Source organism: Ambystoma mexicanum, chromosome 7q (genome assembly GCF_040938575.1).
Source record: "Ambystoma mexicanum isolate Mex_15411 chromosome 7q, UKY_AmexF1_1, whole genome shotgun sequence".
NCBI classification, from domain to species: Eukaryota; Metazoa; Chordata; class Amphibia; order Caudata; family Ambystomatidae; genus Ambystoma; species Ambystoma mexicanum.
This window is the reverse complement of record NC_090941.1, coordinates 518,550,044-518,622,132: the sequence shown is the minus strand read 5'-3', so window position 1 is coordinate 518,622,132 and position 72,089 is coordinate 518,550,044.

Below are 72,089 nucleotides of genomic sequence, written 5' to 3'. Positions count from 1 at the left end.
CTGGTTGCAATATGGGCGGCGTTGTATCTTACCTGGGGTGGTGTGGTGGGGTTCCGGATTGGCGCCATCATGTGGTTGCTCAGAGGGTAGGCACTGTCCCCTGGGGAGGTGTAAATGGTTGTGATTATTGGGGTTTGTGTATTTGTGTGTGTGTGTGTGACATGCATGCATGTGCAAGGGTATTTGTACTCACCTAGGAGCCAGGTGTCGCCATGCTGCCCAGCTTCCAGGGCCCGGCTCAGGGCGGACATTCTGTATATGAAACTGTCATGGGTGGAGCCAGGGTAGTTTGCATAGACAGAGGTGATGATTCCCTTTGCATCGCATACCACCTGTACATTGATGGAATGCAAGTGCTTGCGGTTTCGGTAGATGTGCTCAGTGGCCCTAGGTGGACGTAGGGCCACATGGGTGCAATCTATGGCACCGAGCACTTTGGGGAAGTGTGCCACCCTGAAAAAATCCAGGACCACGGCCTGCCTTTCTGCGGGTGTTCTGGGCATGTATATGTGCCTGCGGACTGAGAGGCGCGCTGTCATGATTGCCAGTACCTGGTGTAGGCAGCGTGACTGCGTGGCCTGTGAGACCCCCCCACTATGGCAGTAGTCCGCTGAAATGACCCAGTGGCCAAGAAATGCAGGACATTGAGCACCTTCTCCAAGGGGCTCAATGCTTGGGAGTAAAGGGTGGGGGATGTAAGGTCATCTTCCCACTCCCTGACCAGGTCTAGGATGATATGGGGTGGAAACCTATACCTGCCGTAGACCTGGTCATCAGGCATCCCAAAAAGGCTTGTCCGTGGTGCGAAAATGCGTGCCCTGGCTATTCTCCTCCTTCTGCGGTGTCCCACGATCAGTGCTGCGACAAATGGGGCATTCATCGTAGCTGTATATACGTGTTTGTTGTTTGCGCGCACTTTTATACTGTGCGCGGGGACGCTTCCGCCTGCCTTCGTGTGGCGGACGCGTTGACGCCTGTGTGCGTCTTTTGCCGTGCGCGGGTTCCCCGTATTAGAATCCATGAATACGGGTTGTTCCCGTGCGTGTGGGCGTTCCGTGTAGTTCCCTGCAGTACTTCCCCAGTTACGCCTTCTTTTATTCCCCATTCCGCGTGTTACGCCCACTGTTCCGCCCACTTTGGTTGTGTGCGCCGCGCTATGTGCGCTTTTGCTGTGCGCGTAGCACACGCCGTGTGTGCCCGCCTGCGCCATGGCAGTATTTGGCGCACGGACAGCGGGAAACACGCGCAGCGTCTTCCTTGAATCGCACGGTTGCGCTGGGTTTCTCACGCTTGCGCCACCTTGCGCCTGCTTGTGCTGGGATTTTCGGCGCACGTTTGCTCCATGAATCGACCCCTCCGAGTCTTGTGCTCCAGAATGTCACCCAATAGTATTTGTCCTTCAAAGGAAAACTTCAGGATCGCACCTTTCTGTTCCAGTGTTGGCACTTCCCTGATTCAGAAAGCCCCCTGATCCCCAAATCTGCGGCCCAGCGGTCCCAATAATGTCGAGGAAGCAGGACTGGATGTACCAGTGCCTATTTTCTATATGGCTGCATGTCAAGGTACAGCAGGTCATTAAACGATTAAGTGCACGCTCGGATTTCAAGACTATAAACCCAGTTGTCGGAAGAGCCAGCTGCAAACTCTAAAATGGCCAGCAGAGGGTGTAAGCGCACAGGAAACACAGACGAGTTGTTCTCTTCTGTCAAAGAACCCGTGCAGAAGATGCCAACATCTAGTACTGCAAAGAGCAGGTTTCACAGCAGTTTCCATCGAGGCAACCTTGGTGGTAACCAGAGACTATTGCTACATTACAGACCCATATTCCCTCCAATTGTAACTGGGATTCGAAAGTTGGGATGCGTTTAATACACTCATCATAACATTCCATATCTGTAGAAATTATTTTTCTCCATGTATTCTGAGTACGTTCCATCAGGGGAAATGTATGTACCAAATACGCCATAAACGGTAACTACAAAAGCCCAGTTATCATTGCAATTAGACAAATCATTTGTTGTCATTTGGTGAACCGATAATATTTGTTGGGGGTATTATTTATGGAGAAATCATGAATGTTTTCTATTTCCTATTTTTGGTTCTTTGGAATCTGCAGATGTGTATTGCTTGGTAGGAAATCATGTAAGCACACAAGCACACTTGTATCCGGTTACATGTGATTATAACGTATTAAATTACAGAGCATGCTTTAATAACGAACATGTTATAACGTAAAATATCGATTTGTTTTATTTTATTGTTATTTGTTGGGGGTTCCCCCGAAAACCCCTGTTTCCCTATGCTTTTAAACCCACTGCAACCCCCCCCAACCGTTTTAATTCCTTGCCACACCCCATATGCATTTTAAACAAACATTCAGGGGCTGATTCATGGAATTATTTGCGCCGAAAAACGGGGATTTGTGCGACATTCTGCCCGCAAATCCCTGTTTAACAAATGGGGATTTGCGGGCAGAATGGCACACAAATCCCTGTTTTTCGGCGCAATTAATTCCATGAATCAGTCTGTACATATTTTTTCGTTATTATTGTTTCATTATTAAAGCATTCTCCCTAATTTGATTCGTTAAAATCCCTGCATACCAATCTACATTGTATAAATGATGAAGTAGTGCTCAGTACAAACGGGCGTCTCCAGATGTGGTGCTGTTGCCATCAGATTCTTGTTTCTGATACAGTTTCCTGAAAGAGTGCATACTCATGTTCTGGAGGTCGCCTTCAAGGATTCAGTAACATGAGGAATTGTTGTAAACTACAGTGGGGCCTGCGCTCACTGCCATTCCAGACCCCAAAAAGTGCAGCCATTTCGTTTTCAGAGCTCCCTTTTGTCTTTTTTGGGGACCTCATACTCCATGCCCTCTAATTCTGTAGATAATAAAGTGGGAAGTGAGAGGACAAGGTGCCGACCTCCCACATGTGTAACATTGGTGGATGGGATAATCTGGCTGTTTCCACAAAGATTTTGACGGTTGCTGCTGGGGCTGCTAAGGTCGTCAGTGGCTTCGTTGACTCCCAGATCTCCTTTGGCATTCCTTCTCTGCTGTTTTGGGGAGGTTTCAGCGTTGCTGCTCAAGTGACGGTTCGGGTTCTCAGTGGAGAACATGACTGGTTTCCTGGGTTCTAGTTTGGATTCTTTGGCTTTCTTCTGCTGTTATGATATGATTTTATAGGTTATTTATAACGCGCTTAATACCCAAAGGCTTTTAAGCACAGAGCCGGGGATCGAACCTGCTTTTACAAGGCAAGCAAGTTGCCCCTGAGCTATCCTCCCGAGATGTTGATTTGAAAACCCCATAGTCGCCGAGATAGCTGTCTTTGCATGATTAGAGATGCCACAGAGATGACGATGATGACTTGCTCGCAGAATTTAATAGCTTCTCCAACATTACCATCTGCACTTTCCCCACATGGTGTAAAAGGGAAATTGGGGTTCCACATTGTTTCTGTTTTTAGGATAGGGCTGAGTATAACTAACATTGTGGAAATTAGTGGATGACTCTTAATCTGTTTCTATGGATAAAAAAATGGCTTGATAAAATCGGTGGTCAAGGTTACTAACAAACTTCCTTGTAACTGGCTGGTCATTATCGGAACCCCACCGCAGGCTGGAGGAACCTCAAGACTTCCTACCAGGTTGAAAATGGTTTGGTGGCTGTGGTTGCTCCTAATGTGACTAGGTCTGGTGTCATCGGCTGGCTACTGGCTAACCTTAACTAATCCCACTTCTGACACCATCTTTCACAAAGGTGACAGTGATCAGAAATTAGATCAAGACCCAATGTACTCTTATTTTATGGTTTGTATTAAAGTACATGTGATAGCTTTTAAAATGTATCAGAATTAAGAAAGGGAGATCGTAACATCAACCCGTGGGAATCCTCCCCTTGATTACACAAAAGAATAAGGCGGTGCAGGTGCAGCGTGTAAGATGGTCTCAGAGGAACCCTTCCCTTCAATGCAAGAATAAACACTGGTTCAAGTTCTTCTAAGCCCCTTTCTGGGAGACACTGAGCAGTTTGAACAGCTCTGTTGTTCCTAATAACTCAAATAGTGCACTCCTAACCACTAATTGCAGGCTTTCCAGGGTCCTGTACCCCATTATAAGCCAAACAGAACAATGAAGTTTCAGGTTAATCCCTGCAGTGCAATGAGTTGTCACCTTGCCTGGTCCCATGGTTTAGCATCCGGCCTCATTCAATGGATGCTTGCTGTTGGTGGCCCTTTAAGGGAGATGGAGGAGTGTGGCGCTATTCTCCCTTTTGAACCTCTATTTTCTTTTTCTAGGGTCCAACAGCATATCTTTGCCCCACCTTCTGCACTTCTCCTATGGCCTCCCTCACCCACAATATAGCAGCAGTACACCGCGGACATAGGAAAAATATGGGAAGGAGATCTCGAAAAATCCAGTAAAGTTGGGCTCAGTATCACTTGACTGGATAGCGTGTATGGACAACATAGTCCTCTTTGATCTCTCCCCAATTGGACTTCAGCGGAAACGTACGTTGTTTCACACATACTCAGCAGACAATAACCTAAAAATAAATGGTCAGAAATTGAGAGTTTTCATTTTCTCGACAAAAAGAAGCCAGCAAACTGTGATCTGGCGGGTGGGGGATGATGCACTTGGCGGGTAACCAACCGCTTTGCCTTACTTGGGCTATGAGGTATCAAACTCCATCTCGAAACAAGGGAGGGACACAGTACATAAATGCAAAATATAGCCACCCTGCTAACAAAAATGAAACGGATGTATGCACAGTTGTACTTCTTCTCCTTGGCACGCCTGATCCATTTCTACTTGATGCAAGTGGTACCAACAATACTTTATAGATTAGTCATTAACCTAAACTATCTGGGTGATAACCTGACTACGATCCAGGGCATGCTCTGGAAAAGACATTAAGGCTAGGAAACTCAAACTCAGTGATAAGACATGAGTTTGGGCTTGTTTTCCTGGCCACTAGAGCCTTATGGAGGAAGTTGATGGCATATGCAAAGTTGATAAACCTGCCACTTCACTCAGTATATGAAAAATGGGGAGAAGATCAAACGCGCACTTTTGGGGCAACAATCACCAACCTAAAGGAACAAATGAACGCTTTGCTGATGGAGGTAGGATCTTCCAGAGAGCAGCGTGTCATAAATCCTTCTAGGGTGGAAAAAAACATTTCCAATATGATTGGGGAAATACCGCTCACGAGCCTGCCAAATACAGCCCTTATAAGGAATATGTTAAGTTAGTCTACAAAAGGGAGCAGTTGTCCAAATACACACTCATCTTTCCGTGTCCAAGAAGGCGGTTATTGTATCTTCGATTCTGACTAAACCAGCTGCTGCCATTGGAGAGAGTGAGTAGGTGGAATGGCTCAAAGGGGAACGTGAGCTGTAGGTTGTGTAGAATGGTAGAAATGAGAGACACCACAAAACATCTGGTGATGGGCTACATGGCCCTGAAGGAAGACAGGGAGAAACTTCTAGACATCACCACAGGCAATGAAGCCTTGTGGTACCGTTTGATGGGTGGGCAATCGCAGGGTTTAATTCTGGAATTTTGTGGTTTCCTCTTCACAATTCTGAATAAATTAGAAAGGGCAACATGTGGTGAAGAGGAAACAAAACTAAAACCATCTTTAGTGGAATTCTAATCATGTGTTGTGATCAAAACTGATGAATTCAATTGTTTATTACATAACTCTCTTTTTTCTTTTTTTGTTTCTCCTTCTCTTCCTTCGTGTATATTCTTTGTCCCAGTTTTCCTAAAATGTATTTTTATATTTGTGGACGATTCTTACTTGTTTTTACATGTAGGAATCAAAACACATTAAAGAAAGAAAAAATAAAATAGCAGCACTATCTTGTACCTGCTCTCGCCTTCTGGGCCTGCCTTGGAAGAAGATGGACCACTGGAACCTTCCTAGGTTGTCTCGCTGGTTTCCTGACATTTTGCTCTCATACTGCCTTTTTCTCTCCTTCTAGTGTCTCACTCTAAAACTCCCCCTATATCCTTTTCTCCCCTTCTGAGATACACCTTTATCCCTCCAATTTTTCTTCACCTCCTCCTTTTCCCCTCATTTATAGCTCCCCCCCCCCTTCTCTCTGCCTCTCTCTCTCTCTTCACATCTTTGGGCACAACTGTCTTCACTTCTCAAATCTTTCTCGCTATCTCCTTATTTACCCCTGTGAGCAAAACTATCTTTGCTCCTCATGCCCCCTCAATATTTCCTCTTTCACCTCTTTGAGCACAACTACCTCTTCTCTCCAAGTTTGCTTCTTTATCACCTTCTTTTCAACTTTGTGCACAAATGTCTCTAATTTCTAGATCTTCCTCACTATCTCTTTCTTCACTCCTTTGGGCACAACTATTTTCTCTCCTCAAGGCACAACGATCGTCATCTTATTTACCCCTTTGGATAATACTATCTCCACTCTCAAAGTATGTCTCTCCACATCATTCTTCACCCCTTTTGTCACATCAATCTTTATCTTATTCACCCATTTCGGAACAACTGTCATTGCTCTCTGAATCTATGGGTGCCGCCTGCACCCTGTCTTCCATCCATCTGGGTGACCCCTGCAGGCCCTCCGAATTTCTGGGTGACCTCTGACCCCAAACCTATACGTATCTGGGTAACCCTTGTCCCACAATCTCCAGATTTTGGGCTGCGCCCAGCACCTAAACCACTAAATCTCTGGATTACCCCTGCACCACAACTGCACAATTTTGGCTGACTGCTGTATCCCAAGTTCTAAACAGATAGATGACTCTTGCCTCAATGAATCAACACAACTCTCTGTGACTCCTGCACACTGTCCTCTAAAACACTGCATGACTCCTGCACCCTAAGCTTTAATATTATGGGTGACTCAGGCACTCCCTCCTCTGAGTCCATGGATGCCCTGCAGCTCCTCCTCCAAATCTTCCCCCGCGCTCCTGCAGTCTCACCTTGGACTGGCCTCACGGGTCTCCTTCCATCTCTGGGGTCTTCTCTCCTGCTCTTTCTCCAGTGAACTCCTCTGGTCACTCTCTCTCCAGCAACTGCTCTACCAACCCCAGATACTGGACTCAAGAGGTTTCATTTCATGGGAAAACGATCTATTTCTATGCTGGTGAGTTTGTGTCTGGCTTTAATTGCATTAATTCTCCTAAGGGTTTTTTAACAGACGTTTGGTTAATGGGAAGTGTGTTTCACCTGTGTGTGTCCCCTACCTTAGAGTAGGGACTCAGTGAGGGTGGTCATGGTATACCCCTTGCACCTCCTCTGGGCAATTTGACAACTCTCCAGACAGTCCCCAAAGTTAGTCAGAGTACATTTTCATGTTGCCATTTAAAATTGGTTACCTCCACGTTTTAGGTGGAGATAAGATTAGGTAGACGTTGTTGAAAATTCAAGCCCTGCATCCACTGGATAACAATTCTGGTGGCATTTTGCAAACACTACCTAAGTTACCACTGCCACTGACCTTGTAACAAGTTTTTGTATTCTGAGCAATGATCTAAATGTACAAAGAAAAGTGAATGTACCTTGAACAAATATTTTCTTTGTTTCAGTCTGTTAACCATATATTTCTGTCTATTGCATTGAACTATGTTACTTCATGTTATGTTGATTTATATTGCGCACCACTAACCCCCAAGGGCAGTCTCCAGGCACTCACATGGCTCCGCAAGAGAGGAGGGTTGGGAGTGTTAGTGGGGACAGGATGATAGCATGGGTTCAGAACGAGAAGGAACTGGCGTCTGTGAGCATTATCCTGCATGTGGGAGTTGGTTCGGGAGGCCCCATGTGTTGTAACCGTATGGGTAGAACTCAGTGCCTTGGGTTGGTATGTGCGTCGTGTGAGGTTACGGTGGGGTTGTGATCTCGCACACTGGTTAGATGTATCCATAAGGGTCCAGAGTCACAGATGTCTGTTGGGTGTATGAATATCTATTGTGTATTTGTGTAGTGTTGCTGAATCGATTGACTATTTGCTTGGGAGTTCCCTCTAGTGCTGTTTCCTGAATCTCAGAACGTTGGTAGGGTGCAAACATTAGATTAATCTTTGGTGTTTTTATGTTTAGTGTGGCTACCCCCTAGTCATGTGTAGGGGTATTGGTTATGTTGGAGAAGAAGGAAGGGGGAGATGGGCTAGTAAGTAGGCTGGCTTGGCCAAGCCTCTGGTGTGAGTCTTTGGTTGCTGCTCAATGGTATCTACCAGCGTTCTTGGTTGTGGTTTTTTGGCCCATCTCGCCTCTTCTCCAGGTCAGGTGCCTGACTTCTCCTGCGGATTCGGTGGCCGAGTGACAGTTGTACCTAGTGTGTTCCTGGTTACTTCTCTAGGTTAGTCGTGGCCGCAGGGTGTGGACCTGTTTTTTAGTTGGCTGCTGAATGCTTGCACAGCAGGGTCTATAGTACATCGAGGAGGTGGTGCTCACCCTGGTGGCCCTAGTTGTGTGGTGGGCCAGGTGGTGTGATGCTTAGGTTTTAGTGCTGTACCTGTCTGATTTTCCTTGGTACATAATTGAATGTGGGTGTTATCCCTAAACTGTCTGTTGGTTGGGTGGCCTACTCTTCGTTGATCACTCTAGTTGTTGGGCATTGCTGGGGTGGAGTGGGGGATGTTGTGGGGGTTAGCCACGTCCGAGGATTCTGTTCCATTATGAAGTTGCCATTGTTATCTGTGACTGTGTTCCTTAGTGTGATTATTTTTGTCAGCGAAGTTACTGCTGCCGATGTCCCATGGCGGTTGTCATTGTCTGTTGAATAACCAGGTTCTGAGCCATTTCCTGAAAATGAGTGGTCTTCTGTGGTTGTAATTTCTTTTGACATGGTGTTCCAAAGATCTGCAATTAGGCGTGAGAATGCAGTTCCTCCAAATTTCCTTTTTTCGTACTGTTTTGTCTCTAATTGCAGGTCATTGCTTGATCTTAGGCCCCTTCTCGGCTGGTAGCGTCTGATCTTGGTTGGGAGGAATTTGTCTCCTTGTTTGTGTAAGGCTTTGTGGGTGAGGCAGAGTGCTTTGAATTTAATGCAGTTTTTTTTACTGGTAGCCAGAGTAGGCGTTTCAGAGCTGGAGTCATGTGGTCTCTTCTGTTTCGTCTTAGCAGATTCCTGGGTGCTGTGGTTTTCATCCTTTGGAGTTTCTTGGTGAGTCTTTCTGGCATTCCTAGGTAGAGGCTGTTTGCGTAGTCAATTCTTGTAAGTATTAGGGATATGATTGTAAGGGTTCTGTGAGGAAAGGAGAGGTATGGGAGTAGTCCTCTGAGAAGCCTTAGGAGGAAGAAGCATTTTTTGGTAATTGCGTTCCCTTTCTGTTCCAGGGATAGTTTGTTGTCCATGAGTATTCTTAGATTATTTACTACGTTGGAAGTCTCCGGTTCTGTTCCCATCCTGGCCGGCCGGTCAAGTTGTGGGTTTGTTGCATTGTTTTCTGTGAGTGAGACCATTATTTACGTTTTTGCTGGGTTCAGTTTGAGGTTGTTTGTTGTCATCCAGTTGTGAGGCAGTTGTTGAGGCAGTTATTTTGTTCCACCGTCGTGGTGGTCTTCACACTCAGCTGTGTGTCGTCTGCATAGTTGTAGGCAGTTAGTCCGTGGGTTTGAATGATTTTCATCAGTGGCACATGCAAATGTTGAAAAACAGGGTACAGAGGCTGGATCCCTGTGGAACTCAGCAGGAGATATTTTTAGTGTTTGCGATGAACAGTGGCAAGTAGGTTCTTTCGGTTCAGTTTGTGAGGAATCAGGTAAGCCACCTTAGTGTGGATTCCTGTATACCATAATCCCGCAGTCTTTTTATTAGTGTTGCATGGCTGATTGTGTCAAAAGGCGTGGATATGTCCAATATTATGAGGGATGATTGGGCCTCATTGTCTGCATATATTTTCTAGTTGCCCCATATCGATAGGAGTGCTGATTCTGTTCTACTCATTGGTCTGAAGCTAACGTGTGACTGGTCAAGTATTCCGTTTGTTTCAACATATTTAAGTTGGATCTTGAATAAATGGTGCTCCAGGATCTTCACTGGGTAGGGCAAGTTTGATATCGCTCTGTAGTTGCTTGGTTCTTCTGCACTTTCTGATTCATTTTTCATCAGTGGTTTGATGTATGCTGATTTCAAGGAGGTTGGTACAATTCCTGTTTTGAGTGATATGTTCATTAGGTTCCAGAAGTGTGTCGCTGGGGTTTTGTGGTTGAGGATTTCTTTGAAGATGTTAGGGGTACAGGGGTTACTTGGTGATCCTGCAAGGTTGGTGTCCTTGATCAGTGTGGCAGAGGTTTGTTCTGTGATTGGTTCTAGGCATGTGAGTTCAGCTGTAATCTGTGTTTTGCCCCTTGTCAGTGGTTCGGTGGATTTATTAGGGTGGGTTGTGTTGATGTCTGTTGGATTGTTTCTATTTTTGATCTTAGGTGGTTGTTAATACTGTCACATAGTGCTTATGTTGGGATGAAGGCTTTCTTGCATGATGATGATTTCTTGATCTCTTTGATGATTCCGAAGAGTTATTTCAGTGGATTGTTTGCTGATTCCATTCTTGTGGCATAGTTTTTATGTTGCTTTGAGTACTGTTGATTTGTATAGTCTGAGCTGTCTTTGGTATTTTATTTTGTCCTGTCGGTTGTACTGTTCTCTCCATGCTAGGTAGGGTTGAGTTTAGTAAGTTTGTTAAGGACTCCAGGTCTAGGTTCTTCCAGTTTCTTTTCTTGCTGGCATGGAGTATTACCTTTCCAGCCAGTAGGCGCGGATGCAAATAGTCCTTCTCTACAGAACATGGTGTCCAGGGTGTGTCCGCGGTTGTGGGTGGATCCATTTACTATTTGCTTGAAGTGCAGTGTTTCCAGGAGTGCGCAGAGTTTGCTGAGGTTTAATTTTTTTTCGAACCAAATGTTGAAGTCTCCAAGTATGACTACGTAGTCGTAGTAGGTTGATAAGATGGCAATGGTGTTTGCTAGCTTTGTCGCAAAGTTGGGCTTGTAGGATCATGGTCTGTAGATCAGACAGAATACTATGTTGGTTTGGTCATTTAGTTCGATCTTGATGAGGCGGAATTCACAGTCTTCTGCATCAGTTGGGGTGAGTGGAGTGGCTCAGATGAACTCTTTTTGTGTATGATTGCGGATCCACCTCCTCTTTGGTTTTCTCTGTTGCTGTGTATTAATTTGAAGTTGTCTGGTATGGCTTCATTCACGATTGCTTTGTAGTTGTCAGATGACCAGATTTCTGTAAGAAACGCAATGTATGTGCCTCCTTCTCTTAGTAGGACATGGATTTCTGTTGAGTGTTTTGCCATGGATCTAACGTTGCGCATGCTGCAGTTTAGTTTGTTTAATTTACCTTGTGGGTTGTTGCTTGTTCTGTTTTCAGTTCGGTTCAGTGTGTTGTCAGTTGGGTTCCCATTGCTGGTGGTTCTCTACTGGCTGTGCCTGTTAGGAGGAGGAGTTCTTTGGTGGTCAGTCTCTTTGTTGAGAAGTCTGATTAGATTGATTGCAGGGATGTTCGGTTTTGGGTCGTTCCAGCTGGTCAGTTGTGTTGGTGCCCATCCTTGGCTCCAGTCTTTGGTGATGGATTCAAGTTTGTCCCTGATTGTTGTCAGAGTATTGTCCATGCTGTTCTCTGGGATGGGGTGGTTCATTATTTGTCGTGCTGCATTTGACGTCCGGATGGGGTCTTTATTTGTTTTGATTATTTCCTGGGGATTCATTGCTGGCAGTCCGTCTTTACTTACAAAGCGGTCATATGTGGAGAAGTAACAAGCAATGTAGTCTGTCTTTACTCTATTCTTTGTATGTGTCCTTGGGCCGTTTGGATTTTTTTTCACTAGGTTTGTGAGTTGTGAAATCTTGTTGATCGGCACCTCCCTGTGCGTCTGAGGTTTCCTTTTTATTTCTGTTGTCCATTCTAGCTTCTTTGTCTTTCTTGTGGTGAGACATGGTTTTTTGAGTTGTGGTCTAGATTCCATTTGAGTAGTAGTCACCTTTGGATTGCTATGCTTCCTCGTGGGGTGAAAATTCATCCCCAGGGTGACAGAGCCTGAGAAGCCATGAAAGGCCCTATTGTGAGAATGAAGTTGGCTGATGTTGAGACCCATTCGAATATGCAGGCCAGTTCAAAACATTGTTTTCCAAAATAAGCGAATTAGGCATGTACAGGATCCACAATTGGTCATAGATCATTTGCTGCAGGGACACAGTGGGCACCAGAAGGCAAACAGAGTGTACATGTGGACATGGAAGGGTGGTTGTACATGTAGTGGATCATAGTGCGAGTGTGTGGGTCAATAGGGACATGCACTCAATATATGCATGTGCAATCAAGTGACCATCAGTGTCCTCTACACATCACATGTGAACATTGACCATGTGTACACCCCAGCATGTCAAGCCACAACTATTCCCTCACACCTGAAAGGTAAACGCAACACATGAACAGGCATTGATCAGCAGAATACATCATGTACATAGGATACCACAATTACAATGTCAGGGTGCGCATCACACTGTAGGGCAAGGCAACTGTCAACAACAAAACACCCCCCATCCCTCACAAATCTTCATGACCCACTGAACAACTGCACCTGGGTTATGTAGCCTTCATCCTTGAAGTTCACCTGGCCACAGGATCACCCTTTCCCTTTGTCACCATCTTCCACTTTGTGTGTAAAAAGTGTCCAGAACCCTCTGAGGCCACCTTGACTTGCAAAAACACCAAATCAAAGAGAACTCAAAGCAGGCCAACACAGAAGCCAAGCAAAAAGCCTGCAGACAGCAAAACAAACCAGAAGAGCCTCCAGTAGATGACTTGAATTAGCAGTACGTCACAAAGCCCAAGTACTACCACAATGACGTAACAACCAAGGTAGCACAGTAAAACAATGTCACAAATGGATGTACACCATGTGTTGTACATGACACAGAATGATGCACCACGAACTGATGTCTACTGTCACAGCTACCGTGTACAGGCGCAGGATTGGCACGAACCAACCACCCCCACCGTGGTCTGGGTGCCTACAAGGTCAAACTCACACAGGCCTCTGAGACCCTGGTGGGGAAGGAGGGTCAGGGATATGCAGTCGGGACAGGCATTGCTATACTGGATAACCGGAATGAGGGGCAGGAGAGGGGAGTAGGATTGACACGGGAAAGTAGGAAATGCACAAAACTGTACTACTCACATTAACACATACACAATTACACCAAACTTGATCATCATGCACATAGTAACAAATTACTCAAATGGAAGACAAAGAGAAACTTATTTCTGGGGTGATTGCTGGCCTCCTGCCTGCGCACCCTCAGGTCCAGTAACAGGAGCAGTTCAATGCTGCAAAGAGAGCCACAGTTACTAATCTGTGCATGCCCATAACACACAAACACACCACCATATATGCCACAAAGTAACAAACTACTCTACAAACAAACAATCTGGTGTGAATGCTTCGTACTCATACATACCATTACCCCTGTGATGGTTCATACACAGTCAATGCAGTAAGTCAGGCACCGGTGGGTGCATGACAAATGGAAGACCAATTTGTCATGATTCACACAACATGCAATGTTCCCTGGGTAAGCAGCCAGGCGCATATAGCAAGGTATGACTTCAGAACAAGTTGTGTTCCACCATGACCCAAATAAAGTAGGCAGTGCATGTGTCAAATTCTACATGGGAATGAAATGCACTGCACATGAGTCTGTCCTTTGCTGTCTGTCCCTGTGAGCTGCTTCTTTCCATGTCTTGGAATGCTACATTGCTAATACAAGTGCCTCAATGGACCATGGTGGACCGGAGGGTATATGCCACTGCCCCTGCAGGTGCCCCAGACAACTTTCCCCTCAACTAGCCAATAGTCCACCAACACATCTCAGCTGTATTGTGCGCTTCAACACCAATATTTGTCCAAGCTCACTGTCAGTGCTGCTGCTAAGCATGCATGTGCAACTGGCCTGGTGAAAGGTTTGCTGTGTTGTGGCCCCCCTGTGCTGCTCACCTTGCCTGGAGTCCCTTGAAACATGTCAGCTGTTTTTGGATGTATGAGCGCAATCCCTGTGCCTCTGCTTGCACACACATGCGCATGTCGGCACCACCAAACGTGTCCAGCTTACAGACGTCCAATGGGCCATGTCTGCTGGCAAAGGTGGTCTAGAGGCTCATCCCCCTGCAGAAAGGGCATTAAACACATGATTAATGCTTTAAAATCATCTGTGGGTGTCTCCTCAGGCATTTCATGACTGGACCATGTCAGAGACGTACATCAGAAATCACACCATCAGTGCGTCTTTCACAGGCAAAGTGTGGTACACACTATCTACGGCATGACTTGCAACAAGCACATGTACAGTAAAGATAAGAAACATACTACACAATGCATAGCAATTAATGTACACATGAATCATGAAACCCCCATCTAGCGAAAGAAGAACAGTGGTCAATAACAACTCTATCATCCCCACTAGGGGTGTTAACACAAGTTGGACAGCAGCAGAAATGCCACAGATATGACAGTCCAAAGCCCTTGTGTAATAGGCTATTACACCAAACCATCCTTGCGAGCCCATGGATAAGGGAAGCGGGAGTGGCATATGTGAGTCAGGACCCCAAGCTGCAAACACACACACACAAGACAAGCTTGAAGGGCCCAGCTGGAACAGACAGTGGATGCTTTCAAAAGCCACAAAGAACCACACCGTCACATGAAAGCACAATAGACAAGCAATTTTAAACTATATTAACTAATTACATTAACTATGAAAAACCTACACTACCTAATTAAAGTAACTATCAATTTGAAACTAAACTAACTAAACTAAAAGAAAAATCAAAAATGGCCACATACAACCCAGGGGGGAGGCACCCAGGAGGGGGGAGGTACAGGGTGCTGCTTAACATCCACATGCAATGATGTTGACGAAAAAAATAACCTCCATGGGCTCAACGCCTGCACAGCCCGACCTATGTGGGAGATACATTGTCGCCTGAGTCTGGCTCTTCCTGGAAAGGAGGATGTGACACAAAAGCCTGACCATGCCTAGCCGCAGCTTGCCCCACGTTGGCAGCAAGTCTGCCGGATGGGTGAGCCTGGTTCTGTGTGGCGATGACACATAGGTCTGCATGCAGAGCTTCCCGTGATACACGTGCTTCCTCTTGCAAGGTAGCACGTGTAACACGGAGTTCCTCCTGCAAGGCCTGGCTGGACAACTGCTGCACCTCCCGGCAAGCATGTAGCTCAGCCGAGATGGTACGCTCAAGCTGCGCAAACCTCTCCTCTGCCTGCTCCCTCTGGGACCTCATAAGGACACCCAGAGTGGATCTGAGGGAAGCATACTCCTGCCTCAGGGCCTCCATGTGTGCCTCTGCGTGAGCATCAATTGCTTTACGCAGAGACAACATTTCAGCCTGGTGTGCCCTGTCTGAGGCCGCCATGCCCAGCCTGAACGAGCGGGCCATGGACCGTGCCGCCTGCTGCTGGAGAAGCACCTGCCTAGCAGGGGGGAGAACAGATTGGGCTACACGCTCCATGCTCTCAGTGATGTTCTCCATTGCTGCCCCCTGCGTTCAGAATTGGCAGTCATATCTTGCTCCCACTCAGTATACTGCGGTTGCGTGTGGTGACCGCGTTGCTGGGCTTGACCCCTGCGGGATCCAAGGACCGGGTGTCCTCATTGTGTTGGCACCGCCCGCGGCTGCACGACTACATGCCCCCGTCGATGTGATGTCCCAGGCATCAGTGACTGGTGTGGAGGATGACCCTGTGTCCCGATCCACCACAGGCGGAGGTTCCAACACTGTCTGACCCCTCAGTGCAGGTGTCACTCACCTCTGACATATGGACCTGATGCACATCCAACTCGACATGGACGTCAGAGTGTTCATCAGGGCTGGACTCATTGCCAGCCAGAGACAAGATGGACTGTAGCACATGTGGGTTTTCGTGGCCTACCACCCTACTACCCCCACTTGTGCCGGGTTGCTGTAGTGATAACAACCTTGTGCTTGGCATGACACCATCCTCTGGCTCCATTGCATCATCATCTGAAAAGTAGAGAGAAAAAGGTCACTACACATGTTAGAAGCACACAACACACACACACACACACACACATCACACAGACACCAAACACATCAAGCAGACATGTCACACACAAAATAGAACCTGCCACGCATGCTGGGTCAACTTGACATTGCTTCTGTGATTAGGCATGCACAATGGTGTCAGTTTGCACAGAAGTGGGTCGATGCAGTGCAGCAAATTTGTACGTTACTCACTATCTACATGTAAAAGTTCTTCATGATGTGTGTCACAAAATGTGAAGGCAGTGCAAGGTCAACTTCAGGCATCACGTGCAATGTGCATTCAATGGGTAGCATGGCTACAAGCAAACCACCCCTCCCCCAAGTGCAAATGCAGGGATGCCTAGCATGGTATCAAAAGGCTGACCATAGACCTGTGTATTGACAGACAGTGTTGACTAGCATCAACTGCATCATGTGAGTCAAGTGACAACACAGCAAATGATGATGGGACAGTAAGCAGGACACATGATGAAACCTCTGGAGTACAACCACGTGTGAAGAAGACACTACACCAGTTGGACAGAGTCATTGGCCATTGAACAGGCTGAGGCCTGTGGCCCACACAGACTGTCACACCCTAAACATGTGTGCGACGCAGGACTGAGCCACAGTGGACATGGCAAGGCTGATGAAATGCCATGCAATGTAGGTCACCCTGGTCTCGTACTACAATGATCATCCAGTGAAGGACACATAGGGGCATGCGTGGAATACACATGGAGCATGAATGGGCACTCATGTCCCTGCGAGGCAGCTGACCTCTGCACCGTCCAAGTGAGACACCCTGCATCAAGTACAAAAGATGTACCACACAGCATATGTCTGGCAGATTGGCCGCTGGAAGTTAGCATGTACACAGGACACATGAACAGGGAAGTACTCAACAGCAAAATTGAAGCAGACCAGTGCAAAGGTGGAATTGGGGTGCAGAGCGGGGGTGGAGGGGCAAGGGAGCATGCCTACATGGAGTACCCGCATGCAGACAGAGGACACATGCATGTCAGTCATGCTATGACATATTCCCTGGGCTGAGAGGAAGGTAACCCCACGCTACATGCAGAAGGGCCAGTGAGCTGGAACATGGACTGGAGGGGCATCCTGGTGACCAGCATGTGAGTAGGGTGCAATAGTGGAGATGCAGACAGTACCCGTCCGCTCCACATGTCCACCATCCAGCAGAGCAGCCATGCATCAGGGAAGCATTGCATTACTTGCACATCGGAACCATGTGCACGTGACATGTAGTGGCAGTCATGCACAACACATCACACAAGTAAAACACACATGTCCTCAACAAACACTCAGCAACACTCACTGGACTGGGCATCAAAGTCTTGCGCCGTGCGCACCTCATGGCCAAATGCACTCACATGTTCCGCAACTTGCTTCCAGTGGGTATCACGATGGGCAGCCGTAGTCTGACAATTAGGACCCACTAGCACGTCACGGCTGTGGTCCCGCACATAGTCCACGAGGAAGTCCAGTTCCTGGTTGCAGAAAGGCTTCTTCTTCGACATGCAGGAGGTCGTGGCTGTGTGTGGGGTCCCAGCCTGTGCTGCAGGTGCAACCTTCCTCCTCTTGGATTGAGGCGCAGACCCTGGCTGGCAAATGCTTCCCTGATCAGTATGGCCAGTGGCACCGGTGGATTGAGCCAAGGGAGTGGCAGGTGGAGGGATGACCAAAGGCCTGACTTGCGTCAGTGGCAGCTGGGTGTCCTCTAATGGACCCTTGCGCAGCAACATCCGTTGTGGCAGGGTCATTGACCGCAACTGTCCTGGTTGGCAGACTCACAACCGGGGTGTTGTTGGCTGCATGTGCCCCTGCACTTGCCAACACCGGCTGTTCGGGGCAGAAGATGACATTACTGCCCCAGGGACACGTGTCTTGGTCAGGGCAGCCCTGTGTGCACCTACGGTTTCCCTCCTGGCCTGTTGGAAATCTTCCAAGGACTCTTCAAGTGCCAACGCAGCCTGCGCTGGAAGACCCTGAGCCTGGGTGGTGGTGTCCACAGCTGCACCTGCAGCTACCACTTCCCTTGGGCCCGTGGCAGTTGATGAAACAGACTGCCGGGTCACACGGGCGCCAATGCCAGATGCAGAAGCTGCATCTCCCGGAACCACAGGGGGTGGTGGCATGACTGCATGACATATGGCACAACATCGTGCTCAAGTGGCGCGCCCCTGTCTCTTCCCCCTCTGCGGCCACCCTGGAAACCCTGGAGTCCCCCTACTCCCTGGTCACCCCGGCCACGTCCCTGACCACGTCCGCGACGAGGAGGACGCCTAGCTGAGGCGCCCCTCACCTTTGGTGGCCTCCCAACCATGGCACAGATGGAGGAGTGCCAATGGGAGGTGTACACCACAATTGTCCTGGGCAATTGGGGTGAAGGGGGTGGGATGCAAGATGTTAACAGCCCCCCTGCACCTGCAAGGCTGTATGTGACCCCGGTGATGTAGTGACAGGTCACGCAACGCTCAGGCACCCCAAAAATGCAGTAAAACCATGCACGCAACCCTGCAGCCTACGTGCGTGGAATTAACCTCCCGCAGTATGCGGTGGCACCCAGTAACACAAAAAACGCATACGCGTGGGACACGCAGGCTACTATGACCTCAAAAACGGGTGCGATACACAGGGGCACCCGCAGTGGGAAAAATAGCATGCGCGATTTACCGTCTGACTAGCGTGATAATGAAAAACACGCGTAGCCAATACCACCACCAAAAGAAGAGATACGTCCTTGCTCCGCTGTGAAGTTGTGATGGCACACGAAACAACACGAAGTAGCAACACACGTCGGTCTCCACGAAAGGGACATACAGCGAACTGCTGGCCCCGTTCACCTTTAACCCGTGCTGAGGGAAACGCCCACGCGCATTGCGTCACTTATGCGCTTAGCCCCTTTCTTCGGATTACACGCATTCACACGCGGATGTGCAGTTTTAACACGCACGCGCTGAACCACTATGTCCACATCACGAGGGAAACGCCTGTGCGCACTACGTCACAGACGCACTTACACGCTAAGGGCCTTTCCTCAAATTACACGCTGACGTGCAATTTTTTCACTTGCCAAATCACTCTGTATCAAGCTGGCCACGCAAAAACACACCAAAGACCACGCTCCTGCCCAGAAGGTCATTTTCCTGCCCCCAAGAGCCCCGAGCACACTCCCAACAGCCATCTGCTGCTGCCTGTCTGCTGCCCACGTGCCCGGCTATTTGGTGCCTGCACGTCAGCCATAAGCAGGGGTCCAGTTGCTATGTCCACCCCTGCTGGAACAGAAGAATCCCGACTGGGATACCATTGTTCCACAGCCCAGCCCCAGGAACCAGTTGCCCACCCACGCCTGCCTCGGGGGTCGCCATGTCGGGGCAAACACCATCTGAGACCACTGGCGACCCCCAGCCAGAGAGGCAGAGGGCCACTAGCTTCAGTGAGAAGGAAGTTGGTGTCCTGGTGGAGCATGTCCTGGGGCATTATGATGCCCTCTTCGGAATATCCCGTGCCAACAAGGAAGGACGGGAGAGGATCTGGGAGGACGCAGTGGTTGCGATCAACGCGGATGGGGTGGCAACCCGCGACATCAAGCACGTCCGGAATCGCTGGCAGGACTTCAGGTCCAGGACCCTCTCCAAGGTCCGATGCCTCGCAGAGGGGGGCCGGATCAGCATGAGCAACATGCAGATGAGGGTCCTGGAAAGCATAGGCCCAGCGCTCCACGCCCAGATCCTTTGGAGGCACACCTGTCTGGAGTTGAGCGGTAAGTGGCCAAGCATTGCTGTGTGAAACAGGGCATGTTGCAGTGTGCTTGTAGTCTGATACTTGCCTGTATGTGTGACATAGGCCATGTATGGATGTGTGTGTGCAGGGACATCATGGTCATGCATGTGAGACCAGTAATGTGTGAACCACATGGATGGTGCATGTGTTCCAATGCAACATGGGAGCTGTATGCGGAATGCACACATGAATGCATGCCAGTCTCTGTTCTTGGACATGGAGGGGGGTGAGGGATGGGTGCTGCTCTCATGTACATGTATGGTGCACATGTGTGTGTGTGTGAGAAGTGTGTGTGTGACTTTGAAATGCCATTGATGCATGATACATATCCGTGATGATGTATAGATTCACTCATGCAGTGCGGTCACCGTTGTATCCACTGTGTCTATCCACTGTGTCTGTGGTGTACAAGCCATGATGCGTGACCCTCCAGTGATGTGTGTGCATGGGATCAGTGTGAGCCATGATGCATGTGAGTTTGAAGGCAACATTTTGGTTAAAAGAGGCCCTTGTACATGGATGCTGATGTTGATTGCCGGCGCCGTGCCTGTTTCTGCATGTGTGCTGCGTGCATTCACCCATGTATTGTGGAGGGACAGGATGGAAGTGACATTTGACAGAGCCACTCATGTGTTATTGCTTTCTGTCTAGGGGAATATTGTACTGTACCCTGATGCTTGTGTTCTATGTCTCCCTCTACGCAGCGTCAAGTGAAGAAGAGGGCGGAGATGGCGCTGTGGAGCCAAGCGGCGGGGATGCCTCCACTGGGCGGCAAAGCAAGGCCCAGCCACCCTCCCAGGAATTGCCATCATCCGGAAGCGAGGGGGCTGGTGCCGCGTCTGCCACTACGGATGTAGCGGAAGGGCCGGGTGAGCCCCACAGGGGCTTGCAATGGCGGAAGACGGTGTGGAGACATCCAGGTTGGTGGTCTCCACAGAGGAGGAGGAGCCCGCTACTGAGCCGCACATGGGGCCTGGTGGGGGTAGTACCACTGATGCAAGTAGTGCAGTCCAGGGCCAGGATCAGGAGGCAGCACAGGTCACTGCGGAGGGGCCTGCGCATGTCGCTGTCCTTGACCCTGTGACTGCACTACCATGCACCAGGCCCGTCCGCATTTAGGGGGGAGTGCCACATGATCTGTCTCTCCACTACCTGTGGACGAGGGGTCCTGCGACCGTATGGGCTCCATTCTGGTTGGTGTTGCGTTGCGCACGCGTGACATTCGTGATGACGTGCGTGCTTCCTGTGCGGAGCACGCACGCCATCACGAAGAGCAGCGTTGCGACGCGGCACTGTTGGGAGGGGCCCTGGTCGGTGGGTTCCTACATGTGTCGCGCACTCTGGTAGACCTCTCCTCCTCTGTGGAGACTATGCGCCAGTCGTTCTCCCTGCCATCTTCCGGCCCAGATTCCACCAGGGCCCCCTGTGGACCTGGCCTGACCAACACAGCCAGCTTGGTGGAGATCCCATCCGTGCCACAGTCGGGAGTCGGCGGTCCAGCAGGAGTGGACACCACAACAACTGGAGACCATCTGATGGAGATGTGCAGGCATCATCGGACAGGGCACATGGACCGCAGCAGCAGGCTCTAGGTGGGAGCAATGATGGCTCAGGGCCATCGACATCAGAGGGGCAGACATCGGCCAGAGGGCAGGAGAACCCTGGAATGGGTGTGTCTTCCGTGTGGCTGCGCACCCCCAAAATACACCTACCCCGCTCGCACAGGGCCAATCGTGTGTGAAACTCCCCGCGAACCCCAGTAATACACGTACCCCGCTCGCACAGGGCCAATCGCGTGGGAAACTCCCCACGAACCCCAGTAATACACATACCCCACTCGCACAGGCCCAATCGCGTGTGAATTTCCCCGCGCACCCCCGAAATACACATACCCCGCTCGCACAGGGCCAATCGCGAGTGATTCTTCCCGCGCAGCGGGGTACGTGTGTTCGGAGGGGTGCGCGGGGAGTTTTACAGGCGTTTTCGTGGTTGGGGGGCTGTATGCTGGTCCAGTGGCCAGTGTGCCATGTACGGGATTTGTGCTCTGTACATGGCGCACGGGGAGGGGTTGGGGGCGTAACTGGAGCTGCTGCAGGGCCGCTGCGCCACTTTGCGCCATGGCTGGTAATGGATGTTAAAATCCATGAATACGCTGTGAGCGGAAATTGATTTTGGCGCACGCGGCTGGTGCAGACTGTCGCACGCGCACACTGTGCGCCAGCCGCATGCGCCACTTGTGCACTGGATTCTATGAATTACCCCCAAGACACTTGCTGGTGAACTTTTGCCTTGAAGCTGGGAGCCCTATCTGAGAGAGAGACCTGTGGTTGGAGAGACCTTGCTGTGAATAGAGACCGGTGGTGTGAGCTGCCTGCGTATTCACAAAAGAGGGTCTAAAATCTGGCTGACCGCCTAAACTGAGAAAATAAATCTCTTATGCAAGTAGATATAGCCCGAAAGCTATTAATTGCATTGGGAACTGCCTGCCTTAATCCTTTCCATTTAACTGTGGGCGAGGGGGTGAAACTGTGTAGAACCGTATCACATTTAATTACAGTTAATTCAATTAATTCCCATATAGAAAAGATCACATGATGATTTTTATTAAAATTCGAAACTAACACATTTCATACCCAGTGTGTTACAGCCACCATAGTCAATAAAGTAATTGGTGACCCTATGTTCCTGTGACCCCTGACTTCCTTACAGAAGAGGGGTATCCTTAATCCCAAAATAAGAATCCCTAAAACTCTGCCTTTCAAGTGAATGTGGTGTGGGCAAAACAAATGTTCCTTTTTATTCCCAAATCAGAATCCCAAAGCTCTGCATTTCATTTGAATGTGTGTTCCCCAAACGATTTTCCATTGAGTTTGGTTCCCAAACCTTGCCTTTCAAATAAAAAGCACAAATGAAATTGCCATTATATTTCCACTCCCTGTACCTTGCTTTCAAACCAAAGGGGTCATACATAACTGATGCCCGGTGGTGGGGGGTTGCTGGGAGAAAAGAGTATTGTGATAAAACAAGCAATCACTGTGTGTTTTTTAAGTTTCCTATCTGTTAATGTGCAATGAATTCTTATGTGTGTTTTCACTTAAAATTCAACCTGTGTTTGATGTGGTAACTGAAAGTCTATGAAGAAATACATGTCAGTCAAATGGTGCAAGTAATTTGCAATTGTGATTATTGTGTTGTGCCACGGAGTTGGTGGCTGATGTTATCGTGATTTGTTAATTATTCATTGTAGAAATGTAGATAAATGTACACTATTATTTCTATGTACCGGCCTGGTTCATAGCTTATTGGTGATACAGAGGGTATCTGCCAAATGGTGTTATACAGGTTCGAGGCCTAACCAAATTTGAATCTGCTAAGTGATTTGTTGTGCGACCCCTTGATTGGGGGGGAACTCCCGGAGTTGAGAGTGACCGTCTAATAAACCGTGGCATCCCGGTCCCTGGGATTAAATCTTCACTGTTTGTGGTTGGCTGTTGCTTGTAGTTGATGAGGTTGTGGAACCAGGGGCTGTTAACCTCTGTGGTTGGGTCATTTACCAGTTTTCCATTGTGACTCTGTGTGTTTCGTTTAGTTTTTTTGGTATCCTTTTGGATATTAGCATGGTTTAAATGTGGGGTCTTTTGGTTGTTGTTGTAGGGGTTACCTCTGTCTTGGTCTGAGGCTTTCAGATTGGTGATTTGCCAAGTGCTGTTATAGCTAGCTTTGTGCGGTTGGGGCTTGCATTGGTTATGGTGCACAATACCTCTGAGACTAGGGCTGTGGGCTATAAAGGTGGCAATGGGGCATAGATTTGTTTGATGCTTATTAATTGAGGGGACACTCGTTGGCTGCAGGCAGGAAGGGATGGGCTATGTGGCTAGCTATCAGTTGAGGTGGTAGAGACTCTATGGTTCGACTACTGCAGTAGTGGACAACACCTTGGATTGGGACAAAGGAGTAGTGGGCACACCCCTTGACTGGAGGCACAGTCGTGGAAGACAAACACTCAGAAATGGAACACAGTGCTAGAGGGAGGACACCTGGCATGGGACGAACCATTGATTGTAGAAAGCATCTAGGTTGGGGACACAGCAATAAATCCTAAGCACCTTGATTTAAGAGATCTGGGAAGTGGGAGAGAGGTCCTAAGTGGAGACAACTGTCAATACAAAACGCCTAGACTTAAGCCACCTGGATAGAGGGAAAATGCCCAAATTGGGCGCAACAGCCAATGCAAAACACCCAGGGCTGAGACACCTGGATAGAGGGAAATGCCCAAATTGGGCAGAGCAGTAAATACAACAAAACAGCTAGATTTGAGATGTCTGGATAGAGGGGAAATGCCTAAATTGGGGCATGTCAGTTAATGCAAAACACCTAGATTTGGGATACCTGGATAGAGGGAAAATGCCTAAATTGGGGCACAACAGTTATTGCAACAAAACACCTAGGCTTGAGATACCTGGATACAGGGAAAATGCTTACATTGGGAAACAACAGTTAATGCAAAACACCTTGATTTTTGATACCTGGATGGAGGGAAAACGCCTAGATTGGGGCACAGCAGTAAATGCAGAATGCCTAGATTTGAGACACCTGGGTAGAGAGAAAATGCCCAGATTGGGGCACAGCAACAGATGCAACAAAACACCTAGACTTGAGACACCTGGATGGAGAGAAAAAATGCCTAGATCAGGGCACAGTAGTAAATGCAACAAAACACATAGGGCCTCATCACAAGTTGGGCTGTATCCTGGCTGTAATACTGCCCAACTGTAATAGCCTTAGCACCCATCGGTCAGGTGGTATTACTGCCAGATCACGCGTTGGGCGCTAACGGTAAATTCCCATTCCCCATTGGGTCCATTGGATCCAATGGGGTATTTTCAGCACTAATACTGTGGGCTAATACAACTGGCGATAATACCGCTGAAAATAGGGCACTAAATGCGATTTTCACCTCCAGAAAAAAACTAGAGGTAAAACAGCCCATTTAGCGCCAACTCGTGATAGGGCCATCCCTTACATGTGCTACAGCCCAACTTGTGATGAGGCCCCTAAACATGAGACACCTGGATAAAGGGAATATGCCTAGATCAGGGTACAGTAGTAAATGCAATAAAACACCTAGACTTGATATACCTGGATAGAAGGAAAATGCCAAGATTGGGGCACAGCAGTAAATGAAACAAAAGACCTAGAGCCTCATTACACGGTAGGCGGTAGCCATGGCGCTATTAGCGCCATGGCTACCCCCTACTGCCGTCGGAGTCTGGGTTTCCGTACTCGGAATGAGGCCCAATGTTGTATCCACATAGAGCACCAACCTATTTGAAACCAAAATAGACCTATTCAATACTTTTTGTACATTCGGTGCAAAGACTAGGATAACAATCAATGGGCCTCATTCCGAGTACGGCGCTAACCAATGGCGCTATTAACGCCTTGGTTGATGCCGTACCCGGACCGGCAGCGCCTTGGTGGATGGCGGAATTACCGCCCCATTCCAAGGTTGGCGGGGCGGTAATTCCCCATTCACCAAGGCTCTTCCCCATTCCCAAATGAGCCCCCATAGGGCTCAATGGGAATGGGGAAGATGCAAATAACGGTGACCGTTCATTACGGTCACCGTTATTGGCTTGGAGGCCCCTTTGCGCCCTCGACTTTAACACCTGCTCAAAGCAGGCGTTAAGGGCGAGGGCGCAAAGGGAACTCGGAGTATGGCGGTAAGGGATCACCGCCACCGGTTTCGTTACCGGTGGCCGCTATCCCTTACCGCCATACTCGGAATGAGGCCCAATGAATTCACAATGTGAGAAGTAAATTATGTAGGATGCAAACTAAGAATAAATGCATGCCTGCTGTCACAGTGCCATCCATTGATATTTCTCATAGGTCAGTTTGAAAGAATCTTAAAAGGTATTGGGCCTCATTACACTGATGGCGGTAAGGGATTACCGGCACCGGTAAGGGCACCAGTGCCGGTAATCCCTTACCGCCCTACTACGAGGTCCCTTTGCTGGTCACTACCTTAACGGTTTACCATCCGTTAAGGAGGGGACCCGCAAAGGGACCTTGGAGGCAATTACGGCACTGCAATTTGCGGTACCGTAATTGCCACCTTCCCCATTCCCATTGAGCCCTATGGGGGCTCAAATGGGAATGGGGACAGGCCAATGGTGAATGGGGAATTACCGTCCCGCCAACCTTGGAATGAGGCGGTAATTCCGCCATTCACCATGGCGGGATCGGTAAATTACCGGCGGCAACCATGGCGCTAATAGCGCCATGGTTACCGCATTCCGTGTAATGAGGCCCATTGTTTACACAATCTAAACATTGTAATTTTAAAAGTCATAAGAAATTGCTTTATGATGATTCCAATATCATAATATGCCCTGCAGACAAAGGGGTAACAATGGTTATGCTTAACACTCATGATTATGATATTGAATGTGTAAGACAGGTAGGGGATTTAGAGACCAATGCCTGACTAGAGACAGGCCCAACAGCTGAAATGCACACTAATCCTAGTCAATTACTCACATTTGCAGAGAGTCAAGGATCAATTAATGAGAAGACAAAATCTTTTTTTTTTTACAGCTTGTACTGTAATTTCTATTTATTACCTAAAATACACGAACATTATATGAATTTTCCAGGTAGACATATTGGGGCCGATTCATGGAACAAATATGCACCGAAAATCATCGCGCAAGGTGGCGCAAGCGTGAAAAAGCAAGTGCACGTGCACGTGTGCAATTCATGGAAGGCCCTGCGCGTGTTTTCCAAGGGATGTGCACCAAATCCGTGCGTGGTGCACACTGGCGCACACGTCATTGCAACATCCCAAACGCGGTGCGCGATGCGCACAGCAAAAGTGCACAACGTTAGCGCGCACACCAAAAAGGGGGCAGAACAGGGAGCGGAACACATGGAATGGGGAACAACGCGTGAAAAAGAAGGTGTAACTGGGGAAGTACTGCAGGGAAATACACGGAACGCCCACACGCACGCGAACAACACGTATTCATGGAATCGAATACGGGAAACCCGCACACGGCAAAAGACATGCATAGGCGTCAACACGTCCGCCACATGAAGGCAGGCGGAAGCGTCACCGCGCACAGTATAAAAGTGCACGCAAACAACAAACACGTATATACAGCTACGATGAATGCCCCATTTGTTGCAGCACTGATCGTGGGACACTGCAGGAGGAGGAGAATAGCCAGGCCCCACATTTTTTTGCCCCGTCCCGGACCAGCCTTTTTGGGATGCCTGATGACCAGGTGTATGGCAGGTATAGGTTTCCACCTCGTATCATCCTAGACCTGGTCAGGGTGTGGGAAGATGAGCTTACATCACCCACCCTGTGCTCCCAAGCATTGAGCCCCTTGGAGAAGGTGGTCAATGTCCTGCATTTTTTGACCACTGGGTCATTTCAGCGGACAACTGCCATAGTCGGGGGTGTCTCACAGGCCACGCAGTCACGCTGCCTACACCAGGTGTTGGCAATCATCACTGCGTGCCCCTCAGTCCGCAGGCACATATACATGCCCAGAACACCCGCAGAAAGGCAGGCTGTGGTCCAGGACTTTTACAGGGTGGCACACTTCCCCAAAGTGCTTGGTCCCATAGATTGCACCCATGTGGCCCTACGTCCACCTAGGGCCAATGAGCACATCTATCTAAACCGCAAGCACTGGCATTCCATCAACGTACAGGTTGTATGCGATGCCCATGGAATCATCACCTCTGTCTTTGCAAACTATCCTGGGTCTACCCATGACAGTTTCATTTACAGAATTTCTGCCCTGAGCCGGAACTTGGAAGCTGGGAAGCATGGCGATACATGGCTCATTGGTGAGTACAAATGTCTGCGCACATGCATGCATGTCACACACAGACAAATACACAAACCCAACTAATGACAACCATCCTAACCTCCCGAAGGGACAGTGGCTACCCTCTGAGCAACCACATGATGACGCCAATATGGAACCCCACCACACCACCCCAGGTAAGATACAACGCTGCCCATATTGCAACCAGGGGCATAGTGGAGCGCACATTCGGAGTGCTCAAGTCACGCTTCCGCTCCCTTGACCGCTCTGGCGACCAGCTACTATATGCACCCCCAGTAGTCTGCAGGATCATTGTGGCAGCATGTGTCCTGCACAATGTTGCAACATGGCGGGATGTACCGGTGGACATGGTGGTGCCCCCACATCCCCAACCACAGGCACAGGCGTTGCCCATGGGAGGGGAAAGGGCACGTGGCGAGGCCGCCCGGACCCAGCTTGTGGCCACATTATTCTTCTAAACTCCCACCCCTGTGGAGTGCACACTAGCCTGGCACATACCAGGTGACAATCGATGATGACAAAGAGACAGTCAACTGTCACAACCTTACCACCCTGAGAATGTTGCCACGGAAGTGCTACATTGTGTGCATCCCTAGCTACTGAAACATAACCAATCCTGGGTGACCAAAAGGAACACATGCAAGGTGTGTATCACACCACCCCCAGCAAAACAGGCAATGACAATCACTGGTATGTCACACAAACCCTCCCGACCCACATCACCCTTGTCTGCCACGCCATGACATGGCATGCAACAGCAAAAGCCCAACACATCACCAACGAAGTGACATGTGATAAATGGAAAGAGGCTCGAGACAATCACGCCTGACATGGAATCAAATGAAATGACTGACCAACAACCTCCCACACATACAAAGTCATACACAAATGCTTGCCACCAGTGGCAGCATCAACAAAAGACTGAATGCCTGTTCTCATGCACATTGGCCAAGCCAAATCCGCTAATCCCTAACCCGTGTGCTGTGTGTGTCTCCTGCAACACACTGCTCAACACACAGCACTGTGAGCAGCCATTGTGTTGGGGATACACCTTCAGCATCACATAAAAAGGACAAGCAACAAAAATAACCTATTGACGCATGTACACAATCCCCAAATGGTAATTCATCATGCGCTGCAGGGACACAGCGTGCCAGAGAAGGCAATCTGTGCGCACGTGTGGGCATGGAAGGGTGGTTGTACGTGTGGTGGAGCATTGTGTAAGTGTGTGTGTCAGTAGGGACATGCACTCAATATATGCATGTGAAATCAAGTGACCCTCAGTGTCCTGTACACATCACATGTGAACATTGCCCATGTGTACACCCCAGCATGTCAAACCACAACAATCCCCTGACACCTGAAAAGTAAACACAACACAGGAACAGGCATTGACCAGCAGAACACACAATGTACATAGTACCCCACAATGACAATGTCAGAGAGTGGCCAAACACTGTAGCCCAAGCTTACTGTTCAACAACAAAAGGCCCTCCCTCATTTACACATCACCATGACCTTCTGAACAAATGTGTCTTTGTCTGTAGCCTTCTTCCTTCTAGTCTACCTGGCTTCAGGATCCGCCTACCCCTTGGTCTCCATGTTCTACCTTGCATGAAAATAGGGTCCAGCCCCCTCAGAGGCCACCTTGACTGGTAAAAATACCAAATCGCAGAGAATTCCAAGGAGCCAAACCCCCAAACCAGAGAAAAAGCCTGTAGCCACCAAAAAACCCTGAAAGAGTCTCCAGTAGATGACTTGAAGTTGCAGAAAATGTCCAAGCAGAATGATAGAACAACCAAGGTAGCACAGTTCAACAATGGTTCAACAGGATGGGTAGTATTTTCAGTACACAATATACAATGAGGATGCAACAACTGATGGGTAGTGTCACAGCTCCGGTCTCCAGGCGCAGGAGTTGCACGAACCAACCACCCCCTACGTGGTCTGGGCGTCTGCAAGTTAAACTTACACAGGCCTCCTAGACCCCGGCGGGGAAAGAGGGTCAGGGATCTGTGTTTTGGATAGGCATTGGTATTCAGGGTAACCGGAAAGAGGGGCAGGAGAGGGGAGTTGGATGGGCAAGGGAAAGTAGGCAAAATACAAAATACAACTATTGACAATAACACATACTCAATCAGAGAAACCATGTTTTTCATGCATTGTACAAAATGGGTCAAATGCAAGACAAAGAGAGACTTATCTCTGGGTTGAGTGCTGGCCTCCTGCCTGCGCACTCTCAGGTCCAGTAACAGGATCAGTTCAATGCTGCAAAGAGAGCGTGAGTTACTATTCTTTGTGTGTTTTCACTACACACACAACACCATACATGCCTTAAACTAAGTGACTTCTCCACAAACAAACACTCTTGTCTGCTGCTTTGTTCGTATACTTTAGCTTGCCCCTGTGATGGTTCATACACTGTCAATGCAGTAAGGCAGGCACACGTGGGCACGCGGTAAATGGAAGACCAATGTGTTAAGAATCACACGTGATAGAATGGTCCTTAGGTGAGCTGCAAGACGCGTATGACGAGGTGCGACTTCAGTACAAGTTGTGTTCGGCCAGCCGCGGATTTCAATAGGTAGTGCACGTGGCAATTTGCATATGCAAATGATATGCACTGCACTCGAGTCTGTGCGTCGCTGGGTGCCCGTGCGCTGTATTAGTTTCTGGCTAGGCACGCTACGGCGCTAATAACTCAGCTTCTATGGAGCAGGGGGGACTCGAGGATATGGGCGACAGCCTCTGCGTGTGCCCCTGACAACTTCTAAAGCTACTTGGCATTTGTTCCTCAACGCATTTTAGCTGTACTGTGCACTTCTTCGCCAATGCACTGGTGCTACTTTGCATGCATGTGCAAGGGACCTGGAGGAAGGTCGGCTGGGTTGTGGACCCTCGTGCTGCTCACCTTGCATGGAGCTCCTGGAAACACGTCTGCTTCTGTTGGACGTCTGAGCACAAGCCCTGCGCACGTGTGCACCACCCAACGTGCCCAGGTTCCTGTAGTTCTTGGCCCTGTGTCTGCTGGGAAAGGTAGTCTGGAGGCTCATTTTCCTGCAGAAAGGGCATAAAAGCTATTAATAAGGCTGGAACGTTCCCTGTGTGTGTGTCTTCATGCTGGTTGTTACTGGGCCATGTTTGAGACCTACATCCAAACTCCTCACACCATCAGTGTGACTTTGACAGCCAAAGGGTTCAGGCTACTGTCTACAGCATGGGGTGCATCAAGCACATATACAGGCAAGAAAAGAACATACATCACAATCAACATCAATAAATGGACATATCAATTATGTACTCATCAAAATTGATTGCAGACATGCCGTGGAGAAAACCTACTTAATCCCCACTAGGGGTGTTAACACAAGTAGTACAGCAACAGACAGGCCACAGATTTGACGAAAGTTCAATGCCCTTGTGTAAATGGTTGTAACACCGAACCATCCTTGTGAGCCCATGGATAGGGGAGGCAGGTATGGCATATGTGAGTAAGGACCCCAAGCTGCAAACACATAGACGAGACAAGCTTGAAGGGCCTAGCTGGAACAGACAGTGGATGCCTTCAAAAACCACAAAGCACCGCACTGTCACATGAATGCACAATAGACAAGCAATTTTAAACTTTATTAACTAATTAAACTAACTATAAAAATCAGAAATGGCCACATACGACCTGTGGGGTGGTAGCCACCCAGGAGGGGGGAGGTACAGGGTACCCCTCACCACCCACATGCGATGATGTTGAGATAAAAAAAAAACTCCATGGGCTCAACGCCTGCACAGCCCGACCTGTGTGGGAGATAAGTCAACGTCCTCCTCGCCCTCTGGCTCAAAAGGTTGACGTGGCACAGTACCCTGACCATGCCTATGCACAGCTTGCCCCTGGTCGGCAGCAAGTCTGTGGGACGGGTGAGCACATGGTTCTGTGCGGCGATGACACATAGGTCAGCATGCAGAACCTCGCATGATACGCGTGCTTCCTCTTGCAAGGTAACACGTGTAACATGGAGTTCTTCCTGCATGGCCTGGTTGGACATCTGGTACACCTGCCAGCAAGCACGTAGCTCAGCCGAGATGGTATTCTCCAGCTGCTCCAACCTCTCCTCTGTCCGCTGCCTCTGGGTCATCAAGAGCACACCCAGAGTAGCTCGGAGGGAATCATGGTCTTCCCTCAGGGCCTCCCTGTTTGCCTCTGTGTGAGCAGCAATTTCTTGACGCAGAGACACCATTTCAGCCCGGCGTGCCCTGTCTGAGGCCACCATGCCCAGCCTGAGCGAGCGGGCTGTGGACTGTGCCGCCCGCTGCTGGAGATCCACCTACCTAGCAGGGGGGGAGCATGGATTGGGCCACACGCTCCATGCTCTGAGCGATATTATTAATTGCTGCCCCCTGTTGTTCGGAATTGGTAACCATGGCTTGCTCTCACTCAGTATACCCCGGTGGTGCGCGGCCACCGCGTTGCTGGGCTTGACACCTACGGCGCCCAAGGAGCCGCCGTTCTTATTGGGTTGGCACCGCCCGCGGCTGCAGGACTGCATTCCTCCATTGAGGTGATGCCCCAGGCACATCAGCAACTGGTGTGGAGTGAGACCCTGCGTCCCGATCCACCACAGGTGGAGGTCCCACCACCATTTGGACCCTCAGTGCTGGTGTCGCGGAGAGAGGAGCGTCCACATCAGAATCACTCACCGCTGACGAATGGACCTGACACACATCCAACTCGACATTGCCGTCAGAGTGATCATCTGGGCTAGACTCATTGCCAGCCCTAGACACAATGGTCTGTAACACAAGTGGGTTCTCATGGTCTACCACCCCACGATCCCCACTTCTGCCGGGTTGCTGGTGTGATAGTAACCCTGTGCCTGGCATGACAACACCATCCTCTGGCTCCATTGCGTCATCATCTGAAAAGGGGAAAAAAACAAACATGAGTACACATGTCAGAAGCACATAACCCACACACACATAGACATCACATTGACAGCCAACACATGAAGCAGACATGTCACACACAAATGAGAACCTGGCATGCATCCAGTGGCCTTGATATGCAAAAATGAAATGGATGTGTCTAAATAGCAAAGCCTACACAAGTACAAAAAGTAGTATATGAACTCCATCACCCACCACCTCGGTCAGGCACATGTCACAGGCAGACAGAAAAGACAGATGGCAACAAGGAGATGGAACATACCATAAGCATGTCTGAACTACAAATTGACCACTGCTGCAAGTGAATCCAGACACACAATGACACACGTAATGTGCATGTACACACACATCACTAAACCATCATCACCAATATAGCTCCACCCATCTGCAGCTCGGCCCGTCCCGGGTGGCATGGGCCATGTAGATATAGTGCATGTCCCAAGCAAAGCAAGGGCCTGCAACCAGGCATGAGGGACCATAACGACCAGTACTGTCCGAGCTGCAGGACATGAAGCCTCCACAACACCCCTCAGGCCCTGATTGAGCACATTGTGCTATGAATGTGACCTATTCCATCATTCCTTGTGTAACATCTCCACGGCCAGGCCCCCCATATTAGCTAAGTGGGCCAGGGCGTACACATACTGCACAACAGTGCACCTTCAGGATTATGCCAGTTGTCACCACCAGTCCCCTCGCTGCCAGATGATGGTATTTCCGGGGAGGGTGAGTGGGCCTTGCGGCCGGTGGAGGCATCCCTGCCACTTTCCTCCTACTGGTGCATGGTGATGCAGTCACAGTGTCAGGGGCAGAGACATGCACAGGCACCTCAACAGCGACCTGTGCTGTCTCCTGCCCCTGCCTCTGGACTGCACCACTTGCATCAGTGGTACCACCCCCACCAGGCCCCATGTGCGGCTCCGTAGCGGCCTCCTCCTCCTCTATACCCACCACCAACCTGGATGGCTCTGTACCATCTTCTGCCGTTGCAAGCCCCTGTGGGGGCTCATCCGCCCCTTCCGCTGCAGCCGTAGTGGCAGACGCGGCACCAGTCCCCTCGCTCCCAGATGTTGGTATTTCCTGGGAGGGTGACTGTGCCTTGCGTCGCCGGCCGGTGGAGGCATCCCTGCCGCTTTCCTCCACAGCGCTGTCTCCTCCCTCTTCTTCACTCGCCGATGTGTAAAGGGAGACATTGAACACAAGCATCAGGGTACTAAACTATAGTCCCCAAGACACAAAGCAATAGCACATGAGTGGCACTGTCAAACGCCACTTCCATCATGTCCCTCCACAACACATGGGTCAGTGCAGGCAACACAAATGCTGGAACAGGCATGGCACATGCAACATACATGGGCATCCATGTCCAAGGCACCGTAGTTGCATCCAATTGTGGGCTAATTCTCACATGCACCATGGGACATGCTGGTCACATGCACACACATCGCCGGAGGGTCATACATTTGGCCCGGTATACACCCAGACACAGTGGATACAAGGATGACTAGGCTGTATCAGTGAATGAGCACATCGTCATGGACATGTGTCATGCATCCATGGCGCATACACTACTCAGACACACAGACATGTACATCATGCATGTCCATGACAGCAGCTCACATCTCTCACACCCCAAACATGTCAAATTACAGACACAGGCATGCATACATGTGTGTGTTCCGCATGCTGCTCCGCATTATGCATTGTTACACATGCACCATCCATGTGGGTCACGCCTGACTGGACTCACATGTGGCACCATCATGTCCCTGCACACACACATCCAAACATGACCCATTTCAAACATGCAGGCAAGTAGCTAACTACCAGCACACTACAACATGGCCTTTTTTAAACATGAGTGTATGGCCACTTACCGCTCGACTCCAGATGGGCCTGCATCCTGAGGATCTGGTGGTGAAGCACTGGGCGAATGCGCTCCAGGACCCTCATCTGCTGGGTGGTAAGCTGACCCGGTGCCCCACTGCATCCTCTGCTTCCAAGAGGCGCCGGGCCTTCTTGAGGGTCCTGGACTTGTAGTCCTCCCAGCGCTTCTGGACGTGTTTGATGTCACGGGGTGCCACCCTCTCCACATTGATGGCACCCACTATGTCCTTCGAGATCATCTTCCGTCCTTCCTTGTCGGCGCGCGATGGTGTGAAGAGGGCATCATAATGCCCCAGAACTTACTCCACCAGGATACTAACTTCCTTTTCACTGAAGCTGGTAGCCCACTGCCTCTCTGGCTGGGGGTTGCCACTGGTGCCGGAAGGTGTTGTGCCGGACATGGTAACCCCCGAGGTAGGTGTGGGGGGGGGCAACTGGGTTCTGGGGCTGGGCTGCGGAGTGATGGTACTTCAGTCGAGAGCCTTCTGCTCCAGCAGGGGTGGTCACTGCAACTGGACACCTGCAGATGGCAGATGTGCAGGCACCAAATGGCAGGGCATGGTGGCAGCAGGCAGGCAGGCATCAGCAGATGGCTCATGGGAGGCTGCTCGGGGCTCTGGGGGGCAGTAATTTGGCCTTCTGGGCTGGAGTGTGGTCTTCCGTGTGTTGACGCGTGGCCAGCTTGATACGGAGTGATTTGGCATGTGAAAAACAGCACGCCAGCGTGTAATTCGAGGAAAGGCCTTTAGAACGTAAGCACATCTGTGACGTAACATGCACAGGCGTTTCCCTCGCCACGGGTTGAAGGTCCCACGTGGGTTTCCATCGCTCTGTACGTACTCTTCGTGGGATGCGGTACGTGTATTATGAGGGTGCACGTGGACTTTTCCACATGTTTTGGCTGGCGCGAGCAAGGTATGTGCATTCCGAGGGGTGTGCAGGGCATTTTACATGCATTTCCGCTAGTGCGGGCAGGATACGTGTATTTTGAGGGGTGCGCGTGGACTTTTCCATGCGTTTTCAATAGCACGAGAAGGGTACGTGTATTCCGAGGGGTGCGTCTGGACTTTTACATGCGATTTCGCTGGCGCGAGTGGGGTACATGTATTCCGAGGGGCGCGCAGTGAGTTTTCCACGCGTTTTCGATAACGCAAGCGGGGTACGTGTATTCCGAGGGGTGCGCAGGGACTTTTACAAGTGTTTTCGCTGGCGTGAGTGGGGTATGTGTATTCCGAGGGGCGCGCAAGATGTTTTCCACGCGTTTTTGATAGCGCAAAAGGGGTATGTGTATTCCGAGGGGTGCGTGTGGAGTTTTACATGCATTTCTGATAGCGCAAGCAGGGTATGTGTATTCCGAGGGGTGCGCGGGGAGTTTTACACACATTTTCGTGGTTGGGGGGCTGTATGCTGGTCCACTGGCCTTTGCGCCATATACTGGATTTGTGCAATGTTTTTGGCGCATGGGCTGGGGTTGGGGGCATAACTGGCGCTGCGGCAGGGTCGCTGCGCCACTCTGCGCCACGGCTGCTTATGGATGTATAGATCCATGAATACGATGTGCGCCGAAATGGGTTTTGGCGTACGCGGTTGGCGCAGACTGCTGCACGCGCACTCTGTGCGCCAGCCACGTGCACCACTTGTGCGCCGAATTCTATGAATTGCCTCCATTGTTTCAGCCCCTAACAATATATTGCAACTTTTGGGTGTTTACATTGATCACTTTTCGCAGCTTTTACATAGAAGAATTTGATGTTTTGTTTACAGTACATGTCAATTATTTGTAAACATTGGTAAACATCCATACCTCACAAACTGGGTATAGAAGCTGTGGAGTGGATGTTGTTACGAAAAGACCACATAGGAGCTGGTAAGGAATTTGATTTGGTATTATTGCTTTAAATATGAGGACCATCATTTTATTTTCTGCAGCTTTTTGGTATTTCCAGGGGTGCCAGATGACACCTGCTTACGCTAACTGTTTCATGTTCGGGTTTGAGTCGGATTACATTGTATGGTATGGTTCCACATAGACTTCACAGGATTGTCTAGACTATATTAATGCACTAGACCAAAGAATCCAATTTATTGTTGAGATTGGCAATCCTAGTGATAATATTTTTGATGTTAAAGTTACCCCGACAACAGGTGGTTTTCCTACTAACATTATTTTCAAACCTACAGATAAAAATCATCTTTATCACCATTCAGGGTTTCATCCCTGAGAAATGCTACAAAGTTTACTATACAGTGAACTCCTTATAGTGCAAAGGAAAGTTAGTAAGAAGGAGGAATGTATTAGAGAATTAAGCATTATGATGACTACATGTTCAGGCTGAGGTTACACTACAGAAGAACTTGTAACTACTAGAAATAAGTGCAAGTCAAATCAATTTATGCAAATCAATTGGCACACTATTATACACTAGATGTGAATGTAGTCATCCCACATCACTATTTATATCTAAATATTCCATTCAGATCACCCAAATCAAGAAACACATACAGAAACACTCTGATATTCTTCAATGCAATATTAGGGCAGACAATCATTTCCAGATTCAACTGTTTTTTTTCTTACAAACATAGTAGTCATCTCAAGTAGCACCTGATATGTACGGAGATCACTAGATAAAAGATGAGCATTGCTAATGCTAGAACAGGGACTTTTTCTTGCTTACATTGTATCACTTGTAACAATGTCCCAAAGGGCAATATGGTATCTCACCCCACGATAGGAGAGAACATTTATCTTAAGAATATTGCTACTCATAAGACTGCTAATATCATATATTCAATCTGGTACTCTTGTGGAAGTTATTACGTGGGAAAATCTACAAGAAAAGTCAGAGAAAGCTGGAATTAACATAGGTCTAAGATTTGCATCAACAATCCTACTTCAACAGTAGTGAGACATTTCAACAACAGATGACACCAGTTATCACAGTTCAGTTTTCAGATTTTAGAAGTGATTAACTGTTCAGTATATGAAGAAATGCAGAAGAAATGGTTCAATGGTAGGCCTTTTGGATCAATAAAATGGACTCTGTCACTCCAGATGGCACAAATGAAGACTGTAATTTGTTATGCTATTCCTAATAACATAGAGATATGTTACCAGTTATATTTGTTACATACAATTGAATGTATTTGTGATCACATAATTATAATTTGATACTTTCATAGGAGATTTCTCTCTGTGATGACAGGATTAAACATGCATTTTAGATTATTTTTATGTTGGATGGAATACATTGTGCAAACATGTTTTTAAATGTTTTCACTTAATTTTTGTGCAACGTTTTATAATACATTTGGACAGATCTGTATTATTTCTTACCATCAGTTACATATGTTGTATGCAATTTAATAATTCTTTAAGCATTTAGTTTCTCATTGTGATAACATTTTTTACTTAATATGTTTCCAGTATCTCACTGTGTAAAGTCTTTCCCCCTATTGCTCAGTGGAATATTTATGTATTTTAGTTTTCCATTTGTATTCTTCTCTGCTTGTTCCATTCCCCTTTTTTGCTACACATACTTTCGATATATGGCTTTTTATGTTTTACATTTTCTGGAAATATTTGAGATCAGTTGTTTATTTACATACACTTTGTTTTTTACATTCCCTATTGTGACGTAGAACACCATCATGTTATCATGTAATGGCATCATCACATCATACGTGCGCAATAAGTAGCATGTAATTTCTTTCAGTGAATTGGTATTAACCTATCCTGTTTTGTCGACACACTTTGACAACCTTTCTTTCTAATGTTTTAAATTTAAAACACTTTTCAGAAGAATTTAAGATCATTAGTTGAAATCCGTAACCTACAGTTTTCATTTTTACAACATAATGCCATTACTTCATCACAAAATAATCTCACTACATTGTACTTGTATGCTAGTGTGGCACACAATCTCTTTTGATTCTTTTTTCTAATTAGTGAAGGTGCTATGTGTTTATGTGCTTCACAGTTCTTACTCATCTAGAAAACTCTCTTTGTATTTGGTTTTATTTTTGTTGTGACATGCAATGACAATTGTGTGACTGTGCATAAAAACATAAATTGTTCAAACATTTGTTTATGTTGTTTTCACTTAATTTTTGTGCATTTTTTATAATACATTTGCACAGATCTGTATTATTTTTTATTTTTTACCATCAGTTACATCTGTTGTGTGCAATTTAATCATTGTTTGAGTTTTTTAGTTTCTCATTGTGATAGCATATCTTCCTTAATATTTTTCCAGTATCTCACTGTGTAATCTTTTTCCCCTTTTGCTCAGTGGAATATTCACATATTTTAGTTTTCCATTTTTATTCTTCTCTGTGTTTTCCATTCTATAATTTGGATATATGGCTTTTCATGGCTTTATATTCTACATTTTATGGAGAACTTTGAGATCAGTACTTTATTTACATACACTTTAGTTTTTTACATTCCCTATTGTGACACAGAACACCATCATGTTATCGTGTAATGGCATCATCACATCATACAAACAAAACACAGAAATACATTTGCACACCAGATTGTCAGTAAAATTTACAAAAAAAAAATCTCTTTTTGACTAATATTCAATGGAATACTTTAACAAAATTTGGGATGCCGGGGAGAAAGACTCAGCCTTGGTATCTAGGCTGGAATATACTAAGGAACAAAGAAATCCAAATTTTGGAAAGCTACGTCCCATGCACACTTTCCATGAGGCAATACACCTAAAAGATATTATGACAAATCTGTCTGGTTTAAGGAAAACTTTTTACGCATTCAGTGTTTCAACATTAAAGTGACAGTGTTCTGTAATCCAGTTCATTCAAAAAATGACATACAATAATTCGGTTAGTTTAGAAAAAAAGAGGTCTTCTCCTTTTTATAATTTTCAAGTTGGCCCAACAGGTTTCGAGATTCATATTCTCTTCATCAGGGGCATAGATTTTCAAATAATGTTTTCCACATGGATCTATAAGAAATTAATCAGAAACAATTTTGTTTAGACCTGCAATAGGATGCCCATCTAAACAAAATTGTTTCTGATTTGTTGACATAAAAAAGTGATTTAACTTGGTTATTTGATTTTCACTTACCTTCAAACATCAGTAAATGTCTGATTAATTTCTTATAGATCCATGTGGAAAAAATTATTTGAAAATGTATGCCCCGGATTAAGAGAATTTGAATCTCGAAATGCGTTGGGCCAACTTGAAAATAATAAAAAAGGAGAAGACCTCTTTTTTTCTAAACTATCCGAATTATTGTATGTCATTTTTTGAATGAACTGGATTACAGAACACTGTCACTTTAATGTTGAAACACTGTTGAAACACTGAATGTGTAAAAAAATTTCCTTTAACCAGACAGATTTGTCATAATATCTTTTAGGCTTATTGCCTCATGGAAAGTGTGCAGGGGACGTAGCTTTCCAAAATTTGGATTTCTTTGTTCATCATCACATCATACATGCACACTAAGCAACATGTCATTTTTTTCAGATAATTGGTATTAACGTATCCTATTTTGTCTACACACTTTGACGACATGTCTTTCTAATTTTTCATATTTAAGACTTCAGAAGAATTTAAGATCACTAGTTGATATCCATAAGCTACAGTTTTCCTTTTTACAACACATAATGCCATTACTTCATTACAAAATAATGTCACTACATTGTACGTGTATGCTAGTGTGGCACACAATCTCTTTTGATAATGTTTTCTGATTAGTTAAGGTGCTAAGTGTTTATGTGCTTTATGGTTGTTACTCATCTAGAAAACTCTTTTTGTATTTATTTGTATTTGGTTTTATTTTTGTTGTGACATGCAATGATATTGCGCGGTTGCCCAATGATGTCATTCTGGTGTACATGCACGCGTATGCAACATGGAGAGATCCAAAAGAATTAGTTCTCTCACAATGCTGGAAACATACGTATTTTCACATCGACCATAGTTCCTTTTTCGGCAACACCCAATATCTATCTTTACAATAATTTTATGATAGGGTAAGTCTAATTTTGCTTGGTCTTACTCACACACATTACAAGATTGACATAGCTGTATATAATGATGGATATTGTTATATTTCTATATCTTTTAGCACATTTATGTAGTATTCTTTTCTTTGACATTTTTATCTTATGGTTCAGATACATTTTCATATTACTTATGATTGCATGAGACTAGATCCATGTGCGCTTGTTCATTCACAATATGTTCTCAACTATGTTGTCCTACTCTTTGATTTTCAGTTTTGCACTCATAAATATAACCAGCAATCATAGAAAAACAAATCAGCTTCCTTCTTTAGTCTTTTTTAACTCAAACCTTGAACAATATTTATATTGTCTTGATTTCATACTTTATAAGATGTATGCTCTGACTTGAGATTTTCACAAGTCTTGAAGAAGTGAATAGAATTGTGTAGAACAGTTGTCCACCATAGACCGTTTTCTGAACTGACTGAAAAGCATAAATATCAGATGTAACATTCACAGAAAAAGTACACATTTGATAATATATTATATTACTAAAATCACACATATGTGTGACTCGCACATGTCATGCATTTACTAACTAGGTTCAATGGAAATGATGCCCAGTGTGGTGATGGAGGAGGTTCACTTATAAACAAAGTTAGGACAACCGTCTTCTTTATTCTAGGTAAAAAGGAGAACAAAAATGACTGTGGTGCATTGATTACCTTCTCTTTTTTCCTAATTCGTTTTAATAGTTGCTGGGCGTTATTCTAATGGCTACAGTTTACAGTGTAACATCTCTTTTCTATTATCAGGTTATTATTTCCTCCTCTGTTATAATGACAGGTAGGGATTTACAAAGAGGGGTCAGGAAAATCAAGTTCCTCCTCCTCTAATGTTTATGGTCTTTCTTCTCTGCCTCCATTCTTAAACAAACGTTTTCTTGAGCTCACTTCAGAAATGGGCCTGAGGAATACCCTTTTCACCTGGGGCTGGTTGTGGGGTGTCAGCAAGCCTTCTTGATGTGAACTCTAATCCTCTGCTCACCAGAAAACTCCTCTAGAATCTCCATTCTATTAGCAGTCTCCTCAGTCAAAGACATCAAAAAAGATTCATATTTAAAATTAATAATACTATCTCAATTACTGTACAATATTTTAAACAAATCATTAGTGTTCTAAAATATTAAGGAAATACGCATATTCACTTACTCATGCAGGATCTGTTTCACTGTAAAAAAAAAAAGGGGGCGATATGTCATTATAATGTTCCTGCCAAGTGCACCATTGTTGGGATTTACATTACTGTTTTGTTCTTGTTTGTTAGCCCTGGGGACCTGTGAGGCACTGCCTGATTGTCCTGCTCTGAACTGATGAGTAGTTCAATGTGTACAGGTACGGGTGCATTCTGGATCAGCTGTTGGGGCTGCACATGCAAGGCAGATGTATGCCCCCAAGCCTCTGTCACATCCACCAGACCATCTACCTATGCTACTTTCTCCACTCGTGGCCATTTCACCCAACTTGCTGCCCCACCGTTTTGAGCAGCTGTCACCACTCCCCAGGCTCCCCCCCAACAAGAAAGCTTGGGATAGCATGTCCTTTTCTGTGTGTTGTTTGTGTGTGCATGGGTGGGAGAGTGTGTGTGTGTGTGTGTCCCTTCACAAGCATGTGCAAGTTCATGGATGTTTGCATGACTGTTGGTTTCTGCATGTTTGTTGCCTGTATTTGCATGAGTGGCTGTGTGTGCAACGGTGCCTGAATGTGCATCGTCTCTATGTGTGTGTGTGTGCATGCTTGTGTGTATGTGTATTTGTTTTGCTTGTGGGTTTTCATTGCTGAATGTTTGCTTAGCTTGCGTGTGTGACTGTATGTGGGTTTGTGTGTGTGAACGTACTGTGGTGATGACCTCTGCTACATGAAATATTCTGTTGTGTGTCTGGGTCAGAACAGGTTTTAAGGAGGCGATATCCTGCATCAGCTCAGATAAGGGTGGTGTTGGGCTCAGTTTGGAACGTGAAGTAGAGTTTGATTTCCATTTCAAACCAGCATATAGGGGCACTGATAAGCCCTTTGTAGCTGATTTTTGGGGTGACCATATTGATAGAGATATCAGAAGCCCTCAGTGGTAAGGTTGTGCTGAGATAAAAAATGATATGTTCTATCAAACACCAGAGTACCTAGTGACATGATGGAATTTGTGGAATTTGGGTGACTTGTTAGTACTAAAAAAAAATGTAAATCACATGAATCGCAACAAATAAAAAAAACAATTCATATACCAGAAAATATTTTTGAATATGTGTACTGAATATGTTTTACTGTGACAAAATTATGAATTCTTGTATTATTTATAGAGAAAACGAACTGTTAACCATGGTGATTTTCCTGTATGTCAACAAATCCAGTGCACAGACCTGTATCACTTGAAGCATCCTCCCTTATAGCAAGTACAATGCATGAAGAATCTATCACTCTAGGGACCCCCAGTCCTCCGTGAATCCACCAAGTATAGGCTCTGTAGAACACATGCCTTTCACATTTGAGGAGAAAATAGAATGTGTTTCATGGAATGACGGGAAATACAAAGTCTACTGTTTTTGCTTATCTTTTGAAAATGTATGATACTAGAACAGCGCAACTATAAAAGTACTGAAGAACATGGTTCAGCTACATATATAGATAGAAGAAGACATATATAATTGAAATATGAGGCCATATAAACATTGGGTGGAAAGTGTAAAAAGGAATATTTTGGACAGACAAGAATTTATTTGGGAGATTTTTGGAGAAAGAAAATATAACATGGGAAGAATAATTTGTTGACAGTAACCAAAAAAATGTAAACATTACATATCGAATATAGAGAACACTTGCAATTGTTTGAGATCATGATTGAAAATTAATTTCAAATACATTTCAAGTAGGTTAAGCTATAAAAAAAAGATACTCATTGCTGGGAAAAGATGAACGAATGGTGCCACAAAATGTGTTTAAGCACCATCAGAATTCTAAGAACAGGCCAATGAAGGCACACTGCCCTTAAATCAGTATAAGGAGCTATGCGCAGCGACAGAGGATTTATTTATTTGATTTATTTGTTTATACCGCCCCAGAGCCCGCAGGCATCAGGGTGCACACAAACACACAGGACAACGAGAAGAGGAAAAGAACTGGACAAAAGCAAGAGAGAAGGCTTATCTTTAAATATGTAGGCCAGGCAGGTGGAGTTTTTGCAGCAACAGATATTTTCTTGCAAGCCTGCCATCCCTAGACAATGATGCAGCTACACCAAGTGGAAACGTCTTCCATTCTACTCGGTTCAGGATCAGGTGAATTTTCGCCCCTGCTGCCACTCATCCTCCCCATGTTTGCTGGTCGGGCCATGAAAGCATTTCCTTGTTGGGTATTCCGGGTCTTAAACAAAGTCCTTAATACTGGCTACGACAGCTGATGAATGCAACCAGAAAAAAAAGAACTATAGGAAAAAGAGAGAAAACACAATCTGCTTTAAAAAAGACAGTGAAGTTATTAAAGTTCATCAATTTAGAATAAGAGACAGATAGTCCATAATTTAGTTACAAAAATGACATAAATAAAGTTGTAAATGTTCAATGAGCCCATGAGGTAAAGAAAAGTCACCAGTAGAGACATAATGGGTAAAGAGCGATAACACAAGGAATACTCTTTGAATTGGAAGGCTATAGAGGCAAGCACTTTGCAGTAGCAGAATCAAATAAGCAAACCTTCTTGTTCTGTTGTACATAAGGGGACGGTGGAGTTAGTAGAAGTATATCACAAATTACAAGTTGTCTAGATCAGGAATAAGTAGAATTAACACTGAGTGATGCACCACAATAATACTGGCAAGGGAGAAAGGGTGTGTTGATATTTATTAAGCACAGATACGTCTTGTGCCTTTCCATGTTGACACGTGAATGCATTGCATACAATGGACTTTTAGCTCTGCCGTTCACTAATCTCATGACACGTGGCTTTTCATAGCATATGGGGCAGCTGATGTCACACACAGGGGCGTGTGCTATGATTTCTTTCCACCAAGGAACTTGACCTTAGATCGATCGTTCAACCGATCACATCACCACAAGATGGCGCATAGGGCTGGGTCCTCATCGCAGCTATTCATTTTTTAAAATGTAAGTGATGCACTGCAAACATTTTGTATTTAATACATCGATTTATAGTGTGATATGGATGTCATTACAAATGGTTCAATTCCAAGTGACTGAACCTCTACTTTAATATATGAGTGCAGAGGCATTGGCCCTAATTACAAGTGAGCCGGTCAGGCACTCATGGAACTCATGGAACTAATAGCAGATTACCCGAGAGTTCTGCCCCAAGGAGAGAGCCTCCTCACTGACCCAGTTGGGTAATTTCACCCTCTGAGAGTGAAGGGGACGCTGCCATTGATGGCGTGCAAGATAGCAGGAGACGCTGGATCCTCCCGGGCATTTCGGCTCAGGCTGCAAGCCTCATCGCCGAGTCATGGGCGCCGTCAACTCGAAGGAGCTACGACACAGCTTGGAACAAGTGGTCAACATGGTGGAGAAGGAGAAATATTCATCCCGTTTCTGCCCCTCTAGTCGAGGTTCTGAACTTCTTAGCGGAACTCCTCCAAGACGGCAAAGCATACAGAACAATAGGAGTATACAGATCTGCGATTTCAGCAGGTCACCTGCCCATGGAAGGAGCACCAGTAGGATAAAATAGAGCAGTAATTAGGCTTCTAAAAGGAATAAGATTCAGGAAGCCACCTCAGCCGAGATACGAGTCTCTATGGGACGTATCAGTGGTATTGAAACTGCTAGCGGAATGGCCTGATAACAGATATTTGTCACTAGGACAGTTGTCAGAGAAACTAGCCATGTTATTATGCATGGTGTCATGCAGGAGAGTGGCAGACGTGTGAGCGTTAGAATTAAATAGGAAAATGTACCGACCGGAAGGCGTAACGTTTAACCTAGCGAGAAGGACTAAAACAGATTCTACCACGATCACGTACCCGTGCATGCAAGAGCACCCCAAATGGTGTGTAGCAGCATGTATACGAAAAGGCTTCCGAAAACAAAACAGATAAGATAAGACCAGCAGGGACAACCCAATTACTAATTGCACGCAGGAAACCGCACAGAGGAGTGGCAACAGCCACCATAGCGCGATGGGTCAGAAACATCATGAGTCTAGCGGGCATAGACATGACAAGATTCGGAGCACATTCGGTTAGAGGAGCTATGGCCTCGAAAGCATTAGGGCAAGGCGCAGCGCTACAGGACATTATGAAAGCCGCGGATTGGGCTAGTGATACTACGTTCAGAACGTTTTACTACCGACCGATCAATGCAATGGCAGAAGTAGTAGCAAGAAGCTTTGAACAAGCTTAATGCTCGCCTTCGTCTTGACATAGAATGAAAATTCTCCCTGCTAATAGCACAGGGAGCTCTTGATTCCATTAAATACAAGGCGGCGAGCATTAAATTCCCAGCCCGAATACACAATCATGAGTCAGGATGTAATGTTGTAATGATGTACTGCATTAACCGACATGAATTTTCCTTTCAGAATAGGGTGTGTATTCCCGCCCTAACATGTATGATTGTTTCTTTTGATAATAGGAGATGAGCAAAAGAATAGCTGATTACTCGAGAAGCAAATTCCTCGGAGCGAGTCTGCAAGTTAAAATGCAGGAGACCAGCTCAGCATGAAGAAAGAAGTTCAGGGCACAGGTTGACCCAGTTGATTACAGTTCAGAGATGATTGCAGTTAGAAGCAGTCAAAGAAGAGGAAGGACAGAGGAAAAGGAAGGACTAGGTCACGTGACCAGGAACTAGAGGACTACAGAAATGATGGGACTTGAAGTTTAAAAAAAGAAAAAAAAAATGATTTTAGGAAAAAGAAGTTTACTAAATTATGTTATTTGTTGAAACTGCTGGAGAGAGAAAAATAAAGAAGAGAAAGCTTAATGCTCGCCTCCGTCTTGACATAGAATAGTGCCCGTGCTTCAGTGGTTCCCAGTCCATGGAGTCTTGTGGGACTCCATGGAATGGGAACTTATTGCCGATGCCTGTAATATCCCGGTAACACCAGGATTTTGGGTGCTGGTAAGGATAGGAGGAGTTTGCCGGGAACCCGCAGCTCGTACCAGCAGGTTACCATAGAGGAGGGGAACCGAGTGACGACTACAGCCAGCAGGGTGATGGCTTTGGCCAGCAGGATGGTGCTGGGGATGCCACAGCAGCACAGATGGCTCACCTGCAGCTCTAACATTATTCTCAATTCTGATCTATGTCTAGGTGCATGACACCTGCAATCGGATGCCTGTGCTGGTGTGGGTTTGATTCGGAGCACATGTATAGCCAATGCTAGTTATATGTACATGTTGAAGTAAAACCGAGTTTTGAGGGGAGGTAACCATGGTGCAGTATGCCCCCAGGTGGTCCTCCACTGCACTTGAGCAACTACTAGGTTGATAATTGTTCTTCAAATCACACTCAGTGGGCATCGATGCCCTGCTGTGTTGGGGACTTCACTAGATCCAGATTAGCAAGGTCAGCGTTTATCTGTTTGTGGAAGGCGGAAATGTACAAGTATAGCAAACGGACATTGGTGATCATGTCCCTGAGCGCATGTTTACTGAATGTGCCCTTTATTTGCATTTACCCAAACACTGTTAGAGCAAGGTCTACAGGCCTCGAATAAGTGCCACGTCCTGTACCATTACCACATCCAGTTGCGCATAAAGTAATATGCGCACTGAGCTGGAAAGACTACTCTATGCAGTGGGGAGCCTGCAAGCCAGGCGTGCGGCAAGGGTAGACCCACAAAGTGGCCCCATACTACATAGAGGGCCAAAAGAGGACCCTCTCCCGTAGGGTGGCCCCTCACTGAATGTGTGAGGGGTAAAGGTCGCCATTTTCTATGTTTGCCCCAACACTGCCCTGTAGCAGCCCTGATTGTCCTGCGGGCCCCCATATTGCCATACTTTCTTCCACATATATCTGCATGCCGTCTGCATGGCCGCTTATTGCCTGGCAGTGCACCTCATTGGCCATCTAGTCCTCATATTGCCCAGCCAGGCCCCTAATTGGTCTGCATGGCCCCTCATTGCCTTGCGGTCCCTAACATTTCCCTGCAGAGAATCTCATTTGCCTTCACAGAATCGAATTTTCCTGCATCCCCTAACACCTAAGTAGCCCCATATTAGCCTGCAGGTCCCTTAGGAGCCCTCTCACACACCCTCAACTACCACTCGGCACCCTGACTGTTTCTTTCCCCCTTACTTGCTTTATGTCCCACCTACGGTTTCTTGTCCCCAATTACTGATTATCTGCCCTTGCTGGCTGTTCTTTGTTCCCCCTTACTAGAACTCTCCACCCCTGATGTTTACTTGTTCCTCTTCCTGCATTTTGCCTCCCTGACGACTATTTCTTTCCCCCCTTATTGGCTTTCTGCCCAACTGTTCCTTTTCCCTCTTACTGTCATTGTGCCCCTGACTGTTTCTTGTCTACCTTCAGTGGCGTTTTTGCTCTGGGGACTGTTTCTTGTCCCCTTTATTGGCTGTTTGCTCCTCAACACACCTGCTGTTCCCAATCCTCCACCTGTGCTCATCCCACCAATGCATCACTACAAGCCCTGATATTCTCACCACCATCTAGCAACTACTACTCCCTACCTCCCTCACCTCCCCATAGTCACCACCACTCCATCATCTGTGGTGCCCCAACACCAGTGCACAGGCAATTCCATACTCCTCCTAGCCAATCCACACCATCACTCCCGGTGAAATCCGGGTGCATGTGTTGCCCCACACAAACAGGCACCTGCCAGGACCATGCTTCTGTCCAGGAGCACCACATTCTCGGATAATGAGCTGGAGGTCCTGGTAGAGGTTGCTGTGAAGGATGTCTCCTAGGTTCTGAGAGACACAAAGTACTATTTCGCCAGCACAACAAGATCGGGAAGGCCCTCTTACAGTATGTCAATGGATGGCACCCACACTACACAAGGTAGCCCAAATCCAGAAGTCCTGGCAGGACTTACATGGTCATTTCCGGAAGATGGTTGCAAGACACAATGGCCACAGGTCCTGGCTCACCACCAACACCTCTGGAGCTGTGGCCATGGGAGGAGCAGGCACTTGAAGTCATTTATGTCTGTGCCCTAGATGGAACTGGAGGAATGTAAGCTGGGGCAGAAGGCGAGTACCTTGCATGCATGGCACTAAGCAGAGCCGTGTTGCTTCACCTGTGTGGGCCTACACCTGCCACAATCCTCAGAAGCCATAAAGAGAGCCACAGAGATTTCTTTCATTGCTGCTATGTGTTTTGGCAAAATTATGATCACCCAAGATGGGGACCATCCATGTACAAATGCTTTGTACACATATTCAGATGATACATCCATGTTTACAATGACCTCAATATCCACAGCTATACGCACTCCACTGTAACTGTGGGGCTGCAGGGAAAAAAGATAATGGGGGCCATTACAACTCTCCAGGTATCCCTTCCCGGTGGGATACCCGGAAAGCTGCATTACCGTCTTCGCTGCCCGATATCCCCGTATTACCAGGATATTATGGGTGGCGGACGGTAAACTCCCATTCCCATGGAGTCCCATAGGACTCAGTGGGATGGGAACTACTGAATCACCAGCACTGGCATTACCAGTGCCGGTGATTCAATCATGTATCTGCCGGTGGGGGACATGATCTACCCGAAGGTCAGGCCTACTGGGAGATCGGTGGCCCCAATCGGCAGACTTGTACTTTGCCGGTCTGGAAAAAAAGCTGGTACCGGAATTACCAGCATTTTTTCAGGCAATTTTTCCAGATCAGCAAAGTTGTAATGAGGCCCAATTTCCAGTGATGCATTGCCAACAAGACCACATAAAAATACCAACATTAAGTGCACATTGAGAAACATCAGTACCTGTTACCAGGAAAATAGAATGACCCTCTCATAGTAGACTATGGACATCATCACGAGTTGGGCTGTAGCCCTTAAATGCTGTGGTAACGATATTACTGCCACATTTAAGGGCTGGCCCTATCACGAGTTGGGCACTAAATCGGCTGTTTTACCTCCCGCTTTTTTCTGGAGGTGAAAATCCCTGTTTTCAGCGGTATTATAGCCAGCTGTATTAACCCACAGTATTAGCACTGAAAATTCCCCATTGGATCCAATGGACCCAATCAGGAATGGGGATTTACCATTAAGGCCCAACCCGTGATCCGGTGGTAATACCACCGGACCGGTCGGTGCTAGGGCTATTACAGTCGGCGGTATTACAGCTGGGAATACAGCCCAACTTGTGATGAGGCCCTATATGTCACCCGATAGATATATCATATCCTTGCCAGCATCTCCTTCACAAACCCATACCCCCTGTATCTTACACACATCCACCAATCTAGTCACTCTCATTCACCTCTACACATCATGGGTCCCAAATACCCCACTACTTCTAACTCTCCTCTATTTGCGTTCCTCACAGGGAGGGTGGACCTTAAATAGGCACCATTCTTCCCATTAGCCATACACATCAAATACTCCCAATGAAGCAACCCTGCACGCTCACACATACCGGATGCCAATTCCATATACCACATCCCTATCACATTGGAAACAACATCCATTCCATTCAGCTGTTGACCTAAACTCTCAAATGTCCCCCAACACAACTATAAGGGGTGACAACATAGTCACGTTGCAACCACTCCTTCACCTCCTGCATGTGCTGACCTCTCACTGCTCCTACTCCTTCATATCCTTCTTCCTGTTGACATGGTTATTTCATGTATACTGTTTCCCAATTACCTACAAATCCCACTGAAGGACATAGCTGCATCCACATACCCCCATCATCCTTCCGTCCTGCGACCCACAACCACAAAGTGACGCTGCCCAAGTGGACATGAACTAGCCACTATCGACACCAACAGGAAGATGGACTTTAGACAGTCCAAGAATCTTCCTCTCAAACCCCTGTCTCACAATTGATCATTCATCCCTGACTTGTCATGAAACATTCCCTCAGAGCCTTACTACCTATTGTGATGGTCACTCGCTATTCCCTGAAAAAGCCCACCTGGAGATATCACTCCACACTCACCATCTCCACTGACAACACCTACTTCGACTCTACTGCTGAGCAGCATGGACTACCGAGATTGCCCTTAAACCCCAGCATTTGCCTGTGATGCACACTGTCAAATGCCCCCATCTGAGGCTGCAAAGCTCCCTTGCCATGTACGACAGCACAGCACTGTGCACCCTCTTACCTCTATAACTGCACCATTACAAGCTGAAGGAACACATGCCACTCCCCCAAGCACACATATCTGTATGGAGGCTCTCCGGTTCCGGTGGTGGGCACACCTCTGGTCTCCTGCCATCCCCTGGCTGGGACGATGTTCTACATTAGTTTGGCTATCACTATTGTCTCCTTGCATCTAACAGCCATTGCATTGCCACCTTACCCCTACCATGTGTGTCCATGGGAACATATCAATAGACAAGCCATAGTCCCTCAATGCAGTGTCCACTATTTACCAGTTGAGAATGCATATTTCCACCCATCATCAGTATATATGTACATATGTACACCCCTCTACACAGTGGTGACTGCAATTCCACCAACACCCCCCTCCTGGCAGTTGTTTTTTCCACTGCATCCTGCACCTCTCTGTCACCACTCTTGATCAATAGCCTTCCCACTACTTAGGCCCTGCCTGTGGATTTCCCTCCTCTCAACCTTCCTGTGTTCACCATTAATCCACCAGTATTTGATAGAAACAAGTGAAGCTGCCCCATGCCATGTGCACCTGGCAACCTGGGACACACCAACACCAAATGTAGGACTTCCCTACCGTCGGGCACACAGCGGCAGGGAGCAAGACTGGACATGCCATATCCTGTAAGGGCAGCAGTACCAAAATGAGTAGGCACAAATGTTAGAGAGAAGTGCATTTCCCTTGTAAGCCCTCTACACGGCTGGCAGTTGACCTCCAAAAATATTGGCATCAAAACACGGAACCAAGTGACGTTTGACATTGAAGCCACCCCTGAGCTGCGCCTGCGCAGATTTGCACCAAAGGCAGTGTATGTAGGTAGTGCATGCCTGACCCCTCCATCACATAACATGTCCATCATCACTGGATGCAAATCATCTGAGAGCCTGACTTTGTGTGTGATTCCCACAATGTAAGGTATTTCCAAAACAAGAACCTGTACCTGGAATAAGGAGGAGGACACGTGAGGAAACCCCTGGAATGTACAGTGGACCCAATGTGCCCCTTGCATGTGAACAATCTTGCACAAGGGTATCCACAGTGCACATGCACTAGTGTGCATGCGGGAAGTTACATGCCTCTTCCTCACAAGCAAATACAGTATTGTGTCCCAGAAAGTGACATTACAGGACTACAATGAATCACATAGTGCACAAGCTCTTCACAGTCAGAAAAATGTGTCTTGAGCAATGGAATACATCGAGGAGCAACTCATGCAAATAACATGCAGGCCAATGAATATCAACCCAAGGCCACACAAAGACAATGGCCCTCATTATAAGTTTGCCGGTCCGGAACCAATGGTGCTGGTAAGCCTAACAGCACCATTGTTTCCGGAAAGGCAAACTAGAGAGTTTGCGGGCGGGTGAGGGTCAGACCGGGCGGCCGGAACGGGACACGCCCTCAGTCTTTCGCAGAAGCACCGGCACCGTTGTTAACAGTGCCGGTGCTTCCGTGATCCCCATTCCCATTGAATCCTACAGGACTCAAATGGGAATGTGGATTAACTTTGACCGGCGCCTGATGCCCCGGTAAATCATTACAAGTCCGGCAGCTGCCTGTCGGTTTTACTGGCAGGGTTTCCGTCGGACCCGTAATGAGGGCCAATGATTGCGTTTCTGATGGTAACGCTTCTCTAAGTACCCAAGTAGCAAGCGAGTCTCATAGAATGTGCCCTGGGGCTGTGTGGCATATGTTATGTTATGTTAAAGGTTCTTATACTGTACACTGTTGCCATCTGAGTGGTTTCTTGGTTCTCTGGCGGGTCTGTAAAGCAAGGGGGTAGGGGGTGGGATAAATTTGTAGGACAGAACGGGAGAAACCAGCAAGAGAGCTGTGATGTGCTGTTGGCAACTACAGTTCGGTGTACACCGTTCGCTGAGCACAGGTGTGTTTTCCGGTAGGTATCCGCCATTTGCTGTTAGGCGAGGCTATGTGTGGTTTGTTTCGTTGTTCTGGCTGAACATGCATGGAAAATCTAAGAGGATCCCAGGTGTACCTCTCAAGGGTCTACAATTAACCCTTCCAGAATTTTCCAAACAATTTAGAAAAAAAGAGACATCATTTTCCACAGACAGTCGTTTCTATACATTACATTCTTTTTATCTTCCAATGTATAATTTGTATTTTTTTAATTATATAAACAACTCAAACACAATATTCAGTACATTTTCCACAATATATATTTTACTTCCATATCACACATATTTAGAGTAAAACGCCAAAACCAACAGGTTCTTATACAAGGAAAAATGGTTTCTTTTGATAACAATCAGAATTTTCAAAAAAGGGAGAATTCAAATTTCTGGATATTTCTGAGTTCCAAAAGATGTCTCCTTTCTCTCTTAATATTTGACAATAATCCGGATTTGATCCCACTGTTCTTAATCAGAATCTTTCTCTATGCGTTTCGGGGAAGTCCCTGTCATCCGGAATGTCGCTCCTGTCCTCCTGTAAACCTCAAGAGTCCATTTTCCAATTGGATGTCCTTTTTTATATCCCTTCTGTTCTCAATAGAATTTCCTCAAGGTATAATCATCCATCACAGTCCACAAAAAGACCAAACCTCCCATCTTCAGGCAATAAACCAATGTAATCTGCTGTTCTGCTGTTAGACCATTCAGAGACAACGCATCCACACTGCCAGTCCACACGAACATGCCTGTTAACCCAGCACAAGTACATCCACATGCAGGAATGCACATAGCCTGGCGCGCTGCCCCCACATTTGTCACCAAAATGGAGAACATGGCAGCAGAATTCCCATGACAGGACATGATCACTGATGTGCTTACATGCACCAGAACCTTTGAAAGGAGTGGCAAACGATGTGGGTGAATAGGGAGGCGAGCCTTTAAAGAGAAGGAGGGCACTCCAGGGCGGGGGGGGGCAGTGGGAGGAGGGAATTAAGAGGATGAGCAAAGGAGGGAAGGCATTCATGTAGCCAGAGAAATAAAGGAAGGCTGACACTGAGAGAGGCTCCATGTCGTCTGTAACGGTATGTATGTCAGGGATAACAACTGGCGACGAGGCCGCCATGTCCCACGGAAACTAGGCTTTCATGCTATGTAGACCACAGCATTGCCTACATGGCCAATTAGAGCCATCCTTGCATGCAGTATCCATGGGGAGAATGGAGCAAACGTCCTCTCACATGTTGTCCAAGAGGGCCGACAAAAACCCTCCCCAGTCATTTTCCACAACCTCAGGCACATACTGTTGCTGTCACTGCAAGGGGAGAGGGAGTGTGAAAGGTGTGCCATCCTGTGGCTACTTCTATACCGGTGGTGTTAAATGGGAGGACATGTTGCAAAAAGTTTTGTCATGCACTCCCTGCTCTCAGTTGCTTGAACACATCTGCTGCTGACACAGTGTGAGCTCATGCACAAGCAGCTCATTTGCCCCAAGCAGCCCAGTTGTTTGCCTATGTGCTCCCCATAATGTAAGTGGCATTATGGGGAGCACTTACCTTATAGGATATTTGAAAGCGTTTGTACAACACACGCACGCAAGTGGCACACCATTACACAGACAGAGAGAACGGCATGATGGTGGCCATGTGTGTTCACCCACCACCTTACCAATGGCATGTGTACGCTCCAACCGCCAACATCGAAACCACCATGGCTCGCAACAATGTGGCATGACAACGTGTGCACAAGTGTTTAAAAGGGACACGCATAGAGGCTAGTGGTTGTGTTAACTGTTGCTTTTGGGTTGGAACATTGTGGTCACATATCCAGGAGGAAGGCCAGGCTTAGGAATGGGCAATGTCCAACTGCACGTCAGTATATCAGGCACGCGTCATGTTGCACGTGCCAGGCATCAGCTACGTGGACATACAAGAACCTGCAGCGGTGGTGATATGTGTGACAGTTGCAGTGGAACTTCATTGGCAATTCATACCCTTTGGAAGGCAACGTATTTTGCCAATGAAAGAAGAGGGGCAAGTTATTTGCTGTTATTTATTCCAGCAAGACACTGGGGCTGTCTGCCTTGTCTGGGTGTGCGCCCATATTTGACAGACTTATTGGCACAGCAGCAGCACATTGCTGAGACGTGACCTAGACCCGGGCAGAACGTGTCCTTTACATGCATGCGATAAAAGTCTATATCCTACTCCTCGGCTAAGGCATTCACAAGGTTCTGCTTCCATTCCACAGGAGTACAGGTGCCTGCCCCAGTGATGAAGGAGGTGTGGCCACTAAACCAAGCATGCTGATTGGTGGCAGAGGCCCCCTGGGATGGCCACTTGAGTGGGTGTTTTCCTGCGTGCTGCATGGCCATGATGTGTTTAAAACAGAAGAACACAAAGAAATGGTGGGAATACACTACTTTCTTAATATGAATAATTGAAATTAATTAACCTTCAGGTGCTCTGGGGAAATCCCGGGCTAAGAGATGTAACGACCAATGAAAAGCAACAGCTCATCAAACAATGAGGAGAACCCGGGCGCCCTCGACGGATAATCCCCAATGTTGTGTAACCAAATACTCTACGGATTAGTGTCAAAACCTTAGTCGGATTTATTTTACTGAGTGATCAAAGTGTGTTTCTTACATTAAAAAAACAAATATTAGTAATCTCATAGTAAACACGATGTTTTCAATATATCTGTGTGCACATTACTTAATGACATCAAGCTCAAATTTCTCCTACACTGTCATCCATTACAAAAATGTTGTTCACACAAAATCACTTAATTTCGAAAACAGTCCACGATTTGAAAATTAAATCAGAAAATATACAGATTTGCGATCCATTTTTCTAATCAAAGCTCCTCAATTTACAACGCGTTTCAGATTTTGATCCATCCTCAGTAAAGGTAGACTGCCTCCCTATGCTAAAAAGTTTAAGAGTAATTAACTAATTGACTAATAAAACCCATCACATAAACACAAAGAATATTACTCCACTCACCTGTTCGACAAAGGTCAACACCTAATGTGTACCCACTCTACTTGAGCCCCTCTGTAACTGAAACCAAAAAAGTATGTTTAATTGCCAACTTTATGCATCTACACTGAGTAAGTTTGCCAGGAATGTAACTCACTCTTTACAGAACGGTGGAGATATCACGTGTTTCGCAGCCTGGTCCACTTGCTTTGTTGACTCATAAATCATATCTCCAATTGTAAAAGATGGACTAAAGTGCCAATTCCCAATTCTGAGCTACCTAGATTCACAGTGCTGGCTCCCATTCCCCAGGAATACAGGTGTCTGCCCCAATGATGAAGGAGGTGCCGCCACTCAATTGAGTACAGGGATTGGTGGCCAAGGCCACCTCGGGTGGCGGGTTTCCCTACCTGCTACGTGGGTCATGATATATTCATGGCACATGTGAGTGACAAGCACTGCTCCCCCAGTGGAGCATGTCCTGGTATTATCTGTCCCATGGGCACCCCATTCATGAAAGCCATGTGTTTCCCATCACCTCTGCATACGATGAGCATGATTGATGCCCCATGGGTGGGTTTGCCCTCACATATAGTAGTGAGTGTCTTTAAAGATTTACATTGAATAGAAGGTGTGCTCTCATGTACATATCCAGCAGCCACGCCTGCTGCAGTGGTAATTCTCCGTGATGTGTGGTAGGTTGCTTTGAGCCAGGATCATGGAACCATGCATGGAGCCAGGGAGTGTGCACACACATATGCGGTATGAAGAACAAGCCAGCATCACAAACCATCTGCACATCGATGGATTGTTGAATGAGTCTATTGATGAAGCCCTGCTCTCTTGCCTTGGGTGGTGCAAGGGGCACCCATGTACAGTCCAGAGCCCCCACCATGTTAGGGAGGCCTGCTATGGCATAGAACTGTGCCTTCATGCGGTTGAGTGTCTGTGGATTGGTGGGGAAGGATATATAGTAAGGCATTCATCGCATCGTGGCTGCCAACACCTGAGAGTGTATGCAGGAGAGGCAGGGCTGGGTGATACCAGGTGCCAGGGCAACAGTTAGCTGGGAACTGTATGTGGCACAGAAATGGAGCAATGCCAAGAGCTTCAATGGGGCATATATACTGGTTGTGATGATGTCCCTGTCGGAATGTATGTAGCACTCGATTTCTGCCAGGCGGCTGAAGATAGTGGGCATGTCCAGGCAGCAAGTGGCAAGGCCCTGCTGGTCTATGGGTGTGTGGTAGTCGAGCCTGCCCCCTCCTCCTGTCTTGGTGCTGCTGATGGAGCTAGGGTGCAGGTTGAAGTGGCACAGGGGAGGGGGCTGGGGTGCAGGCTGATGGGCTGAGATATGGTGGGGGGTCTGAGTGCAGGCTGATGGACTGTCTGGGTGGGGGCCCTGGATGCAGGCTGCTGAGCAGCATGGGTGGGGCGCTGGGTGCAGGCTGCTGGACTGCCTTGGATGGGGGGCTGGGTGCTGGTTGATGGGCTGCCTGTAGTGGTAGCCTAGGTGTAGGCTGATGAGTTACCAGTGGTGTGTGCCTGGGTGCAGGCATGGATGCAGGCTGCTGAGCAGCATGGGCGGGGGCATGGATGCAGGCTGCTGAGCAGCATGGGCGGGGGCATGGATGCAGGCTGCTGAGCAGCATGGGCGGGGGCATGGATGCAGGCTGCTGAGCAGCATGGGCGGGGGCCTGGATGCAGGCCGCTGAGCAGCATGGGCGGGGGCCTGGATGCAGGCCGCTGAGCAGCATGGGCGGGGGCATGGATGCAGGCTGCTGAGCAGCATGGGCGGCTGCTCAGGGGCATGGATGCAGGCCGCTGAGCAGCATGGGTGGGGCGCTGGGTGCAGGCTGCTGGACTGCCTTGGATGGGGGGCTGGGTGCTGGTTGATGGGCTGCCTGTAGTGGTAGCCTAGGTGTAGGCTGATGAGTTACCAGTGGTGTGTGCCTGGGTGCAGGCATGGATGCAGGCTGCTGAGCAGCATGGGCGGGGGCCTGGATGCAGGCTGCTGAGCAGCATGGGCGGGGGCATGGATGCAGGCTGCTGAGCAGCATGGGGGGCTGCTCAGGGGCATGGATGCAGGCCGCTGAGCAGCATGGGCGGGGGCATGGATGCAGGCTGCTGAGCAGCATGGGCGGGGGCCTGGATGCAGGCCGCTGAGCAGCATGGGCGGGGGCCTGGATGCAGGCCGCTGAGCAGCATGGGTGGGGGCCTGGATGCAGGCCGCTGAGCAGCATGGGTGGGGGCATGGATGCAGGCCGCTGAGCAGCATGGGTGGGGGCATGGATGCAGGCCGCTGAGCAGCATGGGTGGGGGCCTGGATGCAGGCCGCTGAGCAGCATGGGTGGGGGCATGGATGCAGGCCGCTGAGCAGCATGGGCGGGGGCATGGATGCAGGCCGCTGAGCAGCATGGGCGGGGGCATGGATGCAGGCCGCTGAGCAGCATGGGCGGGGGCCTGGATGCAGGCCGCTGAGCAGCAAGGGTGGGGGCCTGGATGCAGGCCGCTGAGCAGCATGGGCGGGGGCCTGGATGCAGGCCGCTGAGCAGCATGGGCGGGGGCCTGGATGCAGGCTGCTGAACAGCATGGGCAGGGGGCTAGGTGCAGGCAGGCTGCCTGGGATGGGGGTCTGGGTGCTGGTTGATGGGCTGCCTCTAGTGGGGGGCTGGGCATAAGCAGATGGGTTGCCTGTGGTGTGTGCCTGGGTGTAGGCTGCTGGGCTGAGATATGGTGGGGGTCTGAGTGCAGGCTGATGGACTGCTTGGGTGGGGGCCCTGGATGCAGGCTGCTGAGCAGCATGGATGGGGGGCTGGGTGCAGGCTGCCTGGCATGGGTCTGGGTGCTGGTTGATGGGATGCCTAAAGGGGGGCTGAGTGTAGGCTGATGGGTTCTCTGTGGTGTGTGCCTGGATGCAGGTTGCTTGGCAGCATGGGTGAGGGCCTGGGTTCAGGCTGCTGGGATACCTGGGGTGGGGTTTTTTACTGCTGGGCCTGCCTAGGCCTTCTCCTTAGCTGGCTGTGTCACTGGGATGTATAGGCATCCCCTTGCACGTTGCTGGAAAAGTTGCACTGTGTTAGGGAGTGGTTTTATGTGCGCTCTGCACACTCCAATTGCGGATTTATTTCCATGCGTGGCTTACTATGGGGGCAGCCACAGGCTTATTGACAATTGTGTCCCTCCTGTGCTGTGATCTCACTCTTACTCATGTGATTAGTATATGATCTGATCAGGTGCTATTTAATGTTGGTGTTATCCTAAACAAGTTTCCACTTCAAGTCTTATTCCTATAGAAGTTGTTGTAAAACAGATATTTTTTCAATGTTAATCTGAGGCAGAGTTCACATGTTACTTCAGTGTAGGTGTGGGTGGAGCACCTTCATGCCACATTAATCATGCCCGTGTTTTAAGGCATCAAACAAACATGTTGGTCCCAGTCAGAGAAACATGTGGCGGTGGCTAAAAGTGGAGCTTAAAACCTTGACGCTTTCCAGGATCTGAAAAACGACCACTTATCGTCTGCTATTTTAAGTTACAGAATGAGCAGAGACCTGGGTCTGATAAAGTGACAGCAACACGCCCCAGAGTCTAGAGCATTCACCCAGGCAATAACTTGCTCGAGGCCCTGGGGATGGCGGGAAAAGCTGGGCCCCAATTGCAGGATGGGTTCGTGGGAATGGTGGGTGACGCCGAGGAAGTCCACACAGGAAGAAAGGCTCGTGGACAATGATATGTGTCGTGTAATAATGGAGCATAAGGGCTCGGAGTGTACAATCACAAGGCTAATCTGCAAAAATGCATTCACTTTCCATTGCTGATGTCCTCGATTCCGGCTGTTGGTTGCATCAGAGGATATGACGATGCACTGTTCGCTCAAGATCACAAGACTACTCTGTAATTATTCCCTTTAGCCCCAGTAGTGACCTCTGTGATGATTGCTTCGTTCCCCATGGTTGAAAGACAAGCTATCACAATATACCATTTGTTAAAGAACAATTTTACACTACACTGGACCATTTCACTTCAATGTGCTGCTTCCTTTTCTTTCCTCTTCATGGAAAACAAGACCACAAAATATATTGCTTGTCCAAAATCACAATGGTGTACTGCAATTAATCTTTCCATTCCCCGCGCCAACACTTTTCCCCCTCCCCATAGAACCCAATAGGTCACAATACACGTCTTGTAAAAGATCACGGGGATGCGTTTCTCCATCTCCCAGTAATGATGCATTTCTATGCTTAGTAATGGACCACAGGAGCTAAATGCCTGTGGAGTTTGCCCAGGATCACATGGTAGCACTGCAATTAAGCCATTCTTCACAACAAGCACTGATTGCTTCCCTCTTCTCTCTATGAATACAAGATCTCTGAATATACGAGTTGACAAAGACCAGAAGGCACTATTTGGTACATTTAAGAACAACCCCCGTCTCAGACAACCTCTTATACATACCTGTCATACTATGCTTTAAAAGCAATAACAAGTGACACGTTTTTGTTGTAAAAATGTTCTTAATCTGAGGAGTACTGTTCTGCTAATTCCATTATTACTAAAATTGATTGTTCATATTTTGCCTGCAATTTGCTGAACTCTTTACTTTTTCCAGCAATGTCAGTCACTTAGTTTGTGTGAGTTGCACACTCGTGCTTCAGGTGGCCCCACATGCAAGTGATTATGGGCCCATGGAAGAAAGTGTCGGGTGAGTGCCAAAATTGAGGGTGTGGTGGCCTGTGTTGGGGCTCCTTTTTGAGGTGAAAGTAGAGGTGAGCCTCTCGCATATACTGCGCTGCCCCTCCATTTACCCCATGGAACTGGTCCGGATTCCCTGTAGGTCCAATTTGCCGGTCCACGGCACCCCTAACCCCTAAGAGATGAAGCCCGGGGCTGACCTCACACATGTCACTGCGCAAAGGAAAATCTCACACGATGATACTGTTCTCCTAAGCATTAACTCCATGCACCCACTTTAGGCCAAGGGATGGGACCCCCAGCTTTGTGGAACTCTTTGAAAAAGTAACCATGGGATTCTCACTTGTGGGCCTGTGCCCGATCACCAGACAAATGCCAGATAAACAGCGTTTGCTGCCCTGACGGGCAAAAGTCTCAACCACCCAATGAGCATGGCACCTGAGCAAGTGAGAGTGAGGCTTGGGGTGACTCTCAGCCTACCAACCAGCACACTAAAGAAGGGGGTGAAATGTGTTTCTGGGGTTCTCATATTTCTAACGGGCCTTTCGCTGACCCAAATGTTCTTGTCTGTCATAACACTCAGTAAGTAGCTTACAGTAAGGAATGAGCAGAGTCTCCAGACTAGCCCCTGCCATCATCTGCCCACTCCCAGAGCCTTCTTGAATATGGCATACAATGTATCCATTTGAGCGAGAGAGGGGGGCCAGCGAGGGGGCGAGAGATAGAGGAGGGCAGAGGGAGAGTTCAAGAGGGGCAAAATAAGAAATCGGGACAGGACCTGTCTGAAGAGGGCAGAAGTAGGAGTGCAGGGAGGAGACCAGGTTGCGCTGCCTTGTACACCTACTTCCCTTTCCCCCCTAGCTAGCCCCCCTGCAGTGCAGGTTCTCCTAGAACCTTGCACACACCCCCACGCCCCCCACACACACACACATGCACTCTCTTGCAAATCAGCACTAATCTGGCCATCTATACATCCTTCTCTTCAGCCTTATCTCACTCCCCCACATCAGCAGCTAAAGCGATGTCTACTTTCAGACCCTGGGCTCTCCTCTTTGTTTACCATACTCCCAAGTGTCACCACCAATCGCATAGAAGCAGCACGGCACCCAGGTCCCGGCTACTTCCAACCTGCACACATCAGCACAACACTTTTTATATCTGCCTCACCTATCGAACAAAGAACCGCCCTCCCTCTTTTCTTACCGAGCCACACGCCACCAAGCCAATAAACACCGGGCGCTATATAAGGCCTCTTTACATTATATTACATATGCTAGAATGCAGTGATTTATTCACTATACTGCAACGTTACATACTGCATCTGAGAGGGGTCACAAAAGTACAACACGTTGTCAGGCATATCTTACCATATCAAGATGGCACCTGTGAAAACACTGGTTTAGTAAAGATGCAATGCCCCAATGAGGGCAGACTCTGCATGAAAGAGCAGCTGATTATAGATTGAGGGCCTTTTTATCAAGTAATGCAGCAACAAAGTGAAAAGAAATCCACGTGTCAAGCAACATGGAATTATAAGAATCTCTTTAAAGCAGTATCTGAAAGTTTTCTTCCCAACATCCAAAATCTCACAAGCTTGTAGACCATCAGATCCCCCTTACAGGGCTACAACCCTGATTTGGACTCCAAAGCACACCCCTGACATGTATGGAGTCCTTCCTTTCAGAGTGCACCTTCCCTATGGCAGAAGGGTAAATTAAGATCACCTAGCACTCAAGAGTTCATGCAGGGGTTCAAAAGGCGTATTAAGTTATCAGTGGCGTTCTACTGTATATCTGCAATCACTGACCCAGTGACTTGAGGCCGAAGCTGAATGCTAACATCTATATGTGAATGACACACACTGGGCCTCATTACGAGTCCGGTGGTAGCCATGCCGGGAAATCTGGCAGGCTGCCGCCGGACCCGTAATACCAATTTGCCTCTGTGATTGCCGGAATCACTGGGGCATAACAACCCTGGTGACCTGGTAATTCCGGAGGCGGAATTCTGTAAATCCCCATTCCCATGTCCATTAGGACTCCATGGGAATGGGGACCATGGAAACACCAGTACCGTCTATGACAGAGCAGGTGTTTCCATGTCTGGCTGCAGGTGGGTGGTGTTAATCCCGCCAGTTCAGACCTGGCGGGAGTGGCACCTCCTGCCTGCAGGACTCTGAAGCAGCCGGTCTGGAAAGTCAACGGTCTGGAAAATCAACGGTGGCAGCGGTTTTACTATCACCGATCTTTACGGACCGGCAGGGTCGTAATGAGGCCCACTGTCTTCGTAAAGTACAGGATAATAAGGCAAACAATGCTAAGATCCAACAATGCCTCACTCAGATCCAGTGCGGGATGGCTGCTGACATGCATTGCATCCAGCCCAGAACTATAGAACTAATATAAGCAATCACAAGTGCTTCACATTCCATCATTGAAATGGCCATCCCATCTTCTCACTCCTTCTAATGCTCCCACAAATGCAAACACTCTTGAAGAAAATCCTTCCCTTCTTTGACAGAAACCACAAAGTGGAACTCATGCAGCTTTGATCCGAAGCAAGCAAGACCACTGCAGTACACGTTACAAACAACCATGAACGGGGATGGACTCCTCAGAAAATCCTGTTCTCTGGTGAAGAAGAACCTACTGAAGTCCATGCTTTATAGATAAGACTTAAGAAACTTCTCTCAGCCTAGACTTTGTTGATCATTATGCGTTTGGGGCAATATTTGCGGTGGTATTTGCTAATACCACCAGAATTACCATCCACTAGATTTAGGTTTTGAAAGGAAATACCTCTTGTAGTACATAAAGGGAATGCCACCTGAATGATAGTGTTTTACCACTGCTGTCAAACTCAATGTTTCCTACTGTCTGTTTAGGGCTTTCAGGTTCTCATCAGGCTGTGGAGGGGGGAGGTGTAGTCCAAGCAACAAGTTAGGAAAAGAACAGATGGTGTGCTTGTTAGATAGCACCGCCATGCATCAGCACTACGCGCTGGATAATAAGTGAACTGATAAACCAGGGGAGGGAATCCCTGCTAAGTGCATTAGCCATGGTGGAAGGCTCAAATGACCCGTGCGAGCCCTGGGAGAGCCCCTCACCTCATACGCCCAGTTCAGTGGCCTCAGTAATCCCACAAGACTCAGTCAACATTCCTGCATGTAACGAAGAAGATGCCCTGCAAGCATTATGCAATGAAATATCAATGATGAAAAGCTCTTTCCTAGTCGACACCTCGAGGCAATCACAGAGGCTAATCTCAAGTACAGCAGCCACAAGGAAAACCACTGGTATCGTCAATAAAAACAGAAACCATGTGTGTTTCCTGAATAAAACCACCGTGCTACCCATAACCTGACGGGTAACCAGTGGAGAGTCTCTACCCGATCCTAGAATGATTAGTAGAGTACGGGGTAACCGTACGAAGTGGAAAGTAACCCTGAGCGGGCCATTGGACAAATGGGCACACATAGCCCCAAAGAAATTGATAGCAAAGGTCCAGGATGGACCCGAGAGCAGTTTCTCTCGAGGGGCCCAGGGAATAGATCCCGGAGGCAGGACGTGCCACACAGGTAAGGGTCAGAACAACAGGCTAAAAGTAACAGCCCCAAGCCTGTCATTGGATGCATCAGCAGGCGTGAGCAAGGGACTATTGAACATCGTCAAAACAAGGTTGCTATAACCTCCACTGAAGTGGCTCTCATACTGGGGCCCTGAAGTTGGGGGCGTTGGTGAAAATCGAAGAGATCCAGCCCACTGCAACCGGCCCCTTCTTAAATTGATCATCCCTGCTTCGTATGTGGTCTACGATTCCCCAGCTTTCAATGATTTCTTCAACAGACATGTCACAACTTGAACTTCCTAAATGAGACTGATATGATTTGTAGCCCCTTTAGCGGTATCCCTGTTATGTTCAAGTGTTAATGTTCTGTATAGCTTGGGTCTTAACTTAACTGTATGTCATGAGCAGTACCATGGGGCCACAGAGACACCTACAACCGCTGGGAGGCAGAATGTTGAAAGGTTGCTGATTCTCCCTCCCGCAAGTCTATCAGACCACTAAACGAACCCTAGGTCCTCCTATTGGGAACACACAGTCTGGGCCAAATATAAGCAGACCATCACGTAGGTATACACAGTTTGGGCCTGACACTGAATTTTGGACTGCAGAGTACCAGGGTGATGTGCCACCTAGGGACCAACTCATTAGAGGAAATAGAATTTATAAACTTGCCAGCTGGAACACTAGGGGCCATAGACACCTCACACAGACGGAGGGATGAGGGGGTCAATGCAATTACTAACCAGTTATGATGCCTTCCTCCTCCAGGAAACCTTGCTTGACTCACCCTTTACGTGGATGGGTACCACCTATACCAAGTCATAGCCAAGAAGGGGATTAGGGTTAGACCCTATGTGGGGTTAGTTATTGGTGTGAGTCAGAAAATCAATGTGCCGTTACCTTTCACTGACGGGATGGTTCAAGCTGTCAAACTGTGGCCCGACTCAAAATCAGAGCATGGGAAGGCGCTGATAATAAATATCTGTAACCCACCTGAAAAGCTTTGTATGGAAGAAATTCATTCCCAACTCGAAGACATTTTTGCAGCACAGGGAGGGCCCCAACATAACCAACTACTACTGTTAGGTGGTGACCTGAATGCCAGATGTTCTGATGAGATAGAGTGTGCCTCTTATCGAAACATGACCAAAAAATGGAAAATGGCTCAGAATCCCAGTAGCCGCAAAGGATTAAAATGGGTAAACTTCTTGAGAAACTGGGATTTACCTCACTCGAATGGTAGAACTAGGGGGGACATCCTGGGGCAATATACATGAGGTGCAAACAATAGCAGAACCACCTTGGACTATTTCTTTGGGAACAATGCATGCCTTATGGCAGCATTCTAACTTAAGGTGAGGCCCAATGACTATAGTGAGCACTATGTTTTGGCACTCACTATTAGTAACCACATGGGGGAAAATCCTCCTCCCAGTTGCCCTGGTATACAAGTCAACCATGCTGGCAACTCTGTACGTACGCTGGACAGCTAGACATGTCCAAAAGGCAGGTACATCGTGGGGCTGCTCACCAGCGGCAATATTGAATTACTGGGTGAGCTAAATGGTAATGAAATTGAAGACTGGCTAAAAAGATTAGCCACTCAAACGGGAGCTTACGCAGCAGGGTATCCAGTGATGATTGGAAAACATACTAACCAATTTGATAGCACCATCCATGATACTAGGAGAGAAATTATATGGAAACTGAGAGCGGTTCGCAGGACCAGTGGCCCCGCTCATATGCAGTGTTCCCAGATTATACTCAATCAAAAACCGACACAGGCTACTAATGATCGGAGCACTAAGCACTGGCAAGACTAGAATTATCTGGGAGATATTGGCAAGGGTTAAGGGAGACAGTAGGAACCAAACCTTAAACCCCATAAATGAAAGTGCCTGGCTTAAGTATTTGAAAGACACAGATCATAATTCTACAAGGGGGGCGGACCTGCTGTACATTCATGGGTGGGCTGGCCCTTGTTGGCCAGCAAGGAAGATATATAAACACTAATATTGCAGCTTAAGAACTCAAGGGTTCTCGGCCCAAATCGGCTTGCCAATGTTGTCCTGAAACAAGACCCTAGTAGGTGGGCCACGATTTTAGAGATTCTTTTCGACAGAGTGTGCCTCACCCAGGAAATTCTGGTCTGTACTTCTTCTACAAAAAGGGGATAGGCTCATTCGGGAAAATTATGGACTGTTGTCACTCTTGGACTCCACCAGGAAACTCTTCTCCACCCTTGTTTTAAATGCTCTGCAGACATGGGTGGACGACAAGCAGTTGCTTGAATTTACACAGACAGGGTTTCGTCCGGGTAGTTCTACCACCCATAACCTGAGGGTAATGGACACACTGTTTCGAAGGGCCTCAGCGAGGGGTGGGTCGGCCCTGTACCATATTTGTTGATTTTTGGGCTGCCTTCGATAGTGTGAATCGGGAAAATGTATGGGCCAAAATGGAAGGCTGTGGCTGCCCCAAGTGGCTCATGTGTTTACTGAAGGGCCTGCACCACAGCACAGGGGGGCTTGTGAAATTGGATGATGCAGGCACTATGACCACTAGTGTTAGGATTTTTAGAGGGGTGAAACAGGGATGTACATTAGCCCCACTGCTCTATAATATATATCTGGTGGACCTGTCCCCCTATTTCTTCTCGGTCGTCGGCTGTTGCCCCAGAATCAGAGGACAGCCATTACCATGCAGGCTTTATGGAGCCAGGGGAATGTTTCCCACACTGGTCTCATATGCAGCAGGCAGTGACCTTACTATTAACATGGAGAAAACAAAGGTAATGTTGATAGAAGCCAAAAGGGTCAAACCCCCACCTTTATCACCAGCCTGAGGCACCTAGAATATGTTGTGAAATACCCTTACTTGGGATTTGAAATGCGTGCCAGCCGTAACTAATGTTACATAAAAGAGACAAAGACGGCTCAGACTTGTCGTTTGACACACTTGACTGAGCAATTCACCAAGCAAACGCCAGGCTTTTCAATTGAGGTGATAATGACCCTCCACAGACAGTGTTTTTGTCACATGGTTTAGTACGGACTGGAGGCTCTGGCCATGCAGGGCCTAAGCTGGTTGGATAAACTAGAATGATACTTCTGAAAAAGGTTATTGAAACTTTCCCTCTCAACCCCGGTTGAATACCTGAGGTTGTAGCTGGGTCTTGTTTTCCATAAAGGCAGTTTGCTGGCTAGACAGGGAGCCCTACATATAAAAGTAAATTCACACCCCAAATGCCAAATGCTAGCCTTGGTGGGAGGTCCGAGAGGATCACATCTAGAGCATAGTGGTACTGAGTTTAATTGCCTGAATAATAAAATGTATAATCATATTAATTGGCATCCTGATTTTGCAGGTGGAACCAGGTTTGTTACTTTGAAATGTATGTTCAAACACAAATTGATGTAATGGGATTGGACTAATATTTATGTACATCTTTCCGCCTTAAGCACCTATAAATACGTTTCAAACGTCACACACAGATACTTTCAAACTCAAAGGTATCTCCTACGGTGTCCCAGTACGGCAGTGTGGAACTTGATGCTTAGGCTGCGCACAAACCAACTTCCACTCTTGGTGTTTAAGGGTTCCTATAACAGGACCCTCCTATCCGACAGGGTCTTTCGAATATGCAAAATCCCAGGGAATATTGAAACCACTAAGCATCTGTTTACTGAGTGTAAACAACTGGGCCCTGTCTATATGACCTCTCTTGGCAAATACGTTCATAATCTCAATGCTATAAAACACGATCCCTTTTGGAACTATTGCCTTAACACTGAAACCAAAAGTATACATATTGCTCTGTTTTGGCTATGACGTGCACTCTTGTCATTTTTAACAGTAGACAGTGTTGAATAATATGAATTTGTTCCCTTTAGTTCTTAGATCCGGCACCGTTTTAACATATTTGGATTAAATAATTTTTGTCACTGAGACAAGTTTAACCTGTTGGGGACTGGACCAAGAATTGAATGAATTTGATGAATATGTATAGGCTAATCGTGTACGTTAGTGTTCGTGCACAATTACAGTGAATCTTAAAGTGTATTTTTGAAATATATTTTGAAATGTGCAATATTTTAGTTGTAAATGTATGCCTAGTTGTAAATACATGTTTTGTTTTATTGATGGAAATTTCAAACCTTTGGTTGTTTGCAAAGGTTCTTTTAGAACTAAATACAAATAAAATAAATAAATAAGAAAAGTTAGTGTTCATAAGGTCTTTGTGGAACTTTCCAGTGAAAGGATAAAGGGGCACATTTCCACATGCCTTGTGAATGTAATATGTAACCCTAAACGTGTTTGTATCTCACAGGCAGAGAGTCAAGTGATTTTGCGAGTTCGCTCTTTGGGGATTTCTTGGTTATTAGGGCTCTGGTTTGGGAAATAGGGAGTGCACAACCATTGTGGGCAATGTAGACGATATCGAAGAAAGCCTTTGCCGTGACTGCTAGCAAATGCAACTTTATCTTGTATCCCTTACTAATCATTTCAACATTAGCAGGACCCATTAGAGACTACAGAAGATATTTATCTGAATTGTTATCCAACCCATGTTGACACCTCAATCATCCAAGCATCAAATGTGTGAGCAAGATTTCTAAAAAAGATCTGGAAGCGGAAGTGCAGGAAGGGATGGTTGGGTGGAAGACGTGAGCCTTACAAAGACGGTCAAACTTTCACCAGCAAGATTGAGTGGCAGTGTAGAGCATATGATAACAAATACTAGGGAAAGGTCCAAAATGCCCGGTAATTGTCCAGAGAACGATGTCTGCATAGAGGTAAGAGGGATTGAACAGACAAAATGCAACATATGGAAAAAGGTTTGGAAAATCAAAACAAGGTACAGACCTCGTGGCACATGGTGTGGAGTCCCCGTTAAAGATTTTAGGGATTTTAGACATAATAGAAGGACCTGGAGCTTGTGAGACACATGAAGCTGGAAAAGGGAAAGCCAGTTAGGACAGTTGCCTGGGGAAAAAAGTAGGCACTATCGGACCCACGAGAATAAAAAGGCAAGATGACAGACTCAGATGATGGCTTAGTTATGTTAATTTAGGGTCTAGTATCATTTCGGTGTGAAGAGAGGTTGTTACTTAAAAATCATTGGAAAGAGCCATGATGGTGACCAGGCAATGTTTTTCATTTGTACATTGGCCTTGTAATTTTATTTTGGCTTTTTACTTTTGGGTAGAACACATCTATGTTTTTGCCTTTTCTCTTTGGGTCCCTTGCATCTCTCACAAACCTTGCCATTACTCACTGATCCCTGTTTGTGTGCTTAGTGTCCTCTTTCCCCTTCCTTCTTTTCATAAACCCTGGACCCACCTCGTGTTTCCTCTGCTCTATGTGGCCAGAGCGTCTCTCCAGCTTCCAGCCAGTCGGCAGTCTCTTTCTCGCTCCCTCTGCTGGCACCTTTATGAATCACACTCTGATCATTATTGATCCCCATTGTTTCCTGCTTGTCAGTATTGTAATTCCTGTAACTCACACATGTTGGTATTTATATGATATTCCTCGATACTGACCTTTTCTGGCTTATTGGGACATCTATCCCCCCGTTACGTTTGTGCATCATGACTTTTCAGAACTGATCTTAACTAATTAAATCTTTGTATTGGTAACATGCATGATACTTTATGAAAACATTTTAAAAACTTGTGGGAAATGTCAATCCCAGGTCATGAACGGTGGACATCGACTTATGCAAATGTATTCATGTTTCGTGTTCATGTTTCTATGCCCCGAAGCTTGTGAGCTACCGGTGCAATATAAATTAATAAATGGTAATAAATAATAATAATAATAATTCCATCCAACCTGCTCAAAAAAAGTCACTGTTGTTTTACGTAAGCTTTCCACTAACATGTATGTGATCCTATGACAGCATTTTCACTCATAGATTCCGGGGAGACAGGAGAATGTATGGACTAGCCATTAGCAAAATGATTTCGCTTTCAACCTAAGGAAATACTGGAAACAACTTATAAATTCAGTAGATGGTATAGCATTGAGTGCTGTGCGACATGGACCCTTTTGGAATGCTCCTGCATCCAAATTAGGACATATACCATCAATTGAATTGGATGGAATTTGCTCTCCAGACTTTCTAGTAATATTCGCCCCATCCTGCCTATGCAAAAATAATTCTGAAATCAATTGGACACATAAACCTGAAAAGAACACATTACATTATTACATTACCATCGCATTCACGCCAACAACATTGTCAGACGATATCCAATAAACAGAGCACACAGATGTTAAAATGTACAATAAAATGAACATAAAGAGGAAAATAACTTACCACCCACAATGTGATGGAGAGACTGAAAGAGTAAATCAATCAATAGAACAATGAATGCTACCATGTTTTGACACACAATACCATTATGACTTGGCCAGATGGATACCATTGGCAGAATGTGGTACAATAATGTATGTCATGCATCCACAAAATACTCAGAGAATGTAGACATATGTCTGCTTCCCAGTATTATTATTCTAGTCTAAAAACTTCCCAATCTTCATGGTACTACTGTCACTCTGAAGTATTCTGTAGTCACAAACTGTGAATACCTCACATTCTCGATGAACATCTATGGGTGGGGATTTAGCTTTCTAATTAGATAAATAGGTTTTAACAATCACATGTGGCACTTTGGATGTGCTTTCCATCTAATGTTAGTTTATGTTTTACTGCCACATGGTTGACAATTGTTATGATTTTCAAAGGGGCTCGTAAACTTGCAAACAAATTTGGAAAAGAATCACAAACTTCACAAGTATATGGGGAACCAGGCTAACTGCCATATGTAATGAACTCCAACCCGTTTGATATGTAGTCCAAATGTTTACAATTCTCGAACATTAGCCACGCTGTTTCGCAACAAATTCCAAAACAAACCTGCCCCTGAGCTAAAAGGTTCCGAAAGCAGCAGTACTTTTATGAGCACTAGACCTAGGAGAAGAACCTGGAAGCTATGGAGCCAATGTAGCTGAAATAAGGCAATATGGTTAGGAAAGTGGCCGGGGAGAAACAGCTTTCTTATCCGTATAATAAAAATGACTCCGTTCTAAGATGGTAGCCACTGATGGCAGTTTAGTTATACTGTTCTCCGTCCAGCTAGCACTTCCATGTGAAGATATGCTGTTCCTTTAAAATCACTGGAAAGTTCCATGACGATTGGCAGGCAATGGCTTTCCTCCTTGATTGGCCTTGTGACTTTATTTTGGATTTTTACATTTGGTCAAAGAATCTATTCTTTGCTTTTTCTCCTTAATTAGATTTTTTTCTCCCCGAACCTTGCCCTTACTCCCTGGTCCCTGGCAATGTGTGTAGTGTGATCTGTGCTAGATTCTCTTTCATGCTTGAATCCACTTCCTCAATGGTGGTGAGGGCAGGATCCCCTGGAAGCTCCCAATGCTGCACCTGGTCAGCAGCCCCTTCTCTCCAGGTTCCCAGCGCACCTCAGCCAGCGCTCTTGCCCCTTCTGCTTCTTTTTGTGAGACTCTCAGTGCATAGGGTGTGCATGCCTGTGCCCCGACTTGGTTATTGCCCATTTTTAGCACTATATGCCCTCGCTCTTGTGCTCTCCTGACTTTGACAGCTCTCTCCTTTATCTACTGCATAATCATTGTCAACTGCATGATGTTTAGTCTCACATTCTCCCCCTTTCCCTGCGCTCCTATAAATCACCCTCTGCTTATAAATTGTAACCATTGTTTTCCTGCCAGTATTAGAAATTCTCTAATTCACAAAGTGTTTGGACTTGTTGTTGCTCCTCAGTACTGGCCTTTTGGGCCATCTATCTCCTATTACTTTTGTTCATGATAACCTGTGACTCCTTTGGGCTATTCTCCCTTAGGCTTTGTTCTGTAGTTTACACCGGCTTGTGTTTACAACTCATTTTTACTTAACGGTCACTACTGTGTTCTCGCGCCCATTTTTTCATTAGTCCCTAATTCATTCATCTCCGAGACATACTGCGCTGCCGGAGACAACAATCTGTAGTTTATGTAAGTCTTATGTGGGTCCTCCATGACAATGAATCCCAAAGATACTTCCTGGGAAG